This window comes from Nicotiana tomentosiformis, chromosome 1 (genome assembly GCF_000390325.3).
Source record: "Nicotiana tomentosiformis chromosome 1, ASM39032v3, whole genome shotgun sequence".
Classification (NCBI taxonomy): domain Eukaryota; kingdom Viridiplantae; phylum Streptophyta; class Magnoliopsida; order Solanales; family Solanaceae; genus Nicotiana; species Nicotiana tomentosiformis.
This window is the reverse complement of record NC_090812.1, coordinates 96,721,525-96,793,613: the sequence shown is the minus strand read 5'-3', so window position 1 is coordinate 96,793,613 and position 72,089 is coordinate 96,721,525. Positions and strand designations below refer to the sequence as shown.

The following is a 72,089-nucleotide window of genomic DNA, read 5'->3' as shown; positions in this document are numbered from 1 at the left end:
TCGGGGTCTTGAGTTCGATCTTGACTCGGTCTCGATCTTGGCCGGTCTTGATATTGATCGGTCTCGGGTTCTCGAGCTCGATCTCGGTATTGATCGGTCTCGAACTCGACAACCCAACTTCACGTCAACGCTCGATATTATAATGATGAACTTATGTCCATCATGCTCTAATCTTGATTAGTCACACGAAGGACAAATTCGATTTTAACCGTATACACTTATATATTTGGTAATTCATTAAAAATTAAAATGATTGTATTATTGTGTGGGATATGATGATTCAGAAATCGGCAGTAGAATTTTCATGATTTTAGAGAGAGAAAACGGGGTTTTGAAGAGGAACAGAAGGTCAGATCAGAACGTGAGTCAGAGGGGTTTAGCTCTTAGGCGTGGGTTACCCATTTAATTGCCTATACTTAAGGGATCACTACTAGTCTGAAGTCAGAAATTTTCTTATTTCCCTGTCTACAGAATAAATGTAGTCGGAAGTCCGACTACTTTTCCGACGTTTATTGTTTCGACTACTAGTTTTGGTCGGAACGCATCAGAAATCTAATTTTTCGACTACTTTCTAGCGATTTTGGTGGTTGAAAAAATGCGATTTTCTAGTATTAGATCCAATGTTATTATAGATTTGTATACAAATTATAAATATAAATATGATATGTTATTAAAAAAGAATCTCTATAAAAGTGGTAATTAAGTCTATAAAAAAGCATAGCTATAAAAATTCCTTCTTCTTTTTTCGTAGAACACCATTTTTTCTTAAAAAAATGGGCTACCCCTTATTCTTTCATAGAATCACCAAACTCCAGGACAATTATTCTAGACAGATAAATACAGTTATTATAACTTAAAGCTCATATATCATTCCAACTTTTAGCATATGCTTGTGAGGGATGTCAAAAACCTTGTTACTTTGCCTGAGGTTCTTCTTCAAGAAGTTGTAAGCATAATTTATTATCACTTTCTTTGCTATATCAGATCCTTTGCTCGCAATCACTTCATGTTCCCCTACCAAATGAACCACCCCGTACTATATGCTCTCTCTAGTACTTCTATTTCTTTTTTCACTAATGTAGCAAAATTCTCTTCTTTTTCGACTTGTTTTCTAATTGAATCTTCCTCCTCGGACTTCATTGAACCAACATTAATGCATAAATCATCCTCTAATTGTTTGATTTTTTCAGTGGATAGTCTGTGACTTTTTATTGCAATTGAAAACAAGCAATATTCTCGTATGAACTCTTTGAGCCTCTCCACCAATATTTTCTCGAAGTCCTCTTGCTCGTTACGCACATCATTGTATCCATAACGTACCACACAGCGAAAAACGTAGAGATCAGATGGTTGTACCCAACGGAAGAGGAATCTTTCTTCTACTGGAATTTTGCTGATGGGATGTGATTTGAATGAAACAAACACAAGAACAGAGTGTAAACACGGCACATTCGCTACATAATGCTTGAAAAATGGTGGAATTCCATTAACAAGTTCAGAATAGAGAAATGGCAAGTCCGGGTAGTCGATTGAAACTTGTTTCGTCCACTATTGCCTTAACTTTCTCAGGAGAAATCTTGTGATCTAACTCGAAGTAGTATTTCTTTCGATACACATAATTCCATACCTACATGATAAACATTAGAAACATAGCAAAAGCCAGTGGAAGATAGCCGCCTTGATCAAACTTGTAAAGGACAGAACTTAGGTACACAAGCTCAACCGTTCCAATGATTAGAGCATATGCGATTATAAAAAGAATGTGAGTTTTCCAGATCATAATTATGACTAGTATGAGGAAGGATGATGTTAATGTCATCACAAACACCACTGCTATTCCTGTAAACAGTGAGAAACACAAATCGTTTAATTTTGTGACATGTTATTATATGTTTCTTCCTAAGAATAAATTAATTTCACCTATGGTTGCTGAATTTTATCCTCACAAATCTAAATTTGTTCCGTTGGTAAAATTCTGTGACTTTACGTGATAATTGATTTAGTCCATTTACTTTAAAGCGACAAAAATAGTTTTGTGATTTTGCTATTACATCAGGTAATGTTCATTTAGTGAAATTAAACATGTACATTACCACCAACAAACATCAGTGTGATATATCTTCAAGAAAGAGAGGGAATTAATAGCTAGAAATGAACTTACCATAAGCGTTGCCAATTTTTGCAGTAGTCCTGAATCCGAGAGTAACAGCAACACAAGCCAACATGAGAAGGTAATTGACTTCAGGGATATAGACTTGCCCTTGATGTTTGGTTGATGTATGCACAATTTTAACGCGAGGAAAGCATCCTAATGCGAGCGATTGCTGGATTATAGAGAAAGTCCCAGAAATCATGGCTTGACTTGCAACGATAGCTGCAAACACTGCCACTACATACATTGGCCAATATATGCCATCTACATTTGTACATGAGGAAAAAAAAGCATAAATGTTCATTCATTTCCCTTCACGATGACATAAAATCTATGTTGTTCAGACTGTTCAACAATGTTGTCGGGTGCGCGTCGGATGTGTTTTTAGAGGATCTAACATGGATGCAACAATAGTTTTGGAGAGTCCGAGCTAGCAACATATATAGCATAAAACCTAAGTAATTGTTGCGGAAGCCGAATATATATAGAGAGAGTGATTAAATCACAACTACTATATCTAAAGGTAGCTAATAAATAGTAAATGAGACAATAATAAAAAGAACACCAGAAATTAACGAGGTTCGTCAAAATTTGATTGTTGCCTAGTCCTCGGACACAATCAACTCAAACTTTATTTCACTCTAAAAATACAAGTGAAATACTACAAGAGAGAAAGAAGATTCAAATGCCTTAGGAGATAATAAGGCAAGTGAGAGATGTTTACAAATGAACAAAACTATTGCTATTTATAGAAGGGAAATGGCCTTAATAATGTCATGCATGGCATCATATTAAGTGTGATCATGCAATGTAAATGCATGAAAAATGCGTCTACCAATTTCTTCCTAAAAGGAGGCTTCAAATGTTCACACTAGTTCACATTAATCTTGTCAAATTCAACAAATCTCCACCTTGGCAAGATTTCATTTTTTTTTCAATTTTCTCTCAATGAAAAATTTTGATTGTGTCTTTAACTTCAATCTTCAAAGTTCAATAATGTTGATCAAGTTCAAACAATGTTGAAACTTGATCGTAGTCACTACTTTTGTTAGCATATCAACAAGGTTGTCTGTAGTCCGAATTTTCTGCACCATGACTCCACCTTCTTCTATAATATCTCGTATAAAGTGATATCGAACATCAATGTGCTTCGTCCTTGCATGATAAACTTGGTTCTTTGCTAATTGGATAGCGCTCTGACTATCATAAAATAGTGTGATGCTTTCTTGACCAATACCAAGCTCTCTAAGCAACCCTTGAAGCCAAATTGCCTCCTTTACAGACTCCATAATTGCCATGTACTCTGCCTCAATAGTAGACAAAGCAACTGTTGACTGCAAAGTAGACTTCCAACTAACTGGTGCATTTGCAAAAGTGAAAACATAACCAGTAGTTGATCTACGCTTGTCCAAATCACCCGTATAATCCGAGTCACAATATCCAACCAAATACTGACTATCTTCCTGCTCAAAAATCAATCTAACATCTATAGTATTACGAATATACCGTAGAATCCATTTCACAGCTTGTCAATTCTCCTTTTCTGGATCATGCATATACCTGTTTACAACTCCGATAGCATGTGAAATATCAGGTCTTGTGAAAACCATTGCATACATCAAGCTACCAACGGGATTCGCATATGGCACTCTTGACATATACTCTCGTTCAGCTTCATTCTTCAGCGACATAGCAGCACTAAGCTTAAAGTGAGGAGCAAGAGGAGTGCTAACCGACTTCGTGTTCTCATTCATGCCAAATCGATCTATTACTCTCTTCAAGTATTCTTTCTGAGATAGATAGAGTTTCTTTGAATGTCTATCTCTTTTTATCTCCATGCCAAGAATTTTCTTCGCCTCACCCAAATCCTTCATCTCAAACTCCTTTCTTAGCTAAATCTTCAACTTCTCAATTTCCTCTTGACTTTTGGAAGCTATCAACATATCATCAACGTATAGGAGAAGATATATGAAGGATCCGTTTTCAAGCTTGCACAAATACACACAATGATCATATTTGCTTCTTTTGTACTTCTGCAGCAACATAAACTTGTCAAATCGTTTGTACCATTATCTAGAAGATTGTTTCAATCCGTACAATGATTTTTCAAGTTTGCACACCATATTTTCCTTTTCAGCAACTTTGAATCCTTCTTGCTGAGTCATATAGATTTTCTCTTCCAAGTCTCCATGTAAAAATGAAGTTTTTACATCTAACTGAACTAGTTCCAAATTCAACTGTGCTACCAAAGCCAACAAAACTCCAATGGATGAGTGTTTCACAACCGGAGAAAATACCTCATTGTAATCAATTCCCTCCTTTTGAGCGTACCCTTTGGCCACCAATCTTGCTTTGTAGCGAACATCTTCTTGGTTAGGAAATCCTTCTTTCTTTGCAAATATCCATTTGCACCCAATTGCTTTCTTGCCCTTCGGGAGATTGGCCAATTTCCATGTACGATTCTGATGAAGGGACTGCATTTTTTCATTCATGGCAATCCTCCACTTATCCTCTTCTAAACTTTGGACTGTGTCTTTATAAGTGATAGGAACACTATCAACTATAATTGAGGCTGCACAAGCCACCGTCTCTATGAGACGAACAAGTTTCTTTATTGTTCTTTTTGGCTTGCTGGTTGCTATTAATTCAAGTTGTTGTTGGGGTTCCTGAGTTAGAATATCCCCTGCCACTGACTCTTCTTCCACGGAAAAATCTTCCATTGTTTCCTCGTTTTCTCCATGTATTGGGAAAATTAATTTTCCCTCAAACTCCACCTGCTTTGAAGCACCATCAATTTGTTTGACATCTTCAACTGTCACCTTATCTGTTATGGAAGATTCATCAAAGGTAACATCTCTGCTGAATATAATTTTTCTTGTCTCTGAACATCATAAGCGGTATCCTTTGACTCCAGAAGTAATCCATATAAATATAGCCTTCTTTGCTCTCAGATCCAATATTGACTCTTTTACATGATAGTATGCAATTGAGCCAAATACATGCAAAAAATTATAATCTTCAGCAGGTTTTTCATACCATTTTTCAAATGGTGTCTTGCCTCCAATAGCAGAAGATGGTAGACAATTAATGAGGTGGCATGCATATATTATTTCCTCAACCCAAAATTCTTTGCCCAAGCCAACATTGGACAACATACACTGAACCTTTTTCAGCAAATACTGGTTCATGCGTTTTGCCACTCCATTCTGTTGTGGTATATTTCTGACGGTGAAATGTCTCAAAATACCATCATCTTCACAAATCTTATTGTAAAGATTATTTTTGTATTCTGTGCAGAGACACTTTATCTTTTTGCTTGTTTGAGTCTCTATCATCGCCTTCTATTTGAGAAAGATTCTGAGTACCTCATCTTTGATTTTCGTAGTATACACCCACACTCTCCGGGAAAAGTCATCAATAAAGGTTACAAAATAGTGTTTCCCACCTAATGAAGGTATTTTGGAAGCACCCCAAATATCAGAGTGAACATAATCCAAAATACCTTTAGTATTATGGATTGTTGTTCCAAATTTAACCCTTGTCTGTTTTCCCTTGACACAATACTCACAAAACTCCAAATTGCATGTCTTTACTCCTTTTAAAAATCCTTGATCTGATAAAATTTTCAAGGATTTTCCTCCAGCATATCCCAAGCGCATGTGCCATAGCTTGGTTGCTTCTGCCTCCTTGTCATCACTAGATGTCACTGTTGTTGTCCCAATAACCGTACTTCCGTAATAGTGGTACATGTTATTATTTCGCCGAATTCCCTTCATTACCACTAGTGCACCGGAGCATATTCTCACTACCCCATTTTCTGCAACGACTTTGAGCCCCTTTGACTCTAGGGCTCCTATAGAAATGAGATTTTTCTTTAATTCTGGTACGTATCGAACATCTGTTAATGTTCTGATCAATCCATCATGGTTCCTTAATCTGATTGAACCAATACCATATGCGGTAAGAGGATTGTTATTTGCGGTGTGAATAACTCCACATTCTCCTTCTTGAAAATCAACTAACTAGTCCCTGTTGGGACACATATGATAGCTACAAGCTGAATCTATCAGCCATATGTCGGATGGTTTAATGGCTCAGTTGTAATTAGTGAGAAATCAGAATCGTCACAATCAGCTACATTTGAATCCATGACAGCCTTCCCATTGTTAGGTTTGGCCTTGTTTTTCAACTTTGGACAGTCTTTCTTCCAGTGCCCCTTTTCTCGGCAAAAGGCGCATTCATCTTTGCTGGGTCTGGATCTTGACTTGGATCTTCCTTTCTTCGTTCTCATATGATTTTGAGAACGACCTCTCACGACCAGTGCTTCTCCTTCTCCACTCTTTTATTTTTCTCTCTTTCTTTGTTCATAGTTGTACAAGGCAGAACAAACTTCTTTGAGGGACACTTCATCATTCCGATGAAGTAGAGTAGTTTTGAGGTGCTCGTACTTATCGGAAAGTGAACTTAATAACATTAAGGCCATATCGCCATCACTAAAAGTCACATCCATATTCTGCAAATTTGTCGCCAACTTATTAAAGCTGGTGATATGATCATTCATTGTAGTACCAGGAACATATATATGAAGCGTAACAGTCTTTTTTTCATATAAAGTTTATTTTGACTGTTTTTCTTCAAGAATTTATCCTCCAATGAATTCCACAATTTACTTGCAGAAGTGTTTTTGGTATATGGATACTTCTGTTCTCTTGCGAGGTTAGATCAAATGGTACCACAAGCAATGCGATTGATAATCTTCCAATCTCTTTCTCCGATATTGTCTGGTTTCTTTTCTTCTATGGCAATATCTAGTCCTTGTTGAAAAAGGACATCAAGAACCTCAGCTTGCCACATCCCGAAATGTCCTGACCCGTCGAAAATTTCAACTGCAAATTTTGCATTTGACATAATTCTTGTCATAAGCGAAGATGCCAACGACGTATTACTAACACCTGATGTGGACTCTTCATTTTTATTATCTCCTATTTTTGCTACAGATACTATTTATTTGCTGACAGTACAAAAGACCAAAGTAATTCTTTTCTGATGTGGAAGTTCAGACTATGCTACAACCACAGAGCATACTAATATAGAACATTGGCTCTGATACAAATTGTTGCGGAAGCCAAATATATAGAGAGTGATTAAATCACAACTACTATATCTAAAGGTAGCTAATAAATAGTAAATGAGACAATAATAAAAAGAAAACCAGAAATTAACGAGGTTCGTCAAAATTTAATTTTTGCCTAGTTCTCGGACACAATAAACTCAAACTTTATTTCACTCCAAAAATACAAGTGAAATACTACAATAGAGAAAGAAGATTTAGATGCCTTAGGAGATAAGAAGACAAGTGAGAGATGTTTACAAATGAACAAAACTCTTGTTATTTATAGAAGGAAAATGGCATTAATAATGTCATGCATGACATCATATTAAGTGTGATCATGCAATGTAGATGCATGAAAAATGCATCTACCAATTTCTTCCTAAAAGGAGGCTGAAATGTTCACACTAGTTCACATTAATCTTGTCAAATTCAACCGTATTTATATGCATATAGATGTTATGCTTACGAGGTATAGACTTGAAAAAAGTATCAGAAACGTCATCTGCGTTCTTCCTTAAAAAGGAGGCTTGACCAGTGTAAGCTAATATGAGCGCTGGGTATGTGACACAGCACATGCTTATTTGTATAGACTGAACAGTAAAATGACCAACGTCTGCAAATAGTGCCTCCGTTCCTGCAATTCGTCATTCACTATTTATTTAATCACACTCTTTCTGCAAATAGTATTAATTAAAGTGAAGGAAATGATACCTGTAACTGAAAGAACAACCCCGCCAAGAGAAATCCAAGCATCCTTTTTATTTCTCTTGAAGTAGTCTATGATGTATTTAGGATTAATAGCTTTGACAACACTTGTATCATGCTTTACCAGGTTGTAAACTCCAATACCAGCAATGAGTGACAACCACACACAAATTATTGGTGCAAATGTGTAGCCAACTTTGTCAGTTCCAAATCTTTGAAACGTAAACAGCAAGACCAGGATAGCAATTGAAATCCAGACAATCCTTTCTGCATTCCAAGAAAACAAATATTAGATTATATATTACATATGGAGTCTAAAACAATTAACTTCGCCAACAATTTTTCTATGAATATTTCCGACTATCATTTTAGATACTTTTCTACCACAGTCAATGAAGTTTTCTGGTTTCTTCAGAAAGAAGATGAAAGTGGGTAAATGCTTACTCGCACGCGTTGTTAACATTAAATCATATCAACTTATCATGATTAAGTGGTTTAGGCCTCATTTGTTTGCACTTAATGGAGGTATGAATCTTAATCATTCAGATCTCAGACATTAAGTGTGTTTGTTTTTAAAATCTGAATCTTAATTGTTCAGATCTTAATCGTTACATGTGTTTGTTTTTTTTACTTCACAACTACTTAATGGGTCTGAATAGGTTTGTATTATTAAAATCTATAACATAGACTTAATTTCATTAAGATGCTATCATTCATATTCATTATTAATTGCCGTCACCGCCTACCATTATCAACTAGCACTATGTCACCCATCACCACCATCATCCTCAATCATAACAGCCATCATTGTCGACTACCACCATCCCCACCACTATCAATCTCAACGACAACCAATACTCATTCACCTCAACTACCACAACTAACCACCACATCACCATCAACAATCATAGTTGGCACTGCCCACCATTATAAACTACTATCACCCACCACCATCTTCCTCAATCACAACTACCACCACCACCACCCGCCATTATTAACTATCACCACCCACCACCACCATCCTCAATTATAATAGCTACCACTACCAATCACCACTAGCTACTACCCCAAAACTACCACCATCAACTAAATCTACCACCAACCACCGCTTTTAGTCGGCATTCACAAACACTACCGTTAGCCATCACCGCCAGCAACTATCATATTTTAAAAAGCTATATACTTTAGTGATGGAATATTAGATTAATTAGTATTTTATTTGAATTTTATGTTTATTAATTTTCAAATAAACGTAAATTTTATACATTCAGATATTAAAAAATCAAACAATCTTAACCATTTAGCATTCAGATCTTAATACACATCTTAACATTCATATGTGTATTCAGATTCAGATGTCTTAATCTTAATACACATCTTGATATTCAGACGTGTATTCAGATTTAGACGTCTTAATCTTAAAAAAACAAATAAGGTCTTAGTGATGTGAGAATAAATATTAATTAATCATGATTAAAGGCAACAAGCTTATGTACAAACACATGTCATGCATCTATTCGACAGTTTACTTAAGATTTTAGGTGCTAGCCCAATTAAGAGGACAAGTTAAAATTTATAGGTATTTCGACATATAGCAAACGGGTAAAATTTATGGAATCAAGTCATCAAATCAAGGGCGGAGGCACAAGTTAAAATACGGGTTTGGTCGAACCCAGTAATTTTTGCTCAAACAGTGTATTTGATGTATAAAATTCATTAAATATGTACAAAAATTAAATTTAGAAAACCAATCACTAACACTTAAAATCGTATCCAGAACCTGTAAGGTTAAAATCCCGACTCCGCTTCTGCGTCAAATAAGAAGGCACGTCGGCCTATATATGTAAGTTACCTTCGGTAATGGCTTTGGGAGCTGCTTCTTTAATTCCTCCAACAGCAGATAAAACTGCCACATCAATTGAAAGTTTAAGTTATCAGTACATATATGATGTTTACGTTTTGTACTAAATGGTGTTAAAAATATTTATTTATGAGGTAACAGATTAATCTGTATAATAAATATTAATTAGTAACTTAGTCAAAATAGTAGGGGTTAACTTAATACAAAATTCGAGTAAATTTCATAAATAGTCATATAACTACGACTTTTTTTCACTAAAGTCATATAACTTTATTTTCTTACATAAAAATCATATAACTATGACTTTTTTTTATCAAAGTCACATAACTATATTTTCTCATACAAAAATTATAAAACTTTTACTAACTCACACAGAAATCATAGTGATCGAAAAATATAATTTTTCAGTAGTATTTTCTTATTTTGTGGGTTTTTATTTTTTATTTTCAATCTAATAAATAATAATCCAACTAAAATAGGAATGACTCAACCCGACCTGGCCCACCCGACCCAATACTCATATATATAAATTAAAATAATACTAAAAATGAATAATAAATCCTTCAAAACATGATACATGAAATGAAACAATAAAAGAAGAAGAACAATATTGCAGAGAAAAGAGAGAGATGATTCTTATTAACTTTGGGATGAATTACAATGGGGTAAGACCCTCTATTTATAGGGAAAAAATGACTTAGCCACAAAGTAACAAACTCTCTAAAAGATAGACATTCACTCTAAATACAATTCTATTCATAACACTCCCCCTTGAATATCTATTCAATAAACAATGTGCCACGTTAAAACCTTAACTAAAATAAAATCCAGTGAAAAAAAAATTTAGTAAAAGAAAAAGAGTACACATGTTTAATAATACGCCTTTTGATTGCCTCGTTAAAAACCTTGCAAGGAAAATCCAGTGGGATAAAATCTTATAAGGGAAAAAGAGTGCAACGCATATTAACTCCCCTTGATGAGAGTATCAATTCACATCCTTGAGCCTTTGCATCCCAATCTTGTACACCAGCTTCTTAAAGATTGATGTCGGTAGAGATTTGGTGAACAAGTCAGCCATATTATCACTTAAACGAATTTGTTGCACATTGATATCACCATTCTTTTGAAGGTCATGTATGAAAAATAACGTTGGTGAAATGTGCGTTGTCCTATCTCCTTTTATGAATCCTCCCTTCAATTGGGCTATGCATGCTGCATTGTCTTCATACAAAATCGTGGGTAGTTTGTCACACTTCAAACCACATTTGTCTCGAATAAGATGTATTATAGACCTCAACCATATACATTCTCAACTTGCTTCATGAATAGCAATTATCTCAGCATGATTAGATGAAGTAACCACGATTGATTGCTTAGTTGATCGCCAAGATATGGTAGTGCCTCCACATATAAACACTTAGCCTGTTTGAGATCGAGCCTTGTATGGGTCAGATAAATACCCAGCATCGGCATAACCAACAAGATCGGGATTGTAATTATTTTCATAAAATAAGCCTATATCAGTAGTCCCTTTTAGATACCGCAATGTGTTTGATTCCATTCCAATATCTTCTTGTAGGAGCAGAGCTATATCTTGCTAAAATATTAACTAAAAGGTTATGCTAGGCCTTATTGTATTAGCAAGATACATTAGTACACCAATTGCACCAAGATATGATACTTCAGGACTAAGTATCTCTTCATTCTTTTCTTGAGGTCGGAACGGATCTTTATTCACATCAAGTGATCGAACAACCATCGGAGTACTTAATGGATGTGCTCTATCCATGTAAAACCGTTTCAATACCTTTTCTGTGTAGGCAAATTGATGAATAAAAATCTCATTTGCCAAATGTTCAATTTGCAAACCGAGACATAATTTTGTCTTTCTGAGATCTTTCATTTCAAATTCTTTCTTTAAATAATCAATTGCCTTTTGGAGTTCTATAGGAGTTCCAATAAGGTTTATGTCATCGACATATACGGCAAGTACAACAAATTCCGACATTGTTTTCCTTATAAAAACACATGGACAAATAGTATCATTTATATAACCTTCCTTTAATAAATATTCACTAAAACGGTTATACCACATTCATCCCGATTGCTTTAGACCATACAAAGATATTTGCAATTTGATTGAAAGCATTTCTCGGGACTTTGAATTATGTGCGTCGGGCATTTTAAATCCCTCGGAAATTTTTATGTATATCTCATTATCAAGTGAGCCATAAAGGTAGGCGGCAACCACATCCATTAAATGCATGTCAAGCTTTTCATGGATAGCAAAACTAATGAGATAACAGAACGTTATAGCATCCATAACAAGAGAATACGTCTAATCATAATCGACACCAGGTCTTTATGAAAATTCTTATGCAACAAGGCGTGCCTTATATCTTTGTACCTCATTTTTCTCATTTCTTTTAAGTACAAAGACCCATTTATATCCAACAGGCTTAACACCATTAAGTGTTTGGATTACACGCCTAAAAACTTCACGTTTTGCAAGAGAATTCAACTTTGATTGGATTGCTTCTTGCCATTTTAGCCAATCACGTCTTTGTCGACATTCTCCAACAAATTGAGGTTCAAGATCCTCACTATCTTGCATAATTCTAGATGCAACATTATATGCAAAGACATAATCCACCACTATATCCAATCGATTCAAATTTGTCATATCGATTGGATTTATTGATAGTTCCTTATTTTCCTGAGTCTGAGGCTCAATGATTTCCTCATGAATCTCAAGGTTGGTTAAATCATGGGTTTCTTTATGAGATTCTTTCGTAGTATCATCTTCATCATTTATTTTTCTTTTTCTTGGATTTCGATCCTTAGAACCCAATGGTCTGCCACGTTTTAGGCGTGCTTTTGATTCATTAGCTATGACACTAGAAGATTGTCCAACAGGGACATCAATACGGATTGGTACATTCTCTACAGGGATATGTAATTTTGTAATTCTTTTCAGATCCGTAAATGCGTCTAGCATTTAATTTGCTATTTTCTGCAAATGAATAATCTTTTGCACCTCTTTTTCACAAATAGAGGCACGTGGATCAAGATGAGATAATGATGGATTTTTTCACAAAATTTCTCATTTGGTTTCACCATTTTCTCCCCCTAAATTTTGGGAAAAATGTCTCATCGAATCGACAATCTGCAAATCGAGCAGTGAAAAAATCTCTTGTTAATGTTTCGAGGTAGCGAATAATGGAGGGTGATTCAAACCCAACGTATATTCCTAACCTTCTTTGGGGACCCATCTTGGTGCGATATGGTTGTGGTACAGGCACATATACTGCGCATCCAAAAATTCTTAAATGGGATATATTAGGTTCATAACCCAAAACTAATTGTAACGGGGAATATTTATGATAATTTATCGGTCTGAGACGAACTAGCATTGCTGCATGAAAAGTGGCGTGACCCCAAACAGAAGTGGGCAACCTCGTTTTCATGAGTAACGGTCTTGCTATCAATTGCAGACATTTAATTAAAGACTCTGCAAGGCCATTTTGATTGTGAACATGAGCTACATGATGTTTCACTTTTATCCCAATTGATAAGCAATAATCATTAAATGCTTGGGATGAAAACTCAGCAGCATTATCAAGTCGAATAGACTTAATTGGATTATCGGAAAATTGTGCTAGCAATCGAATTAATTTTGTAAATGCGAGGTTGCGAGATGATAATAGGCACACATAAGACCATCTAGAAGATACATCTATTAAGACCATAAAATATCTAAACGACCCACTAGGTGGGTGAATATTTCCACAAATATCCCCTTGTATAAGTTCCAAAAATGCATGGGACTCATTCTGTAATACCTCGAAAAATTTTGTAGTATTTTAAGACCATTAAGAAGATTGGCGGGTACTAATTATATTAATTTGGGTATGAACAAGACTGATAATTTAAATTATATCAATTGATAATGATAATATATGTATGAGGTGCATTAAGAATGGTTTATAGTCTCTAAGAAAAGCCCTAAGGCTAAGTCAAGTTGAAAATTATATGATGGGATAAAGTTTCAAATGAGTTCGCACAAGACCTAACTTCAAATGAGCATAACTCTCAAGGTATGAAGATTTATATGGTGTATAACCTATCAAATCAAAGCCTTGGAGTCTAGTTTCCAAATCATTAAACCATTCATCATTTGGATATGCATACAGAAATCTAAGGCTATATTACTGGACCTATGTCATATGCGCGCCCAGATGCGCGGCCGTGCATATTTGAGAGTTTCTGCCTCAGGTGCACGGCCACTTGCCCAAGTGCACGGCCGCGCACGTAGGAACCCATTAAATAACCCCAAGTCTGGGTAGAGAGAGGGGTTAAGTCATTTTTGAGGTAAAACCTGATATTTTAGAGAGATGTAAGAGCATTTTAGAGAGAGAAGAAGTAAACCTAACATTCTAATCATCCAATCTTGCACCAATCTTCAAGAATCAAGGAAGTTAATCACAAGATATTCATAAAAGAGGTAAGGTTCCATACCCTAGTTTTTAATTTCGGGATTTGGATTAAAAGTAGGCCATAAGAAGTATGATTCTTGGGCGTGAGAGTATTATGTGTACATGTATGGATTTATTATGGAAATATGAGTATGAATCAAGTATTGGAACTTATGGTATAGTGATTGGAAGCCATAAATTCTTAATTTAAATACATAACCATTATAGAGATTGAAAGGTAATTATTTGATGGAATTTTGTTGGTTGGGTGAGAATGGTTGGTCACACACGTGATGTTAGGATTATAAGTTGTTAAAGAATGATGGTGGGATGAATTGTTGGTAAATGATGGTAGTTGGAAGAACTAATTCTATGGTTAAGAAATGTATAAATGTATGCCTACTAGGTGTTTGGTAAATTGTCTAAATGGCCTAAACTATGGAATTGGTTACTAATGTTGGTCTCATTGGATGTTGATATTGTAGATTGCAGTTGCTTAGTATAGTAGATCATTGTAGTATCATTAAGGGGTGAATTTTAGTTTCGGATCATTGGTATTGAATTGAGGAGACAAGAAGGCATTCAGAGGTGGATACACGTGGAATGAAATTTTCTGAGTATGATTAGCTAGCTCGACGTTGGGTTCGTCTTGTTGAGGTAAGTAACACTTCTAAACTTGGTTCTGAGGGTATGAATCCCTGAATTTGGTGTTATATCAATTGTTGAAGGTGATGCACACGGTAGGTGACGAGCGTGTGGGCGTGCACCATACAAATTGTGACTTAATATATTCTATGGAGTTGTAAAATATAAAGAATCTTATTATTATCCGAATATTCTCATCGTGTTAGGAAATCGAGCTGAGACCCTTATTAAAGATCATGTTTAGGCTATGTGCTGATATTTTTGGACATATGGGGTTGTGTTGCTATTGAAATAATTGTTTTAAAATAAAATGTACATTTCACACTCAGTCATATTCGTCCATTGTGAGGATATTTATGGGATCGAGCTACGCGCCGCAGCAGGACATATTGGCTTTATATATGTTGTCATTAAATGGATCGGGATTGCCCGCCTGCAGCAGGCCAGAATGGCTTTATACATTATTATTGTTCTGGATCGGGGCTACCCGCCTGCAGCAGGCCTTATTGCCTTTACTATTTTATGGATCGGGGTTGTCCGCCTGCAGAAGGCCTTATAGGATTTGTTATTATATAGATCGGGACTGCCCGCCTGCAGTAGACCATATAGGCTTTATATCACGCTTAGGCTGAAGGAGCCCCTCCGGAGTCTGTACACACACCCAGTGAGCGTAGATGATTACATATATTCGGGATAGATTTCCCAGGGCATGGACTTGTCTTACTGATTTATATTGTACTAAATTTACCTGGACATGGATCTTGTCTGTATCATTTATATTTGGGGATAAATTACCCCAGGGTTGGATTGGCCTTATACGGTACTGAGTGACTGACTATCAGTCGATGTGTATTTATATACGAGTTGGAACACCCCTGGGCTGGATTGGCCATAAAACATACCGAGTGACAAAATAATTTGTGACCAGTATTTACATGAGGTCTTTCTACTGAGACGTCATATACCTCATATCATGCAGTATTAATCTATTTCACTTGTACTGAGTTTAAATGTTAAACTTGAAAGCATGCCTACATTTTTGTACCATTATTTATATTGGACTGTACCTGCAGAGCTCGTCATTGCTTTCAGCCTAGAGGTTAGTTATGTTACTTATTGAGTTAGTTGTACTCATACTAAACTCTGCACCTCGTGTGCAGATCCGGGTGCTCCCAAATACAGTGGCTGCTAGATTTCGAAGTTAATTCTGTTGGGGACTATCAAAGTAGCTGCTTGACGTTCGTAGACTTGATTCCTTTCCTGTTTAATTATTGTACTATTCTATATTTTCAGACAGTAATTTTATCAGTTAGACTTTGTATTCATATTTTATCAGTTAGACATGAGGTTTTGGGAGTGTTTGTATCGGTATTTGCGAGATTTGTGGATTGTGTTTAAATATTATATTTTCAAACTTAAAAGAAATTGTGGTTTATTGAGGTTGTCGGCTTGCCTAGTATCGAGATAGGCGCCATCAAGACAAGTTAGGATTTTGGGTCGTGACACAATCTCAATCTTTGTTGGTGATGGTCTAATAATTAACTTGCCTTGATAACAAGAAGTGCAAGAAAATTCATTATTTAAAGAATCTTTAAATTCTTATTAATTTTGGGATGAATTACAATGGGGTAAGACCCTCTATTTATAGGGAAAAATGACTTAGCCATAAAGTAACAAACTCTCTAAAAGATAGACATTCACTCTAACTACAATTCTATTCATAACACTCTCCCTTGAATGTCTATTCAATAAACAATATGCCTCGTTAAAACCTTAACTAAAATAAAACTCAGTGAAAAAAATTCTAGTAAAAAAAAAAAGAGAACACATGTTTAATAATATGCCTTTTGATTGCTTCGTTAAAAACCTTACAGGGAAAATCCAGTGGAAAAAAACCTTGTAAGGGAAAAAGAGTTTAACGCGTATTAACTCCCCCTGATGAGAGCATCAATTCACATCCTTGAGCCTTTGCATCCCAATCTTGTACACCAGCTTCTTGAAGGTTGACGTCGGTAGAGATTTGGTGAATAAATCAGCCATATTATCACTTAAACGAATCTGTTACATATTGATATCACCATTTTTTTGAAGGTCATGTATGAAAAGTAACTTTGGTGAAATGTACTTTGTCCTATCTCCTTTTATGAATCCTCTCTTCAATTGGGTTATGCATGCTGCATTGTCTTCATACAAAATTGTGGGTGGTTTGTCACACTTCAAACCATATTTGTCTCGAATAAGATGTATTATAGACCTCAACCACACACATTCTCGACTTGCTTCATGAATAGTAATTATCTCAGCATGATTAGATAAAGTAGCCATGATTGATTATTTAGTCTATCGCCGAGATATGACAGTGCCTCCACATATAAACACATAGTCTATTTGAGATCGAGCCTTGTGTGGTTCAGATAAATACCCAGTGTCGGCATAACCAACAAGATCGGGACTGCAATTATTGCCATAAAATAAGCCCATATCAGTAGTCCCTTTTAGATACTGAAATATGTGTTTGATTCCACTCCAATGTCTCCTTGTAGGAGCAGAGATATATCTTGATAAAACATTAACTGAAAAAGTTATGTCAGGCCTTATTGTATTAGCAAGATACATTAGTGCACCAATTGCACTAAGATATGGTACTTCAGGACCAATTAGCTCTTCATTCTTTTCTTGAGGTCATAACGGATCCTTATTCACATCAAATGATCGAACAACCATCGAAGTACTTAATGGATGTGCTCTATCCATGTAAAACCGTTTCAATACCTTTTCTGCGTAGGCAAATTGATAAACAAAAATCTCATTTGCTAAATGTTCAATTTACAAACCGAGACATAATTATGTCTTTTCGAGATCTTTCATCTCGAATTCCTTCTTTAAACAATCAATTGCCTTTTGGAGTTCTATAGGAGCTCCAATAAGGTTTATGTCATCGACATATACGGCAAGTACAACAAATTCCGATGTTGTTTTCCTTATAAAAATATATGGACAAATGGTATCATTTATATAACCTTCATTTAATAAATACTCACTAAGATGGTTATAATACATTCATCCTGATTGCTTTAGACCATATAAAGATCTTTGCAATTTCATTGAAAGCATTTTCCGGGACTTTGAATTATATGCGTCAGGCATTTTAAATCCCTCGGAAATTTTCATGTATATCTCATTATCAAGTGAGCCATAAAGGTAGGCGGTAACTACATCCATTAAAAGCATGTCAAGCTTTTCATGAAAACTAATGAGATAACGGAATGTTATAGCATCCATAATAGGAGAATTACGTCTTTTCATAATCGACACCAGGCCTTTGTGAAAATCCTTGTACAACAAGTAGAGCCTTATATCTTTGTACCTCATTTTTCTCATTTATTTTACGTACAAAGACTCTTTTATAGCCAACAGGCTTAACACCATTAAGTGTTTGGACTACCTGCCCAAAAACTTCACGTTTGGAAAGTGAATTCAACTCTCATTTGATTGCTTCTTGCCATTTTGACCAATCACGTCTTTGTCGACATTCTCCAACAGATTGAGGTTCAAGATCCTCACTATCTTGCATAATGCTAGATGCAACATTATATGCAAAGACATAATCCACCACTATATCCAATTGGTTCAAATTTGTCTCGATATCGATTGGATTTATTGATAGTTCCTTATTTTCTTGAGTCTGAGGCTCAATGATTTCCTCATGAATCTCAAGGTTGGTTATGGGTTTCTTTATGAGATTCTTTCGTAGTGTCATCTTCATTATTTATTTTATTTTTTTTGGATTTCGATCCTTAGAACCCAATGGTCTGCCACGCTTTAGGCGTGCTTTTGATTCATTAGCTATGACACTAGAAGATTTTTCAACAAGGACATCAATACAGATTGGTACATTCTCTGCAGGGATATATGATTTTGTTATCCTTTTCAGATCTGTAAATGTGTCTGGTATTTGATTTGCTATTTTCAGCAAATGAATAATCTTTTGCACCTCTTTTTCACAAATAGAGGTACATGGATCAAGATGAGATAATGATGAATTTTTTCACAAAATTTCTCGTTTGGTTTCACCATTTTCTCCCCCTAATTTTGGGGAGAATGTCTCATCGAATAGACAATCTGTAAATCGAGCAGTGAATAAATCTCCCGTTAATATTTCGAGGTAGCGAATAATGGAGGGTGATTCAAACCCAACGTATATTCCTAACCTTCTTTGGGGACCCATCTTGGTGCGATATGGTTGTGGTACAGGTACATATATTGCGCATCCAAAAATTCTTAAATGGGATATATTAGGTTCATGACCCAAAACTAATTGTACGGGGAATATTTATGATAATTTATCGGTCTAAGACGAACTAGCATTGCTGCATGAAAAATGGTGTGACCCCAAATAGAAGTGGGCAACCTCATTTTCATGAGTAACGGCCTTGCTATCAATTGCAGACGTTTAATTAAAGACTCTACAAAGCCATTTTGAGTGTGAACGTGAGCTACAAGATATTTCACTTTTATCCCAATTGATAAGCAATAATTATTAAATGATTAGGATGAAAACTCCGCAGCATTATCAAGTCGAATAGACTTAATTGGATTATTGAAAAATTATGCTCGCAATCGAATTAGTTTTGCAAATGCGAGGTTGCGAGATGATAATAGGCACACATGAGACCATCTAGAAGATACATTTATTAAGACCATAAAATATCTAAGCGACCCACTAGGTGGGTGAATATGTCCACAAGTACCCTCTTGTATACGTTCCAAAAACGCAGGGGACTCAATCCCAACCTTTGTTGGTGATGATCTAATAAATAACTTGCCTTGATAACACGAAATGCAAGAAAGTTCATTATTTAAAAGAATCTTTAAATTCTTATTAATTTTGGGATGAATTATAATGGGGTAAGACCCTTTATTTATATGGGAAAAATGACTTTGCCACAAAGTAACAAACTCCATAAAAGATAGACATTCACTCTAAGTACAATTCTATTCATAACAATACTTCTATCTTTAATTTTTCTTTTCAAGATTTTTATTCAAATTGATAGCATTTTTATTTCAAGTGCTCTATAATTATACCTTTTGTTTCTTTATTTTTTTGTCAGAATCTCATGCATTCTGAACTAAATTTTTTATGGGGGAAGAATGCACTTTTCGTATTATTTAACTGACGTATATGGGTATTGGGTCAGGTTGGGTTGGGTCATTCCTACTTTAAGATAAAAATATAAAAATAACCGGTCGGCTGAAACTAATTGCATTTGCTTGCCAAAATATTTATAGAATGTGTATGTTATATGTATAACACACACACACACACACACACACACACACATATATATATATATATATATATATATATATATATATATATATAAACATATCAGCTATTATTTTTAGAAGCGGCTAAAAATATACTCATATCTCTTCTATTTTAATTGGGTAATTATTTATTAGACTGAAAATAAAAATAAAAAATAAAAAACGTAAAATAAGAAAATACTACCGGAAAATTTATTTTCTGACCACTATAATTTTTGTGTGAGTTAGTGAAAGTTTTATGATTTTTGGGTGAGAAAACAAAGTTATATGACTTTGCTAAAAAAAGTCATAGTTATATAATTTTTATGTGAGAAAATAAAGTTATATGACTTTGGTGAAAAAAAGTCATAGTTATATGACCATTTGTGAAATTTACCGTACAAAATTCAAGAAATATAAATTACCATCTAAAGTAAAAGAGGGAAAATCGTGACGTGCCTGAGATGCAGGGAGTGAGGACACCATCCCCAATAACCATAGAAGTACCAAGCATTGTGGCAAAGAGCATAAAGAACTTTGCAAATGTACTGTTTTCAAGCATCAATTTCAGTTTTGAAGCTCGACTTGTGCGATTATCTGGCAACTCAAGTTTGAAAGTCGACACATTTCTGTCTTCTGCCTCTTGACTTGGAACTAATCCCACCTTAGCATATCGGCATATCAAAGAATATATCGCAAATGTTCCTCCTGTCGAATATTTTCCAAATGATCATGCGTTAATTCACTCTGACTAGCTTCTAATTTCTACTCACAAATTAGTGTTTGAAAGAAATTTTACATTCCAGCATAATTTAACCAGTTATATCATATTATTTTAATTTATCTTTCATGTTATATCATATTAGGCATACTATAAACACAGTTATTAAGCGCCCTACTCACAAATAAAAAGATGTTTGATCTTGTATCGAAAAGAATGGCAAAATAGGATGTGTGAGGTCATGAACACGTCTAATTTTATTGTAACTCTAATGGTCTCTTTATATTTTTCAAAAAGAAATTACATATTTAAAAGCTAAATAAAGAATACTATAAATCATAATTTCTCATAGTTTAAATATTTTTAAAAATCTTTATTAAGAAGGTCCTTTTAACTCATCAAATAGTGGAAGTGTAATTCTTTGATGAACGGAGATAACAAAAACACGTATTATAATATGTTAGTATAGACAAGAAGTATTTCTAGTATTATATATTGGCATAAAAATTATCAAGCATAAAGTGACAAAATTCAGTTGAAAGCTATTACTAACTCCAGTTTGCTTCGTTTTCTACTCCTAAGAATACAAGATACCGTCTCCTCCTTTTGCTATTGGCACTATACAATCTTGATTATACGATTTCGGCTGTGTTTCCAACGAACCCATATCTCTATCCCATCACAGAGAACCCACAATAAGGAACATCGAACAAATGTAATAATTTAATTTCTGTTAACAATATAAAGAACTTTAAATCATCAGTTAGTCAAAAATCAATTACAGGTAAGATTTAATGGTAAGTATAGGTTGATCATAGCCTATCAAATTAAATACTATGACTTGTTGGTAGGTTATGACCTCCCAAAAAAATTACGAGTAAGTCTCATAAAAAGTTAAAATTTGTAATCTTAAATTAAAGGTAAGCTACCTTCTATAATAGTTAACGGTAACCTATAGTAAAATTTATTTTTTACAACGGTGAATATAACTTAAACTCATAAATTATCTATGCAAGAGTGCAGAAAAAGAGGTGAAAAATTACCATCTCCATTGTCATTAGCTCGGAGAACGATGAAAACATACTTCATGAGAGGAATGAAGGTGATAGTGTAAAATATGAGAGAAAGTACGCCAAGTATAATCCCATTAAGAAATGTGCTTGAGTAAACATACAACGGCGACGTTCCAATATCACCATACACCACCCCTATGCTCTGAAACGCCAGTTGCAATATCACTGACCATTTTGCTGCCTGTTTAACCACAAAAAAACATTACTCCTACTAACTTAGACATAAATAGACATAAAGACGGAGCTAAGATTTGAAACTTATGAATTTAAGATTTTAGTCATTTTAAATTACCGGGATTTAAATTAATAATTCGTACTCTAAATTTCTTAAAACAAATAGAGAGTTTGAACCAAGCTACTAATTTTGACGAAATTCATTTTTCTTCACATCTATATATATGAACTTTTAATTCCATATCCTTGTTTTAATCAAGACTATGACCGTAACAATTGAGCCAAAATTAATTAAGGAGGTTAGAGGTAGCAGACCTTTTTTGCGTGGGGTACACGGCTGGATTCCAAATCTAAGGAGTCATATCGTTTTAAGTTGTGACAAGAAAGTTCCTTTCCTGTGAGCTGACGTTGCATTCTATATTGCTGCTCTCTGCCTATATTATATCATGATCACTGCTGCTCGTCATCTTTTTTTTAATCTATGAAAGACTGGTTTTCTTCTGGTCCCTTCAAAGAGGTATGAACTGGCTATTTATAGACCTAAAAGAGTGATACCGAATTGGCTTTAACGCCTAAGCTTAAATGCAACTGTTTGACGATGAAAACGTACTTAATCGCAGTACCAAATCAACAAATGTAAGATTGTTTATTTTTATATATACATACATTATTACTCAACTATGCATGGTTAAGTGACATATGATGGGTCCATCCCATGGGTAAGGATGACATCTTACTTTTTTTTGGCTTTGAAATGTCAAACCAACTAAAGGAATTGTGAAGATTTTATGGCAAATATTTCTTTGGTTTCACATTGAATATTTGACTTTTGCCAAACTCATGAGATCATTGATGTCATTAATGAAGCAATCCTAAACACTATAAATAAGTGTCTCACTCTCATTGTAAAATACACCAACAAAAAGAGAAAGAAAGAGTGAGGTTTCACAGACAGGGTATAAGAAAATAGTCTGTGAGAAAAATAGAGAGTGAGCGATATTGTAGTAAGGTGGAATATCAAAAGAGGGTTATTTCTTTTGAGTGTTGTAGTAGTCTTTGGAGTATTTTACTCGGACCTACAAAGTGTAAAATTCCTTGCTATAGTGATATCAGTTGCTCGTCTCGGGACCGTGATTTTTTCCTTATTCAAAAGGGTTTTTCACGTTAAAATCTTAATGTCATATTCACTCTTTTATTCTTGTTAATTACCGTATCTCGGTACGACGTTATTATTCCGTTTTTATTACTGTGAAAATTATTTCTTTACGGGATTTATTCCCAACAACATGTACTCTCACTTTCATTTAAACATCTAATTAAGGTTAAATTGATTGACTTAATGTAATTAAAAACTAAGTGTGAGTGAGCATTTACTCGGTTGAATTTAGTTTCTTTTATCTCTTCACCACATTAATTAGGTATTGAAAAATGTTTTAGAAAGTTGTTCAGATCATTTATTATACAAACATAAAATTGAAAAGAAAATAATACCATGATTTTTTAGAAGAAGTCAAATATTTTAAATCAAATTTAAAAAAACTAAAAAATTACTTATTATGGATGGTTAGACTACAGTATATTTTAAGCATTTTAACTCGTGCATTGGGATAATCTGAAAATTCTTGTGCTTCGACAGGAAACATGACAAGACATTCGATTCCGGTTACTTCCATTCTTATTCAGTTGTTTTTAGTTTAGATTGCATATCTACCATGTATTTTATACTAATTGGTTTGATATTTTCATTTGGTCTGTGTTTGATAATATGTGAAAAGTATTTTCAAGATTTCATTTCATACAAATTTGATAAATTTATTAGGTACTTTTGCTCATGATAGTGGAAAGAGTAAAAATATGTACGGAAAATAATTGGAATAAGCTAATAGCTTTATCAAATGATTATGATTGGGAAATGACATTGTATAGCAGCTCTCAAAATAATAGCCGAAAAATGTATATATTTACATTGTCCTAGAACGAACTAAAACCAGATTAAGGCCATTTTTACATTATTCGCAAATCCAATTTAGGATGCGCCTTCCGCATTACAGTGACGGTAAGTCTCTTGTACGGGTAAGTTTTTACCGCACACTCAGCTTTATCATATATAAATGTTTTACCCTAAAATTTGGATGTTATTTTCTTACATCTTGTTACTCTATTGTCACTTTGCCATCTTCTACATTAACGTTCGATTATTCATGAGGCTTTCTTGTGTTGCTGGAGCATTATCCTCCAGCACCTTCCACTAATAAAACACATTTTGAATGTGAAGTTTTTCTATTGTCGTAGTGAAGCAAGCTAATTGAAAGTGTCCAAATATTGAAATTTAAACGTCCTAAATGACAACAACTACCCATTAATTCTGTGACAAATAAGAAAAATATTTCATCCATTCACTTTTACTTGTCCACAATGAACTTTGCACGCCCCTTAAGAAATTATAGATGAAGTGTATATTTTACCATACCCATAATACTGATAATATTTTGAGAAATCTTGGAAAATGATTTGTGAATGAGTAATTAATGATAAAGGTAAAGCAAGAAAAAAAAAAGACATAGTCTTCTCTTGATTTGCTAAAATTGATAAAAGTGAAATAATATATTTTTAGTATATTGGACAACTAAAAGAGAACGTTGGAGTATTCTTCTAGTTCCAACTGAAAGAAGCGCAGTTATTAGGTTAGACCACTGGAGTGTGATTTCGAGGCCAAAGCCAAAATGAGGGTTAGACCACTGGAGTGTGATTTCGAGGCCTAAGCCAAAATAAGACAACACAAAAACCAGCGTATTGTTTTTGCTGTACATTGAACTAATAAGTTTGAAATCCTATTTGGCTATTTTAATGGTTGCTGCTTTATGGTTTTTCGTTAAATCAAACAGAACTTTGTTGGAACGGCACCAATACACAAAATTGTTAAAGCCAAAAAAAAGGAAAAGAAAAAAAACAATAGTTTCTCCGGCAATCAACAAGCAAGTATAAGGAGCGAAATCGAAATTAATCATCTAGATTTTGTTGTATCTTTCTCTATATTTATGTTTTTCTAACTTACTTCGTGGTAGTTCTTAAAATCAACACCACCTTGGAATTTTCAAGTTGACACTATTAACTTTCAAATGCTTTCAAAAGCGTTCTTCGTGTTGGGGGTTTTATTCCCTCGCTTTATTTCTTTGTTTCTCTTTCGATAGAAGGAAAAAATGCCTGTAGCTTTTTCTTAGATACAAACTGGAGCTCCAATGGCACACAAACTTTTATGGCTGCCATATGTCATCTTTATCTGATCAACGAGACAAGCAAATTGATACTGAACAAATCAGCTTAAATGACGCCAAATTTCATTATGACATACAACGCACAGTTTTTGGTCCAATTAGGATACAACATTTTCTCTGGATGCATAGTACGATATTTGGCAAAAGTAGCACCATCAAAATGAGAAAATTTGGTGCATGAGAATATAGCTCGTTTGGAAGAATGGTTTTTTTCCTCCTCCTTATCTCCATTTAATATGAGCTATATATGGTTTTCAGAAGTGGTCAACACCAGAGATGCTGCACGAGTAACTGCAGCTTTGAATTCTGGCTCTTGGCAAAAATAGCTCTCAACAAATCCGAGAAAAAGGTGATTTACATGGCTATTTACTTGTTAGCATTTCTTTGACATCTTTCAAAGATTGGATTATCCACAAGGTCTTTTGCAGAAGGACGGCGTGTTGGATCTGGGTCCATCATTACCTGGGAGCATTCACAATTTGAACGGTAGAGAATCAGCATTTGCTTCTACAGATTATTATGGATTAGCTTTATGGTACTTAGTCACGGACAACAACAAAAAAATCATCTAAATAATTGTGCCTAATTATTTTGAAATATACTCAGGATATGAAAGATGATCATGTCATATGAAAAGGAAAGCATATAAGCAAATATTATCCACAGATTTATTAAGATAGTAAAAGGGAACAACTTATTACCTTGAGCAGATTCTGAAATTGCAAGGAGTGACCCGGAAGAAGAGGCAATTTCCCCTCCCTGAGGTTTAGAAAATGAGGCCCTGATTCTGGCAGTGGAGACCCTCTAATAAGTTCATATATTGCAGCACCCAAGGAGAATACGTCAACTTTGTCAAGATGATCATAGTTCTCATTAAGTATTTCTTGAGGCATATAACGTGCATCCCCCTCTTCGATCGGCTGGCTCTTATCAAGAAGAGTTGCACATCCAAAATCACCAAGCTTATACACACCACTTTTCACATAAATATTATCTGGCTTTACATCTAAATGAGCTACCCCTCTCTGATGGATATATTGCAATGCCTTGGCTACCTGCATATCAGAAAACATCCAAAAAATAAAGATTTTGACCTCAAATAGAAAACATTTACCCTCAGCCTTCCCAATTTCCATCCCTAAAATAAAACACACGCAGATACAGAAGAACAAAACACAAGCAAGGGAAAGTCAAAAGTAAAATGAGGTCAGTAGACAATAGGAGAACTCAAAGCATTTCAAAGAAGATCAACTCAGTGTCTCAGACAAGGACCAAAAGCACAAAAGATTTTACTATACATTTCTTCTGTCTCTCAACAATGTAATACAGTTCCAGTCATGTCTCAATCTAGAGGATAGTAATAAATCCTAGGATACATGAGACAAACAGCTTCTCTACCAACCAAAAAGGAGATATTTAGAGGGTGTTTGGATTGGCTTAAAAGCTGGTCAAACCACCTTAAAAGCACTTCTGGGCTTATTTGAGTGTTTGGATAGACCATAAAAGTGCTTTTAAGTCAAATATTTTTAAGCTAAAACACTCAAAACAAGCCAAAAGCAATAAGTTGGGGTTGCCCAACTAAATGTAAAGCAAGTGTTTGGGGAGTTGGCCCGACCCGTTTGGTTTATTACTTTTTGGCTTACAAGCTCCTTATGTTTGACCAAGTAATTTACCCTATTATCCCTTTTATTTTTTCTAAACCCCAAAACTACCCTTCCCTTACTAATTCTCGTGTCATTTAATCACCGTTTTCAAGCTTTCTGTTGCTATTTTTCAAACTTTTGTCAATTTCTTCGAAGAGTTAAACGTAAGCCAACAGTAGTTTTGTAAATTAATGTTACATAAATATTGTTCTTTTAGCTTCTTTTTTGGTTCCATAATATTTTAAAACAAAACTTTGCTGTTGAATTCTTTCTTTTCTTTTTTCTTTTCGTTTTTAAATTTGCGAAACTATATTCTAAATCAAATCTTTCACCCAGTTTACATTTTAACCTCAAATTTGAAGCTATGAGCGGAAAAAATATATATTTTGGTCAAATAATTAATTATTGCATGTTACTTGAATAAATAATTTATATTAGACAATCAATTTAATTGAAAGTGAACTAAGATATAAATTATTTGTATATGGATTAATGTAAAATATAATATTATAGTAATCATCGTCTTTATAGTGTTAACAACTTTAAGGATATTTCAGTCATTTTAACAGAAACAAGTGTTTACCAGCACTTGTTTACCAAACACTTCAATAACTTTTTTTTCCAGTTTCAGCACTTTTATCCAAACACTTAACTGCTTATTTTTAAAACAAGCTCGAGCACTTAAAAAGTGCTTTTAAGCACTTGTGCTTAAAAGCCACTTTTTTTAAGCCAATCCAAACGGGCTCTTAGACCCCATATATTGATGGTATCAGCTCTTATACCAGATATAAGGCAGATCCTCTTTTTTTCCTTTTTCTTTTCTTTTTTCCTTTTTCTTTTCTTTTTTCCTTTTTCTTTTTCTAGTGACAACCTATAGACTGATCCTCTTTTCTCATGTGAAATTAAACAAGCACCAACTCGGAGCAGGATTTCTGGGCTACATTATGCATTTGAATGAAAACTAAGTTATAGAAGTAACACCCTTCCAGTAAAAACAACAAGAATGGATCTAGACTTGGATATTGTATTTTCATGAAACAGATTAAAAACATTCTGAAATATAGCATGTCGCAAGTATTAGGATGGTAGATTAAGTGCTGAGTATACTAGCCTACAGTTGCTTCCCTTAATGTGTAACAGGAAATAGCAGGTGGAAATCATATTATTTTAGCAGGGGAAATTTCATATTTGGCGATATGATCATTGGTTATGTAGATAGTCCAAAATCATCTCTTTGGTATAGACAAATTATCATTGTTTTGCAAGATATATATATATATATATATATATATATATATATATATATATATTACTTCAACCTTTTTCCATAGACTTAGACGGTCAGACTCGGTACATCCCACAAAATAATAGCTCTTTAAGATTCAAATAAGAGCCACACCTGATACATTGCTTCCAAAACTGCTACCTCCGAAGATAGTTTAGAATATTTTTTGTTGGATAAGCTGTGGTCACAGAGCTCCATTTGGATGTAAAGATGTTCATTTTCAAACCAAGAAGAGTAATAGCCAACCACGTTCTCATGAGGTCCTGTAAGTATACATAAGAAAAGATGTTAAAGAATAATCTCGGGGGTAATTTAAATGATAATATCAGCAACAGAAGTAGGTTTGCATGCTACCTAAAGCAGCCAAAGCTTGCACTTCCATTAAAGCCTTTCTCCTGGAAGAACACAATCAAAATGCATAAATATGACTGAGCTGTATTGAACAAACAGCCTGTTTGACATGAAATAAGATATTCTCCTTGGTGAAGCCATATTACAAAATTGTGGTCAAATCTATTGGAAATGTTTATCTTGGAGAAAATACTATATGCCAAACGTAAGAAAGAGTACACACATTATGAACACAGCACAATTTCTAGTCCATTCTTACTATCATATATCTTGCTCCAATAGACAAATAAGTATTTATTATCTCCAATTCTTGAAACTTCTAACAAGCCCCAAGCAACAACACCCTGGCTCCACCCTCAATTTCCACCGGCACTAGATGCTACCAACTAAACGGTCAACTGGACATCATAAAATAACTTAGGGGTCGTTTGGTAGCCGGTTATAGGGTAAGTTATTCATGTATTGGCAGTAACATAACTAATACCATGTTTGGCAGCCTTTAGTTACTTTATACAAAAGTCAGCATAACTAATGTTATGTTTGGTTACTTTTTTCTATTAGGGGTATAAGTAATACATGGATAAGTTATACAACAAATCTATGTATAATTTATGCAAGGTAGAATGCAGAATAGCTAATACATGTATTAGTAAAACATGGATTAAATTACACATTGTATAATTAAAATAAAGTAAACATTTAACAAAAAATAATTTCTACATTATTATCCATACATTATTAATATTTACATAACTAATCCCTTCATAATTAAACCATGCATAACAAAACCCTGCATAACCAATCCCTACATAACTAAACCATGCATAACTAATTCCTATATTACTAATACCCGTAACCAGCAACCAAACGACCCGTTAGGAAATGATTTTTTTTAGGTATAAGATTTGTCAAAAAAATACACTCTAGGCTGAACTTTTTTATGTCATATCAAATATCATACATAGCATAGTGTTCAAAGAAGGGAAATTATCACCTATCTGTGTCTTGATGTAACTGTTTCGTGCTGTGTTTCACAGCATACATACATCCATCGATTCTCTTCAAAACTTTGAAAACACGACTGAAGTTCCCGGTACCAATTTGCTGAAAGAATAAAAGGATTTTAGATAGGTATAAAACAAACTTCAGAAAGTATTGATCGGAGTCTAGAATACAAGCACCAAACATACCTCAATTTCATGGAAATCACTCCGGTACCGCGATAGACCATCATTACCAAAAATAACAGGGTTAAAACCTACAGATTAAAGCACAAGTACCATTAGGAATTTGACAGAAAACAAAACAATGACAGCACCACAAAGAACAGGAGATCACACTTCAATTTACTTTTCAAGCACTAAATTGTTATAAGGAAAATGGAATTCACCAATTATTCAAACTTCATGACCAGTACCTGCGCACTTTGATCTCCGGTTTCCAAAAGGATCAACATCTATCTCTGAAGCATCCCTGAGATAAGGGTTTCTAATGCAAGGAGGAGGCATGACTCGATATCTTAAAGCAATAGCAGACTGTGACACGTAACTGTGACCCTTTTCTGACTCAGTTATCTTTTCTGATTTCGTTTCATCTGACCCAAAAGCATCTTCCGGAATATCTGCTAGCTGTTGCTGGCCAGGGAAATCGGAACTAAGAGATGTTGCCGATTTAACAGCTGTAAAGATGGACATCATGAAAGGAGACAGTAAGAAAGTCAATTTACAATCTTACGATTAAATATGAAAGATAATTGTGCATACGATAAAATTCCTTACATCCTAAAGTGGAATAGAGAGACAGATTTCCAGAATCAAACGGTGTCCAACAGTAACAAGGAAACAAGCTAAAAATAGAACCTCCATGTATCAGGGGTGGCGGAGCCAGGAATTCATACAAGGGTATTCAGAAAGACACTACAATGTTAGACCAAGTAATTGAACCTATGATTGAAATATTCAAAATCTAATATTTGAACCCCCTTTGCCATTGAACTAGAAGTTTCCTTATATCAAAGGGATTCAACAGTTTATATATAACGAAAAAACTCGAATTTCTTTGCATAGTACAATTTTTCAACAAGGGATTCAGTTGAACCGCCTTATTCCTACCTAGCTCCGCCCCTGCGTTTTAGCTGCTCGTAAATCATAAAACATTATAATCACCTAAAGGATATTCATACTGTACATTATACGGTATCTTAAACTTTCAAAGATTGGGTTACTCTAGTGGTAAGCACCCTCCACTTCCAACCAAGAGGTTGTGAATTCGAGTCACCCCAAGAGCAAGGTGGGGAGTTCTTGGAGGGAGGGTGCCGAGGTCTATCGGAAACAGCCTCTCTACCCCAGGGGTAGAGGTAAGGTCTGCGTTTACACTACCCTCCCCAGACCCCACTAGTGGGATTATACTGGGTTGTTGTTGTTGTTGTTAAACTTCAAAAGACTATATTCTGCTCTAATTCTCTTCAATATCAGAATGGGCTATAAGGTAATCATTGATATGTCAATACGCTGGCATAATTCATCTATGCTTCACCGTTTGATTTCCAAGCACCTTATCTCACTCAGTGGTGGAGCTAAATGTATTCGAGGGGTGTCAACTGACACTCTTTCGTCGAAAAATTACATTGTGTAGCTAGGTAAAAAATAGTTTTATATGGATATACATTATATATTGACACCCCTTGACTTCTTCGTAAGTTTACTTCTTTATATTTTGACACCTCTTAATGAAAATACTGGCTCCGCCACTGATCTCACTCAACCAGATTTGTCATGCCTCAAGAGTACAACTAAAAAATTGAAAGACGAGAACGTGCTTGATAAAAAAATTAAAACTTGACAGAGCTGATAATGATTTCACAGATGAAATTTGAAGAGAAATGGAAAACAGAGTAAGAGAATATGTTATACCCAGTCGCTGCCTCTTTCTTGCTACAGTTTGAAGCTTCTCAGGTGATTTAGGACAAGGCATACAATCATCCTGACAAAAAAGAAAGGAAAAACGCAAAATATGACATACTGAAATTATAGCTGGCATATAGAATAAATTTTAAAAAAACTCACAATTTCGAACACTCTGGTAAAGAAATTACCTTATTACCATCAAGCCCATTACAAATTGCAGGTGCATCTGGTGTTAGGTAGTCGGGAGTACTGCATCCCAAACACTAATTAAAAATAAGACAATAAAAGAGCTAGAGGATACAATGTGAAAATTAAAGGGAGAAGATTTACTAACCAGAAGAAGTCTTGGCTGAGAATGAAATCCTTGTTATCCCCATCGGCAGCATCAGCGTCAGTATTCGACGGCAAAATTGAAGGGAAATTAGATTGAGCTGGCGGAAGCACTTCAGAATCCAGAAGTTTCTGGAATCGAGAAGGATTTGATAAAGGAAGAGTTGAAAATGAGGATTGGAGCTGTTGTTGATTAGGGAGGGGAGGAAGGGAAACTTTGGAAAACCCAACAGTGAAGAGTGAACCCTTGTTCATTCTTTTCGTGTTGCTTTTGTTGTTTCTGCGTGGTGTGCTTGTTCGATTTAGGGTTTTCCTCTTCATCGGATGGAAATGGAGTTTACTGTAGAGAATTTGAATAGTGCTCTTGGATTCACCTCTGTAATGGTGTCAGTGTTTGGCAAATGGGGAATTAGGGGATTTAGCAAATGAGATTCAAATTTGAGCGGGTTTATATATTTGGCTATTATCTGCTGCTTCTATGTATAGGGAAGCTTAGAGCGTGCTGTGTAAGCTTTTCTTGGGCCAATAAAGCTACTTTTAGGCCCAAGGGTTCCAGAACATTGGGTTAGTAGAGGTTTTTACATGGGGATTTTTATATGGCTATACTATATTAGAAACTTATTTATATATGTTCTTTATATTTTATATTTTTTAATAAGTATCTAGGTTTTTCTTACAAATTGTATACATTACTCCTTAAAAGGCACACACCCCATTATTTGTGTGTCACGGCCCAAAAATCACACCACAGGCGTCCTGATGGCACTAGGTAAGCCGATTTCAATTACATTTTTTTGGAGCCATTTATTTTTTATTAAATAAGTAACCTAAACTAACAGCGGAACAAATATGAATGTACAACCTTCCAAGACTGGTAGTACTAAGTCACGAACTCTAACCGAATACATGGAGTGATCACGAGGACCGAATATACAATACTGTTTGATTAAAAATTAACAGTACAATGAAATAAAAAGACTCCAAGGGACTGCGACGATCAAGCAGCTCTACCTTGAATCCTTACGATCCCGCTTTAACTCTGCTCAAGTTTGTTATCTTTAATACCTGGCTCTGCACAAAAATATGCAGAAGTATAGAATGAGTACACCACGGTTGGTACCCAGTAAGTATCAAGACTAACCTCAGTGGAGTAGAGACAAGGTACAGTCAAGACACTCACTAGTCTAATAGCATGTGCAATATAATATACAAAATAATAGGAAGCAGATAACAATATGGGCAACATAAAATAACCAGTAATATGCACAACAGACAACAAGAATATCATTAATATCGCTTAATAATTAATAAATACAATTACACACAATAAATCAAATCCTTCAAATAAATGTCTTTCACATATAATTCTTTCAAATAACTCTCTTTCAAATATAATTTTCTCAAATAATTACCTTTCGAATATAATACCCTCTACATAAAAATCCTTTCAAATAAATATTTTGAATATAATCCTTTCAATTAAAAAGTTACCGTGTGACACCTCGTTTCATAATCATAAAAATACGAGTCTTAGCCCATTTTTATATTTTTCATAAACACGAGTCTCAACCTATTTTTCATATTTCCACGGTACCTCGTGCCTATAATTAAATCATCATGTTTCCTCCGGCACCTCGTGCCCTCATTTCATATCACAACTGCACGGACAATTCATGTGCCAAATATCATTATCATTTAATCACAGCACCTCGTGCCCACAATTCATATCACAACTGCATGGACAATTCACGTGCCAATATCCTCATTATTTACTCACGGCACCTCGTGCCCACATTTTATTTTATAATCCGCCTGGCAAATAGCCACAGGCTCTCAATTTCAACATAAATCAGATTGTCATCAATTTACCAACAATAAGAAAAATTACACAAGGTATAAAAATAAACACAAGAATATCACAACATCACATGAAAATCATCAACCCTACAACCCCGCATCATCACATATCGTCCCTGACAATAGACACCTGTCACGACCCAAATTATCCCTCCGTAAGGGGTCGTGATGACACCTAGTCTTTACGACTAGGTAAGCCTAATATTTCGAAAAATATAAAGAAAACACAATATTTTAAAGATAAACAGCATATTATAAATAGCCAAGAGTAGCACCATTCGACATATACAAAATAATTTTCCAAGACCCGGAATATCACTAAGCCACAAGCTGCTATAATCTATGTAGCTCTATACAAAAGTCTGAAGATAATAAAGAAAGTCTCTAGGCGAGGGAGTAGAAGGGGACTCCGAAGATCTGCGGACGCAAGCAGAAATACTTTGAAGTCTCCTAGAATCAGCAGCACGCGCTAACCCCAAGGCTGATAGCTTGTACCTGGATCTGCACACGAAAATATGTGCAGGAAGGGCATGAGTACACCACAATGGTACCCAGTAAGTGCCAAGCCTAACCTCGGTCGAGTAGTGACGAGGTCAGGTTAAGGCCCTACCGGAGTAAATATAATAAATTAAACAGTAAAAGATATAAGTAAAATTTACGGTAACATAGTTAAAGAAATTCTCAAAAATTTAACAGTTAAGGAAGCCCTCGGCTCAAAACAAGGTAAACATAGTAGGAAATCTCTCGAGATACTGTCCCGTAGTTTCAAATGAATACGCAGTACAGGGAGATCTCCCGGAATACGTCCGTAGTCCCAAAGTAAATATGCAATACATGGGGGATCTCCCGGAATACGTTTGTAGTCCCATAGTAAATATGCAGTACAATGGGGATCTTCCGGAATACGTCCGTAGTCCCAAAGTAAATATGCAACGCAAGATGAAATGACAGGTATGACATCGAGTTATACAGTTTATACTGGACACAGCTAAGTAAAATAAGGACTTAGCTAAACATGACGCATAGAATGTTAATTAGGCAGTTAAAACACGTAAGCATGCTTTTCTAGTCTAAACTACACAATTAAACATATTAGTACAACTTAATAAGAGAAACAATTTATGATTTAAAAAGGTTAAACGGAATTTTTTTGCAATAATAGCCCCGTGTACGTACTCGTCACCTCACGTACATAGCGCCCACACACCAAATAATATCAAGATATCCTAAGGGGGAAGTCCTCAACACAAGGTTAGGCAAGCCACTTACCTCGAACTGCTCAAATCAACTCGATATCACATTTTTGCCACGAGTATCCGACTCCAGATGGCTCGAATCTATTCAAAACAGTACAATACCATCAATACACGCTAATGGAATGAATCCCATAAGAAAAACTACAAAATTAGGTCAAAATCCGAAATTGGCTCAAACCTGGCCCCCGGGCCCACGTCTCAAAACTCGACAAAATTTACGAAACTAGAAATCTCATTCACTCATGAGTCTAGCCATATCAAATTTACTAAAATCCGACACCAAATGGTCCTCCAATCCACAATTCAAACTTCCAAATTCCTAGCCTCCAACTTCTAATTTCCAATTTTCACCTTAAATACACATTAACTAGGTGGGAAAACACATGGAAAGGCAAGATTATTGACCAAAAATAAGCACAAGGAACTTACCTCAAGAAATGCCTCGAAAATGCTCTCAAAAATCGCTCTAACCCGAGTTTGCAAAGCCAAAAATGATAAAAATCGCGAAGCCCTTCGGTTTTAATCACTGCCCAGGTTTTTCCGCACCTGCGGGTGCGCTTGTGCGGAAAACATGCGCACATGCGCAACTCACTTGCCCCCTCTGCCTTCGCACCTGTGACGAAAGGGCCGCACTTGCGCACTCGCACCTGCGGACGTCCCTTCCGCTTCTGCACATCTTGCGCATTTGCAAACAACCTTGCGCATTTGCGGGCATCGCAGATGCGGAACTTCCTCTCACCTGCGACCCCAGGCCAACTCTCGACTTCTAGCATCTGCGCTTCCATATTCGCATGTGCGTCTCGCGCACCTGCGGTCTATTTCCGCAGGTGCGCAACACTAGAACCAGCAAAGGCACCATATTTTCCTAAGTCCAAATTTCTTCCCGTTAAGCATCTGAAATACACCCAAGGCCCCCGGGACCCCAACCAAACATGCCAATCAATCCTAAAACACCATACGAACTTAGTCGAGCCTTCAAACCACATCGAACAACACCAAAATAATGAATTAAGCACAGATTCAAGCCTAAGAATTTAAAATTTTCCAAATTCTACAAACGACGCCGAACCACATTAATTCTAGTCCGAATGACCTCAAATTTTACACACAGGTCACAAATGACACTACGAACCTACAGCCACTTTCAGAATTCCATTTCGAGCTCGATATCAAAATTTCCACAATCGGCCAAAATCGCCGAAAAACTAACTTTCGCCAATTCAAGCCTAATTCTACTACATACCTCCAAAACACATTCCGGATGCGCTCCTAACCCCAAAATCACTCAACGGAGATAACAGAGTCGACGGATTTCCATTCTGGATCCATCTTCACATAGTTCCGACTACCTTCCAAACTCTAAGGCTTAAACTCACAACTATGGACTAAGTGTCCCAAAACTCCCCGAATTCCATAACCAAACACTCCGGCAAATCCCAAAAGCAGAAACAAATATGGGGAAAGCAGATATTAGGGGATCGGGGCTCAAATTCTCAAAATGACCGGTCGGGTCGTTACAATACCCTTATCGCTCCTATTGCCACCCTTATCACTCCTATAGCCACCCTTATCGCTCCGCCCAGACAATATCAATAGCCACCCTTATCGCTCCTATTGCCACCCTTATCGCTTCGCCCAGATAATATTCCAAAAAACACAATCACAATGAAATGACACCCTTATACCCACATAATATCAACGGTGAAATGCCACCCTTATATCTTCAAAATAATAATTAACACAACACAACAATTTACACGGGAAATTATCACGGCAACATAACACAATTAATTCATATAATAATTTGTCCAATGGCTACAACCAAAATTTCAAAGATACAACCAAGTCAATTAATTTCACAACAAATAGTCGAAGGCTCTATACAATGTGTACAACACCCAAAAACAATCAATAGAGATAGAAATTATTCAACATAAAGCAAAGTCTTTATTAACTCTAAATTTTCGATAATTATATAAACACCTCTTCTTAAGCTCATTTAATTAATTATTTGCATAGGGAAAAATCCAAAGTGAAATTAAATTCCAATAATTATCAAACGAGCAAATTCACGGAATTTCATAAATAATCAAATAACAATCACATCAACTTGTCATATAACAACAAAGTCAACAACAAGGATTTAGGCACGACAAATAGATGATTAAATATATGCCAATAATTATCCAATTTACTACACAATATGCTCAAGACTTTAACTCAATAAAATTTGTACATATAAACCAAGTACGTACTCGTCACCTCGCGTACATGGTTTTCAATTACACAAATTGCACATAAGACTCAATGCCTAAGGAAAAATTCCCCCACTCGAGGTTGAGCAAGACACTTACCTTTTTGAAGTTAGGTCGATATTCCAAAATAGCTTTCTCACGTGAATTGACTTCCAGACGACTCCAATCTTTCTTGAGCCTTCCTTACATTACTACGAGGTTCCATAAATCCTAGAAACTTCAATCTATTTATAAACATAACAAAAGTGAACCATAATTAGGAAGATTTTCATGGTTTCAGCTCATTTGAGCATTTTATCAAACACTAGGTATGCAAATTTGGTTACAAGGTTCTTCTACAAGATTTTCTTCATTCCACAACCCAATATTTACTTATTTGATCTCAACAATCTTTCCACAAACCTTATTGGTACAAGCATATATACATAATACTCTTACACCCAAGAATCATACTCTCAATCACCAATCTTAAACCCCAAACTCGAAATTGAAGACTAGGGGTTGAATCTTACCTCTTTGATGAAGATCTTGTGATTCGCTTCCTTGATTCTTGAAGATTGGATGACTAGAATGTTACGTTCCCTCCTTCTCTCTCTAAAACGCTCTTACCTCTCTCTAAAACCCTCAGAAAAACACCCCAAAATAAGCCCCAAAGCCTATTTATCAAAATGGAGTCGGGTTATGAAAATAGAAAAAGTAACCCTTCGAAAGCAGGTATGCGGTCGCATAATGGACCGCAGAATGGGTATGCGGGCCGCAAAATTGATCGCAAAATCGGTGCCCAGAACTGGGCTCTTCTGGTACATTCTACGACCAGTTTGCGGTCGCAGAAGCAGTTTTGCGATCGCATAACTATTTTGCGATCGCAAAATTATATTTTTCCAGCCTTTGGTAATTTGGTCATAACTTCTTGTAGGAATGTCCAAACGACAAACGGTTTGAAGCGTTGGAAACTAGACACATAGACCTTTCTTTTCATATGTAACACACCATATAAATCTTCATATCAAGAGAGGTATGTTCGTTTGAATTTAGGTCTTATGCGAACTCACTTGAAACTTTAGTCTATTATGAAATTTCCAACTTCAACATTCGATGCCGAAACCTATCGAATCAAGTCCGATTGACCTCAAATTTTGCACACAAGTCATAAGTGACATAACGGACCTATTTAAATTTCCAGAATCGGATTTTGACCTCGTTATCAAAAATTCAACCTTCGATCGATCTTTCCGAAAATCGTCTATTTTCCAAGTTTCGCCAAAATGCGTCGAATTGTCCTATGGACTTCCAAATCCAAATCCGTACACGCGCCTAAGTCCGAAATTACCATAAAAAGCTATTGAAATCATCAAAATTTTATTCCGAGGTCGTTTGCTCAAAAGTCAACTCTTTGGTCAACTATTTCCATTTAAGCTTCAAAATGAGAATTTCTCTTTCAATTAAATTTTAAATCTTCCAAAAATCAAACTCGACCACACCCGCGGGTCATAATACATATTACGAAATTGCTCGGGATCTTAAGTCGTTGAACGGGGTATTAATTCTTAAAACGACAAGTCCGGTCGTTACATTATGCCTTCAATTAAAGGATTCAATTACATTCTTTCCTTTTATTTCTTTCTTCTTCTCTCTCCTTATTTTTTACATCAAAATCCCTTAATCTACTACAAGAATCTCCTCTCTTCCCACCCTTGCTAATAACTTTATATTATTAAAAAATTGTTAATTATATCGTTCTTTTGCTGGGAGACTGGACAACACCGAAAATGAAGAAATATTCAGGAATTGTATGATAATTGTATCATAATTGTATTTGAATTATATCAGATACATCAATCCTAAAATATAATTGTATCATACTTGTATCACAATTGTATCTAACTTGTATATGGTACATTAATACCCAAAATAATACATGATACAATACTAATAAATTAATATACAATTATCATATATTTGTGATACAAAATGTGAAATTCGTCACTAACTCACAATTGCTCGTAACAATATAGAATGAATATACAATTATCATACATTTGTAATACAATTCGTGCAACAATTATGATACATATACAATTATAATACAATTGCAATTAGAGATTTCATCTGCATTGTCTCAATAAGAAATAGATATTTTGGGTGATTAGTAACTAATAAGAAAGAGAGAAATTGGGTATGAAAATCAGGCGGCGGCATGTGGAGAGCTTCTTTCACAATGTTCTTAGGTAGGTTCACAATGTTCTCATTGGAGAGCTTCTTTCACTTCAAACTCCACTTCTTTCACAAGTCAAAAGGTTGATTTTTGTAACGACCCGACTTGTCGTTTTAAGAATTTAAGCCCTGTCTAGCGGCACAAGGCCCTGAGCAGCTTCTTATTATGTGTATTGACTTGTGTGCGTAGTTAAATTCAGTTACCGTGTGATTCTGAGTGATTTGGGACACTTATTCTCCAAGACGGAAGCTTAAGTCTTAGGATTTTTACCGTAGTCGGAACTGTATGAAGACGACTCCGGAATGGAATTTTGATGATGTCAATAGCTCCATATGGTGATTATGGACTTAGGAGCGTATCCAGAAAATTATTTGGAGGTCTGTAGAGGAATTTGGCTTGAAATGGTGAAAGATGAATTTTTGGGAAGTTTGATCGGGGGGTTGACTTTTTTATATCGGGGCCGGAATCCAATTCTGAAAATTGGAATAGCTTCGTTATGTCATTTATGACTTGTGTGCAAAATTTTAAGTCATTCCGGATTGATTTGATGTATTTCGGCACAAGATATAGAATTTGAAAGTTCAAAGTTTATTAGGCTTGAATTGAGAAGTGATTCGTGATTTTAGCGTTGTTTGATGTGATTCGAGATTTCGACTAAGTTCGTATGATGTTTTAGGATTTGTTGGTATATTTGGTTGAGGTCCCAGGGGGCTCGGGTGAGTTTCGGGGTGATTTCGGACCATTTTTAGGCCATTTTTAATTACTGGTTTCTGCCTACAGAGATGCGCATCGCGATCATGAACTTTTGGTCGCATTTGAGAAGAGCAAACAACAGTTTGGGGCCTTGTGAATCGCGATCGCGGAAGCTCTTTCGCGATCGCGTAGAACAAATCTTTGTTGCACTGACCCGACTTTGGAAGCCTATATCTCACAATCTATAAGGAATTTGGAGATGATTCAAAAACGAAAGTTGTAACCCTTGATATCTAGTTTTCATTAAGGTAAACCATTTGTCATTTGGAGTTGTGTACAAAATGTTATGGTGGATACACTATAGGCTGTCTGGGAAGAGTTTGGAAATCTCTATTGCACAGGGCTGACTTTGTAAGCTTATATCTAGAAATATATAAGGAATTGGGAGATGAGCAACAAATAAAAGTTATATGCCTTGGTGTCTAGTTTTCATAAAGTTAAACCATTTACAATTTGGAGTTTTGTACAAAAGGTTATGACCATTATACTAGAGGCTGTGTGGAAGAGTTGAGGGAGTTTGTTCTTCGCGATCGCGAAGAGCAATTTTGGGGCTAAAAATTTTTGTGCTTCGCGATCGCGAAGAGTAAATACCTGGGCAGTAGCTATATTTCAAGATTTCAGTGATTATATTCATCGTTTAATTCGGATTTTAATGGAAGAAATCAAGATTTTTGTAAAATTTTCCCCAAAAAGAATTTTAAGATTTGGAGGTCGAGTTGATATTGGAATTCAATAAAATTGGTATGGTTGAACTCGTATCGGAATGGGTGTTCGGATTTCATGAAAATTTTGTCGGGTTCCGAGGGGCGGGTCCCACGTTGACTTTTGTTGACTTTTTGGAATAAATTTTTAAGTCGACATATTATTATCCGGAATTGTTTTCGACAAATTTTAATGGAGTTATACAATTAATTTGGATAGATTTGAGCTGTCCGGAGGTCAATTCAATCAAGAAGGCTATTTTGGAATATCAGCCTAACTTCAAAAAAGTAAGTGTCTTGCTTAACCTCGAGTGGGGGAATTACCCCTTAGGCATTGAGTCTTATGTGCCATTTGTAAAATGTGAAAAGCCGTGTACGCGAGATGACGAGTACGTACTCGGGCTTATACGTGGAAAAATTATTGAATTAAAGTCTTAGGCATTTTTGTGTAGTAAATTGGAAAATTGTGAAAAATTATTAAATTATTTGTTTGCCATGCCTAAATCCTTATTGTTGAATTTTTTTTTATATGATAATTTGATGTGATTGTTACTTGAAATATTTATGAAATTTTGTGAATATTGTTGGTTTAATATTTCTTGGAAATTAATTCCAATATGAATTTTCTTATGCAAATAATTAATTTAAGCGAGTTTAAGAATAAGTGTTAATATAATTATCTAAATTTGAATTAATGAAGTCTTTGCTTTATGCTGAGTAATTTCTATCTCTATTGATTGTTTTTGGGTGTTATATATATATATATATATATATATATATATATATATATATATATTGTGTGGAGCCTTGGGCTATTTGTTGTGAAATTAATTGATTTTGTTTTATCTTTGGAATTTGGTTGTGGCCATTGGGCAAATTGTGATATGAATTGATTTTATTATGTTGTCGTGTTAAATTTTCGTGTAAATTATTGTATTGTGTGAGTTATTATTTTGGGGAGATAAGGGTGGTATTTCCCTATTGTTGTGTTTGTTGGAATATTATCTGGGCGGAGCGATAAGGGTGGTTATAGGAGCGATAAGGGTAGCAATAAGAGCGATAATGGTGGCTATTGATATTGTCTGGGCGGAGCGATAAGGGTGGCTATAGGAGTGATAAGGGTGGCAATAAGAGCGATAAGGGTGGCTATTCTCAGGAACGATATGTGATGATGTGGGGTTGTGGTGTTGATAATTTTCATGCGATGTTGTGATTTTCTTGTGTTTACTTTTATACTGTGTGCAGTTTGTTTTGTTGTTGGTAAATTGATAACAATCTAATTTATGTTGAAATTGAGAGCATGTGGCTATTGCCAGGTGGATTATAAATTGAAATGTGGGCACGAGGTGCCGTGAGTAAATAATGAGAATATTTGGCACGTGAATTGTCCGTGCAGTTGTGATATAAAATGTGGGCACGAGGTGCTGTGATGAAATGATGATGAAAATTGGCACGTGAATTGTCCGTGCAGTTGTGTTATGATTTAATTATGTGCATGAGGTGCCATGGAAATATGAAAATGGGTTGAGACCCATATTTACGAAAAATATGAAAATGGACTGAGACCCGTATTTTTTATGATTATGAAATGAGGTGTCACATGGTGACTTTTTAATTGAAAGAATTATATTCAAAATATTTATTTGGAAGGATTTTTATTCAAAAAGATCTATATGAAAGAATTGTATTTGAAAGATAATTATTTGAGGAAATTATATTTGAAAAGATTTATTGAAAGAATTATATTTGAAAAATAATTATTTGAGAAAACTACATTTGAAAGAGAGTTATTTGGAAGAATTTTATGTGAAGGATATTTATTTGAAAAACTTGAATTAATTGGGCGTACATGTATTATTAATTGTTGAGTGATGTTTTTGGTATTCTTGTTGTCTTGTTGCGCATACCACTGGTTGTTTTTTCCTGCTCTTATTGCTATCTGTTTCCTTAGTATTTTGTATATTATATTGCACAGGTTATTAAACTAGTGAGTGTCTTGACTGTACCTCGTCTCTATTCCATTGAGGTTAGTCTTGATACTTACTGGGTACCGACCGTGACATACTCATACTACACTTCTGCACATTTTTGTGCAGAGCCAGGTATTGAAGATAACAAACTTGAGCAGAGTTAAAGCGGGATCGTAAGGATTCAAGGTAGAGCTGCTTGATCGTCGCAGTCCCTTGGAGTCTTTTTATTTCATTGTACTGTTAACGTGTAATCAAACAGTATTGTATATTTGGTCCTCGTGATCATTCTATGTATTCAGTTAGAGTCCGTGGCTCAGTACTACCAGTCTTGGGAGGTTGTACATTCATATTTGTTCCGCTGTTAGTTTTGGTTACTTATTTAATTAAAAAAAATGGCTTCAAAAATGTAATGAAAATCGGCTTACCTAGTCTTAGAGACTAGGTTCCATCAAGACTCCTGTGGTGGGATTTGGGTCGTGACAAGTTGGTATCAAAGCTCTAGGTTCATAAGTTCTACGAATCACAAACGAGTCTAGTAGAGTCTTGCGGATCGGTACGGAGATGTCTGTACTTATCTTCGAGAGGCTACAGAACTGTTAGGAAATTTCCACTTCTATCATTCATGTCGTGCGGATTTGTTGATTGTAGAATTTGAGCCTTTGTATCTCTATTATCTCACAGATGGTGAGGAAACGTGCTACCGGGTTAGCTGAGCAGACATTCGCGCATACTGCTAGGGCTGCAAGAGGCCGGCGCCGAGGTCGAGGTCAAGGAAGGGCACGTGTCACGACTGGAGCACCTGTTAGAGAAGCAGTTGAGGAGCCGCCAGTAGCTCCTGCCAGGGGGACAGGTACCGGAAGCACCTGTTGTTACCCCCGGGCTTCAGGAGACTTTAGCACAGTTCCTGAGTATGTTTGGTACATTAACTCAGGCGGGATTGATCTCTGTTGCACCAAAAATATTTCGCAAATTGGGGGAGTAGCTTAGACTCCTACCACAACTCCAGAGCAGTAGGTTCACGTTGTTCAGGTTCCGGTTGCAATACCGGTATAACCTGTTATTCCGGTTCGGCCTGAGGTCAGGCTAGAGGCATCTGAAGAAAAACAAAATAGACTTTAAAGGTTTAAGAGGTATAGTCCACCTACTTTCAGTGACAAAACTACAGAGGATGCCCAAGGATTTCTAAAAAATAATTGTCACTGTATTCTCCGCACCATAGGTATTGGTATATTTGGTTGAGGTCCCGAGGGCCTCGGGTGAGTTTCAGATGGTTAATAGATCAAAAGTTGGACTTAAAATAACTGTTGCAATTTTTCCTTTATGCTGGAAATTCTGGCCCAAAATCGAGGCCCAAAAAATGAGGCTGAGGATTGAGGCCGAGGATCGAGGCCGAGGATCGAGGTTGTAGATCGAGGCTGAGGATCGAAGATGTGGATCGAGGCTGTGGATCGATGCTGAGGAGCAAGGCTGAGGATCGAGGCTGAGGATCGAGGCTGTGGATCGAGGCTGTGGATCGAGGCTAAGGATCGAGGCTGAGGATCGAGGCTGTGGATTGAGGCTGTGGATCGAGGCCGAGGATCGAGGCTGTGATTTGTGGTTGTACGTGCGAGGCTTGGCGGCCGCCGTAATTGATTTTATTTGGAAGAATTCAAGTATTATAGCATGTTATGTGTAGAGGGATCCCGGAAGAGTTATGGTGGTTTAGACCACTACCCGAGGCCGGTATTTTCTACGGATATGGGAATTCAGTCACGTGTTGCAACGGTTCTCTTGAAATGAGTTAAGAAGAAGGTTTCTATATGGTGAAGTGCTTACTCTATTAGTGGTTTGGGAGTTATGATGGAATTCTTGTACTCCTGCGCATTGGCGTGGTTAAGTGCACTAAGTAGCATGGGATTCAAAAGTTGAGAATTTAAGATTTTGGTTCGGTGTTGACCAGGATGTTATGAGCTCGGATGAGCAGGAAAGGGATTTAGATGTTTAAAGTAAGATGGTGTTGTTTTTGGCATCATCTAAGGTCGATGTCAGGTGTAAGAGACCTTGTGTATTGATTTGTGGATTCTTGATATGCTTTACAGCATTAGTGTAACTGGTAGCATGGATGTGCAGACTTGTTACCTGGTGCGTAAGGTCGTGGGAGCATGTTTCACGGAAAAATTATGTAAGAGTGACATGTAGTCACTTGATTGAGTAAATATTGAAACCAAGTATGAAGATTTTGGTAATATCGCTGATTTGAGAATTTATGCATGGAGGGTGCTTGGTTTATTTGGTTGTCGACTGTGGAAGTATTGTTCCGGTTATGATGGCTATTCTTGTATGTTATGGGAAAAAGGGTTATTATGGATACTTGAAAGGTTATTAGCCTAGTACAATGCGATCAGAATCGGCTTGAGGTATGTGGATGGATTTGAATATGAATATTGGCTCTATATCAATCCGGATGTGTTCGTCTCATCATAACCGCTCCCTATGGAGGAGTATTCAGACGTTGGATGACGTTTCGTCGTCAGTTATTTCATGTAATACTATATTGTGCCATGTGATTTGCGAAACGACTTGATAATTTTCTTATGTGTTACGGTTCCGCATAGCGATGGTGTTATGTGAGCAGGATGGCTCTCGAGATTCAGATCATATATCGCACCTTAGTTGTGCTTGAGTTTTGTAGCATATGGCGCAGTCGATCCTTCCATGGATGATATTATGCGCTGAGCGTGCTTGTGTCCGATATTCAGATATTTTGTAGTAATGAGCATTCTAGCTCGGTAAGTATTTTCTTATAGATTCTTTTTGTGCGGATCGGGTGGAACGCCACCACGGGTATCATGTGTGGATCGGGTTGCACGCCACAACGGTATCATGTGTGGATCGGGTTGCACGCCCGTGCTTGTGTCCGATATTCAGATATTTTGTAGTAATGAGCATTCTAGCTCGGTAAGTATTTTCTTATAGATTCTTTTTGTGCGGATCGGGTGGAACGCCACCACGGGTATCATGTGTGGATCGGGTTGCACGCCACAACGGTATCATGTGTGGATCGGGTTGCACGCCGCAACAGTGTGATGTCGAGTACAGTCACCTATATTCTATTTTGTGTGTTTTGTGTCCTATTTTCTGAGGAAGGTTCATGACACCTTTTCAGTTGTCTAATTAGTCACGTGGGTTTAGTAATCCTTTCCAGAGTTCATTTTCCTTATGTATCACAATCGAGTCTGTATCTTATTAGCTAATTGTGGCGTCATATGAGGCTTTTTGATCATGTGTGAGGTGGTTTATTGCCCGAGCAGCTTATACTTGGTGAGACGAGATTATTGGATTTGGGATCAGTGCGATCGGATTATATGGAGTGTAATAAAGAGCAAATACCATCATTTGGTTATAATGAGTCAATGGTTCTTGTCAGAAGGAGAAACTCAATAATTGTTGACTCGACAGTTGATTATGAATTTCTACACATTTCTTCCATCGTGGAAGCATTTCAAGAGTTGGAACACGACTTATATGTATCATGAGGTGTGTTGTGAACATCAGATTCGTGCAATTTTGGCTATTGTTATCGGAGGATGTTATTATAGTCATGTGAATGATGCGGTGCATGGTCTAAATTCAACAAAGGTATGCAATCCTGTATTGGCGCATCGTGTAGTGACTGATACGACATTCTTAAGTTGGAAACAAGCATGGTGGAGAATTTCAGATGTTAGAATTGGGCTCTAAGGCTTATTTGCCTAAATAAATGGGAGAATTTTAAGATTGGCTCGAGTTAATATGCTCAACTGGTTGTGGTAACATGGGTAGGTGCATGAGGTGTTAAAAAAAATAATTTTGGATAACTCCGGAACACTCCTTAGCACGTTCAAGGGCGAACGTATATTTAAGTGGGAGAGAATGTAACGACCCAATTAGTTGTTTTAACTTTTAGAACCATGTTCCCTTAAATAAAACTTTCCGTATGAGCTTTAATGATTTATGACTTGTAGGGATGGTTGGTTCGGGATTTGGAAGTGTTTGGGTTGAAATCGGAACACTTGGTTCCTTAAGTTGGCTTTAAAAGACCAAGTTTGACTTTGGTCAACATTTTGAGCAAACGGACTCGGATCAGAGTTTTGACAGTTTCAGTAGAACCGTATCGTGATTTGGGACTTGGGCATATGCCCGTAATCAAATTCCAAGGTCCCTAGCCCGAGATATGGAATTTTGAGTAAAAATTAAAAGTTTAAGTTCAAATAGTGACCGGATGTCGAATTATGTGCAAACGACCCCGGAATAGAATTTTGATGATTCCAACAGCTCCGTATGTTGATTTTGGACTTAGGAGCGTGATCCGAATTTTATTTGGAAGTCCTTAGTGAAATTAGGCTTGAAATGGCTAAAATAGGAATTTAAAGTTTGGAAGTTTGACCTGGGAGTTGACTTTTTGATATCGGGGTCGGAATCCAGTTCTGAAAATTTTCACAGATCTGTTATGTCATTAAAGACTTGTGTGCAAAATTTGAGGTTAATCGGAGTTGATTTGATAAGTTTTGACACCGAATGTAGAAGTTGAAAATTCTTAGTTTTATTAAGCGTGAATTGGGGCATAATTCATGGTTTTAGCGTCATTTTATGTGATTTGAGGTTTCAAATAAGTTTGTATGATATTTTAGGACTTGTTGGTATATTTGGTTGAGGTCCCGAGGGCCTCGGGTGAGTTTCAGATGGTTAACAGATCAAAAGTTGGACTTAAAACAGCTACTGCAATATTTCCTTTCTGCTGGAAATTCTGGCCCAAAATCGAGGCCCAAAAAATGAGGCTGAGGATTGAGGCCGAGGATCGAGGCTGAGGATCGAGGTTGTGGATCGAGGCTGAGGATCGAGGATGTGGATCGAGGCTGTGGATCGAGACTGAGGATCGAGGCTGAGGATCGAGGCTGAGGATCGAGGCTGTGGATCGAGGCTGTGGATCGAGGCTGTGGATCGAGGCTAAGGATCGAGGCTGTGGATTGAGGCTGTGGATCGAGGCCGAGGATCGAGGCAGAGGATCGAGGCTGTGATTTGTGGCTGTACGTGCGAGGCTTGGCGGCCGCCGTAATTGATTTTATTTGGAGGAATTCAAGTATTATAGCATGTTATGTGTAGAGGGATCCCGGAAGAGTTATGGTGGTTTAGACCACTACCCGAGGCCGGTATTTTCTACGGATATGGGAATTCAGTCACGTGTTGCAACAGTTCTCTTGAAATGAGTTAAGAAGAAGGTTTCTATATGATGAAGTGCTTACCCTATTAGTGGTTCGGGAGTTATGATGGAATTCTTGTACTCCTGCGCATTGGCGTGGTTAAGTGCACTAAGTAGCATGGGATTCGAAAGTTGAGAATTTAAGATTTCGGTTCGGTGTTGACCAGGATGTTATGAGCTCGGATGAGCAGGAAAGGGATTTAGATGTTTAAAGTAAGATGGTGTTGTTTTTGGCATCATCTAAGGTCGATGTCAGGTGTAAGAGACCTTGTGTATTGATTTGTGGATTTTTGATATGCTTTACAACATTAGTGTAACTGGTAGCATGGATGTGCAGACTTGTTACCTGGTGCGGAAGGTCGTGGGAGCATGTTTCACGGAAAGATTGTGTAAGAGTGACATGTAGTCACTTGATTGAGTGAATATTGAAACCAAGTATGAAGATTTTGGTAATATCGCTGATTCGAGAATTTATGCATGGAGGGCGCTTGGTTTATTTGGTTGTCGACTGTGGAAGCATTGTTCCGCTTATGATGGCTATTCTTGTATGTTATGGGAAAAACGGTTATTATGGATACTTGAAAGGTTATTATCCTAGTACGATGCGATCAGAATCGACTTGAGGTCTGTGGATGGATTTGAATATGAATATGGGCTCTATATCAATCCGGATGTGTTCATTTCAGCATAATCGCTCCCTATGGAGGAGTATTCAGACGTTGGATGACGTTTCGTCGTCGGTTATTTCATGTAATACTATATTGTGCCGTGTGAGTTGCGAAACGACTTGATAATTTTCTTATGTGTTGAGGTTCCGCATAGCGATGGTGTTATGTGAGCAGGATGGCTCTCGAGATTCAGATCATATATCGCACCTTAGTTGTGCTTGCATTTTGTAGCGTATGGCGCTGTCGGTCCTTCCAGGGATGATATTATGCGCTGAGCTTGCTTGTGTTCGATATTCGGATATTTTGTAGTAATGAGCATTCTAGCTCGGTAAGTATTTTCTTATAGATTCTTTTTTGTGCGGATCGGGTGGAACGCCGCCACGGGTATCATGTGTGGATCAGGTTGCACGCCACAATGGTATCATGTGTGGATCGGGTTGCACGCCACAACAGTGTGATGTCGAGTACAGTCACCTATATTCTATTTTGTGTGTTTTGTGTCCTGTTTTTTGAGGAAGGTTCATGACACCTTTTCAGTTGTCTAATTAGTCACGTAGGTTGAGTAATCCTTTCCAGAGTTCGTTTTTCTTATGTATCACAATCGAGTCCGTAGCTTATTAGATAATTGTGGCATCATATGAGGCTTTTTGATCATGTGTGAGGTGGTTTATTGCCTAAGTAGCTTATACTTGGTGAGACGAGATTATTGGATTTGGGATCAGTGCGATTGGATTATATGGAGTGTAATAAAGAGCAAATACCATCATTTGGTTATAATGAGGCAATGGTTCTTGTCAGAAGGAGAAACTCAATAATTGTTGACTCGGCAGTTGATTATGAATTTCTACACATTTCTTCCATCGTGGAAGCATTTCAAGAGTTGGAACAGGACTTATATGTATCAGGAGGTGTGTTGTGAACATTGGATTCGTGGAATTTTGGCTATTGTTATCGGAGGACTTTATTATAGTCATATGAATGATGCAGTGCATGGTCTAAATTCAACAAAGGTATGTAATCCTATATTGGTGCATCGTGTAGTGATTGATACATCATTCTTAGGTTGGAAACAAGCATGGTGGAGAATTTCGAATGTTAGAATTGGGCTCTAAGGCTTATTTGCCTAAATAAATAGGAGAATTTTAAGGTTTGCTCTAGTTAATATGCTCAACTGGGTGTGGTAACATGGGTAGGTGCACGAGGTGTTAAAAAAATAATTTTGGATAACTCCGGAACACTCCTTAGCACGTTCGAGGGCGAACGTATATTTAAGTGGGAGAGAATGTAACGACCCAACCGGTCGTTTTAACTTTTAGAACTACGTTCCCTTAAATAAAACTTCCCGTATGTGCTTTAATGATTTATGACTTATGGGGATGGTTGGTTCGGGATTTGGAAGTGTTTGGGTTGAAATCGAAACACTTGGTTCCTTAAGTTGGCTTTAAAAGGCCAAGTTTGACTTTGGTCAACATTTTGAGCAAACGGACTCGGATCAGTGTTTTGATAGTTTCGGTCGAACCGTATCGTGTTTTGGGACTTGGGCGTATGCCCGGAATCAAATTCCGAGGTCTTTAGCCCGAGATATGGAATTTTGATGAAAAATTAAAAGTTTAAGTTCAAATAGTGACAGGATGTCGAATTATGTTCAAACGACCCCAGAATAGAATTTTGATGATTCCAACAGCTCCATATTTTGATTTTGGACTTAGAAGCTTGATCGGAATTTTATTTGGAAGTTCGTAGTGAAATTAAATTTGAAATGACCAAAATAGGAATTTAAAGTTTGGAAGTTTGACCGGGGAGTTGACTTTTTGATATCGGGGTCAGAATCCAGTTCTGAAAATTTTCACAGCTCTGTTATGTCATTTATGACTTGTGTGCAAAATTTGAGGTCAATCGGAGTTGATTTGATAGGTTTTGACATCGAATGTAGAAATTGAAAATTCTTAAATTCTGTAATGACCCAAACGGTCATTTTAACTTTTAGAACCTCGTTCCCTAAAATAAAACTTCCCATATGTGCTTGTAATGATTTATGATTTGCGGGGATGGTTAGTTCGGGATTTGGAAGTGTTTGGGGTTGAAACCGGAACACTTTGTTTCTTAAGTTGGCCTTAAAGTTCTAAGTTTGACTTCGGTCAATATTTTGAGAAAACGACCTCGGAATAGAATTTTGATGATTCCAACAGCTCCGTATGGTTATTTTGGACTTAGGAACGTGTCCGGAATTTTATTTGGAAGTCCGTAGTTAAATTAGGCTAGAAATGGCTAAAAACAAGAATTTAAGTTTGAAATTTTGACCGATGAGTTGACTTTTTGATACCGGAGTCGGAATCCACTTACAAAAATTTTCATAGCTCTGTTATATCATTTATGACTTGTGTGTAAAATTTGAGGTCAATCGGAGTTGATTTGATAGGTTCCGATATCGAATGTAGAAGTTGAAAATTCTTAGTTTCATTAAGCTTGAATTGGGGTATGATTCATGGTTTTAGCATTTTTTGATGTGATTTAGAGGTTCGACTAAGTTCGTATGATGTTTTAGGACTTGTTGGTATATTTGGTTGAGGTCCCGAGGACCTCGGGTGAGTTTCGGATGATTAACGGATCAACAATTGGACTTAAACGGTTGCTGCAATTTTTCTCTTCTGCTGGAAATTCTGGGCTGAGATCGAGGCCCAAAATCGAGGCCCAAGATCGAGCTCCCAAAAATCGAGCTCCCACGATCGAGCTCCCAAGATCGAGCTCCCATGATCTAGCTCCCATGATCGAGCTCCCAAGATCGAGCTCCCATGATCGATCTCCCATGATCGAGCTCCCAAGATCGAGCTCCCAAAAATTGAGCTCCCAAGATCGAGCTCCCTGAGATCGAGCTCCCAAGATCGAGCTCCCTGAGATCGAGCTCCCGAGATCGAGCTCCCCTGATCGAGCTCCTTGATCGAACTGGACAGATTTGTAAGTTATAAAAACAGAAGGCATTCGTCCCATTCGCCATTTTTAACAAATTGGAGCTTGAGCAGAAGCGATTTTTGATAGATTTTCAAGAAAAAGACATTGGGGTAAATGATTCTAACTTGGATTTGGTCTATAAACATAAATATATCATTGTTCTCATCATTTAATTAGTGTTTTGAGATTGAAATTTGGAAAATTTTAGAAATCTCATAGACACGAATTTTTGAGATTTCGGTATCGATTCGGAGTCAGATTTGAGTGAAACTGGTATGGTTGGACTCATAATTGAATGGGTTGTCGGATTTCATAACTTTCGGCGGATTCCGATACGTGGGCCCCATGAATGAACTTTTAATTAATTTCGGGATTTTTATTAAAAATATAGTATTTTCTTATAGAATTGATTCCTATAATTTTTAGTGATTGTATCAAATTATTTTTGGCTAGATTCGAGCCAGAAAAAGTTGAATAATCATGGAAAAGGCCTTATAGTGGATTAAATTTGAGCAAGATGAGGTAAGTCTCTTGTCTAATCTTGTGAGGGGGAAATTACCTCATAGGTAATTAAAATTTAATAATTGTTGCTAATTGTGGGGGCTACGTACGCACGAGGTGACGAGAGTCCGTGCGTAGCTACTATTAATGCTAAAGTTGGGGTAGTTTAGAACTCAAAGCATGAATTACTTGTGTAAATTTTATTCTTTGTTTAATTAATATTATTTGATATATACATATATTGTGAATTGTTAGATAAAAATATTAAAGGATAAAAATCTCATATACTTGATTTTCTGTTTAAATTAATTAATTATTAAGAGAAATTGTTCTTCCTCCCGAATTAATCTTATAATAAATATACTCTCCTTCCGGAGGTACATAAGAAAATGTCCTCCTTTCTTGTGGAGCGGGCCGAACGCCTCGGCAGGATAGATGCATCTATGGATCGCGCCGCACGTCTCTCGGCAGTGTACACGACACTCTGGATCGGGCCGTACGTCCTCGGCAGAAATCGTGCTTAATAATAATAATCACACGATACTTGAATAATTTATTTCAGCTTGCGAAGTTAATGGATAAATTGAAAAATTCTTGGAATTTAATGAATTATTATGCCTGCTTGTCGATGAATTAATTGTTATTCCTGTAAATGAGATTAATTGATAAATTAGAAATTATTTGAATTGAAGGAATTTAATTAATATATTGAGAATTGTTGCATTTGAAGGAATTTGATTATTTCTGTTGATTAAATAAATTATTTTAAATTCTGTAAATCATGCTGATTTACATATCCTAGTTGTATTTCAATTATTATTATTGACCCATAGTGAGTGTCAAAGTCGGCCATCTCGTCTCTACCACTTCGAGATTAGGCTTAATACTTACTGGGTACACGTTGTTTACGTACCCATACTACACTTGCTGCACTTTTTGTGCAGGAACTGAGGCGAGTACTAGTGTGGGACCTATCATCTTACACCCACGTTATCCAGGGGCATAATGGTGAGCTGTTTCTCTGATCCATTCTGCAGCTACTAGTGTCTCACTTTGTATTTTTTTTATTCGGTCTATTTGTATTTCAGACAGTATTTGAGGTTTTGTTTAATCTACTAGATGCCCGTACACTTGTGACACCAGGTCTTGGCACACACATTAGTAGAATTTGGGTTTTATTATTTTTCTTGGTTTTAAATTTTGTCAATATATGCTTAATTTATTAATTTGGCTTGCCTAGCTGTAGTGTTGGGTGCCATCATGACCTATAGGTGAAATTGGGTCCTGACAGTTTCATTAAGCATGAATTGGGGCATAATTTGTGGTTTTAGCGTCGTTTTATGTGATTTGAGGTTTCAAATAAGTTCGTATGATGTTTTAGAACTTGTTGGTATATTTGGTTGAGGTCCTGAGGGCCTTGGGTGAGTTTCAGATAGTTAACGGATCAAAAGTTGGACTTAAAACAGCTGTTGCAATTTTTCCTTTCTGTTGGAAATTTTGGCCCAAAATCAAGGCCCAAAAATCGAGTCCCAAAATCGAGGCCCAAGATCGAGGCCCAAAATTGAACTCCCAAGATCGAGGCTGAGGATCGAGGCCGATGATCAAGTCCGAGGATCGAGTCCGAGGATCGAGGCGGTGGATTGAGGCTGTGGATCGAGGCAGTGGATCGAGGCCGAGGATCGAGGCCGAGGATCGAGGCCGAGGATCGAGGCTGTGGATCGAGGCTGAGGATCGAGGCTGAGGATCGAGACTGAGGATCGAGGCTGTGGATTGAGGCTGAGGATCGAGGCTGAGGATCGAGGCTGTGGATCGAGGCTATGGATCGAGGGCTGCCTGGGCAGAATTATAAAGGAGGGCATTCGTCCCATTCGCCATTTTTAACAAATTGGAGTTTGAGCAGAGGCGATTTTTGATAGATTTTCAAGGAAAAGACATTGGGGTAAGTGATTCTAACTTGGATTTGGTCTATAAACATAAATATATCATTTTTTCACCATTTAATTAGTGTTTTGAGATTGAGATTTGAAAAATTCTAGAAATCTCATAAAAATAAATTTTTGAGATTTCGGTATCGATTCGGAGTCGGATTTGAGTGAAACTGGTATGGTTGGACTCATAATTGAATGAGTTGTCAGATTTCATAACTTTCGCCGGACTCTGAGAATAATGCTCGTCAATTGTGACTCCAGATCCGGGTGGTAGTAATTAATGCAATTTTATGACATTCCGCACTTATTATATTTCATCTTAGTTAATTATTGTTAATTTCTGAATGGAAGTAAGGAATTGGTTTAATGATTCTCTAACATTGGCTTGCCTAGCAAGTGAAATGTTAGGCACCATCACGGTCCTGTCGGTGGAAAATTTCGGGTCGTGACAGAGAAGAACCAAAGAAAATTATTCCAAGTGAATAAGATCCAAGGCGTAGCAAATGTCAAAGAACATCTGCTTCCTTTGGACCAGATTTTTTGACATTCTTGCTTGAAAATTAGCCATAAACTTTTAAAGCAGCTATGTCATCTTCTGATTCAGTATTTTGAAAAGAGGAAGTCAATAGTGAGATTCAATCAATTTTAGATAACCATACATAGGAATTGGTTGACCTTCCTCCAGGAAATAAGCCTTTATGTTCGAAATGGATCTTTAAACGGAAAATGAAAGCTGATGGCACTATTGACAAATATAAGGCAAGACTTGTTGTCAAAGGTTATAGACAAAAGGAATGCCTTGATTACTTTGACACTTACTCACGAGTAATGAGGATAACATCTATTGGGGTGTTAGTGGCACTAGCAGCCGTGTATAGTCTTGAAATCCATCAAATGGATGTTAAACAGCTTTCTTAAATGGAGAATTGGAGGAAGAGATTTACATGGAACAACCTGAGAGTTTTGTGGTTCCGGGTAAAGAAAAGAAAGTGTATAAACTTGTTAAGTCGCTTTATGGACTTAAACAAGCACCCAAACAATGACATGCCAAATTTGACCAAACAATGTTGGCAAGTGGGTTTAAAATCAACGAGTGTGACAAATGTGTTTACATTAAAAACACTCCACGATATGAAGTCATTGTTTGTTTATATGTTGATGACATGTTGATAATGAGCAACAATATGACAGATATAAATGCTACTAAGCGCATGTTGGCTAGCAAATTCAACATGAAAGACTTAGGAGTTGCTGATGTGATCTTAGGAATCAGAATTCACAAGACTCCACAAGGTCTAGCATTATCACAGTCTCACTACATTGAAAAGGTACTTGACAAGTTCAAGTATTTGGATTTCAAAATTGCCAAGACTCCAATTGACGTGAGTTATGCACTTCAAAAGAATGAAGGTGAAAGTGACTCACAACTGGACTATGCAAGAGTATTGGAAAGTTTGATGTATATCATGAATTGTACGCGACCATATATAGCATGTGCTATTAGTAAACTGAGTCGGTTTACAAGTAATCCCAATCAAATACATTGTATGGCAATGAAACGAGTTTTGGGGTATCTGAAACATACCCAAAATTACGCTTTGTATTATAACAAATATCCCTATGTGATCAAGGGATATAGTGACGTAAATTGGATCACTGGATCATCTGAAGTTAAATCCACGAGTGGATATGTTTTCACAATTAGGGGTGGAGCAGTGTTTTAGAAATTATCCAAACAAACGTGTATCCCCCGTTCTATAATGGAATCTGAATTCATAGCTTTAGATAAGGCCGGTGAAGAAGCTAAATGGCTCCGGAATTTCTTGGAAGATATTCCATTTTGGCCCAAACATTTGGCACCATTATGTATACATTGTGATAGTCAAACGACAATAGGCAGGGAATGGAGCGTTATGTATAATGGAAAATCTCGTCATATACGACGGAGACACAATACCGTTAGACAACTACTCTCTAGTGGTATTATCACGATTGAGTACGTAAAGTCAAGAGATAACGTGTCGGATCCACTTACAAAAGGCCTATCTATAGAGGCAGTTAAAAGATCATCAAAGGGAATGGGGTTAAGGCCTAGGACAAGTCATCATGGCGGTAACTCTACCTAGCAGACTGGAAATCCAAAGAGCTAGGTTAAAAGAGATCAAACAAAGTTATGAATGACGGTTCAACATTGTCAAATAACTCAACCCATTCTCGTAATAAAAACAATGTTCAGAAATCGAGGTAAAGCATTAAGGTTTTTTGATGAGTCAATAAAGCTTAAAACTTTTTAATGATTTGCTAAGTTTGATAGGATATGACCAGATAGTGTGTTTATAGGATTTCACGTTTAGAAATCACATATGTGAGTGTGAAGTGTAAGCCGATTCAAGGGAATGAAAGTAAAGGCCCATTCTCTAAGCACTCATGAAATCAGGCGGTGTTCATGGCTGAAACGAACACAACTGTGAGAACCATATATGGTTAAGGGTTGATTGTGTGACTTATGTTGTCTAGGTATAGAACCAAACTCGGCGGTTCAAAGATATCAAATCTACCGATTGATCGAGTATATCCGATATAAGTTCACTACGGAAAGTTCAAAGAGAAACCTACTTATCCAGATGCAATTAATCCTTGCATGTAAAACACACACTCATCCGTGCACTTCTTTGTCTTATAGCCATTCCCTATTCATGGAGGGGGTTGTTGAAATTAAAGATTGGTGAATGGGAAATGAAGGGAAGAAAGTGGAGGGAAAGTGAGCTTCCTTTTGCTTTGAAAAAAGCAAAGTGTCCCTCATTTCTTTTAATTATTTAATTAATTAATGAAAATTCAACCCAAAATAACCCAGGACCCGCGACGCGACCCGGTCTGATTTCGTTTTCTTTCCCGAATTATTTTAAATTCGTTTTTCCGCCATATTTCAAATAACCTGTTCCAACAACTATGGCTGTTTATGAAAGGTTACAAATCTTTTCAGAAAATAGTGTCAAAAAGTCTATAAATATGCTTTGAATCCCATAATCTTTCCTTACGAAATTTTCTGTTCTTCTACTGCACAAAATCTTTAGTGGCCTTCGTGTGGTTCGCTTGTTTAAAGTTATTTGGAGTGGAAGTCTAACGTACTTTGCCATTACTTTTTAAGTTAATGCATCAAAGTGTTCAAAAAGGCAATCAACTTCCTAAGACATTTAATGGACACCGGGTTTCCTCATAAAAACTGCTTTATGTAATACATTGAGATTAGAAAACTTTACTTAAATCTTTGCCACATCACATCACCTCAATTATAAGTAAAAGTATGATGCCTTTTTAACTGTCATCCTCTTTATCCCCCAATACGAAGCATTCATTTGAAACTACACTATATTCCCTTGTTCGAAAAGAGTAATTTAAACATATAATTCATCAAAAGAGCAAATTTAAATCTGAGAGTAAATATTGCATAAGACCTCAACACTGGCTGTCCTGTCTCATATTTAATTTGTTTTGTAATCATCAAATAATTTATTAGTTTGTCCTCCTTTATTTTATCTGACTTAGCAACAATAAGAAAATTTAGAACGATTCATAACAACTACATAGCTATAGTTCTTTGTTTCTGCTAACATACTGAAGCTTTCTATGTTAATACTTCTTTTAGCTACAGTTACTCAAGATTTGTTATTTCTTTTTAGGTATGTAGTATTTCGAGATTAATTTCATTCTCCTAACGCAAAGAATGCAACAATCAAATGAACATGACTATAAAATCAAATAAAAACAATTTTCTCAGAAAATCAATAACATTCCATAAAGCACCTGATGTCGAAAAGTGTTTGACAATTTAAATTTATCAAGATACATAAAACAAAAAAAGATTATAAGGGACCATGACCTCAGGGACATAGCTTTTGGCTTCTTAATATTTAGAAAAATGGCTTGTTCAGTGTACAACGCTTCTAATCCCATACTTAAGATAAAAAAGAAGATCTGCAATTGTTGACATTGATGTAGCAAGAACAAAGCCTCAAATATTCTGATGTTCCTTCATTAATTAATAGGAAAAATAAAAGATCTTTGTCGAGTAATATTTTTAGGAAGAAGATGAAGTCGATGATGAGTAAGTGGGTAATCGATTGAGCAAGAATTAGAATTTTGGGCATTAGGGTTTCATCGGATTTTCAATCTCATTCTCCATAAACAGGGAATGAAAGAGGGAAATAAAAACTAATTTTGAGGGAGGGCTAAAAAAGTCCCGCTCGGTACAAGGCATAAGATCTTAGTGACCATTTTTTTAATTGCCGGGAAAAAGTGCTTATTCTTGGCAATTATTCAATTGCCGCTAATATTGGCCTTTATGGAATTAATTACTGGCAATTAATTTATTGCCCCTAAATAATTGCCACCATATGCCTTTTTTGTAGTAGTGATGGTGAGCTTCAGGCCAAGAGCAAGGAGAGGCATCCGATGGGCAGAGGATCGAGGCCATCATTGCTAGCCGTCCAAAGTTCAAATAAGGCAAGAAGAAAGTTGACCAGTACCTTGTAACATGGGAAGGCGAACCGCTCCAGAGGGCATTATGGCTAATGGACAAAGATCTCCGGCGATACTAAGGCGAGGTGCGCGCGTACGTGTTTCTGCTTTGTGCCAAAGGTGGCCCAAAATTGGGTGGGGGAGAGTGTCATGACCCGCCACATTATCATGCCATGTAGGTATCACTTGGTATATATTTTTACTATATGAAAAGCTTATATATGAAATAGACTAGCACATGTGGGAAAGTTCTAGAGAAATATGGAGATTTCTCATGGAAGAACTTAGAACCCTATGGAATTGTCAGAAAAGTCCTTAGAAGATTCTAGCTATGTAGAAAATTCTAGAGAAGGGACTTACTTGAAAATAATAAAGGCCTTGTGTAATAATTATTATTTACTCACTAGCCCAAAGGAGACTAGTATATAAAGGGGGCTATTGATTTGTAACTCGTCAAGAAAAATAATCAAGTTTTCTACAATAAAAAGCTTCGTTTGACAAATTTCTCTTGTCTTTCTTATCTAACATTCCCTTAGCGATCTTAAGTATAGAATTTTAGGTTGACTTGGCATAGCAAGATCGTGAGCAAGTTATCAAGTGTCGCATGTGTGCTTAGTTCAAGAGTAAGGACGTGACACTAGCCTCCAGAAGGAACCTGGACAATCTTTCATACCATGCATGAGGAGCCTACTTCAATCCATATGTAGCCTTGTCAAGCTTGAAGACATGTTCAGGATGTTTATGGCATTCAAAACCAGGTGGTTATTTGACAAAAATTTCCTCCTTCAAATATCCATTCAGAAATGCACTTTTAACATCCAGTTAGAACAATTTGAATTTCATATGAGATGCAAAAGCAATGAGAATTCTGATGGCTTCCATTCTTACAATTGGAGAAAAAGTTTCATCATAATCAATTCCTTCCTCTTGATTATAGCTTTGGACCACCAGCATGGCTTTATTTCTTATTGTATTTTCAAATTTATCAAGCTTGTTTCAATAACAACTCTATCTGAGGGTCGGGGAACCATGTGCCACATGTTGTTCCTCTCAAATTGATGGATATCCTCTTGCATGGCAGCAATCCAGTCAGCATCTTTCAATGCTTTCTTGATGTTTTTTGGCTCAATTTGGGACAAGAAAGCTGAGAAAGCAAACATGTTTCTTGCCTTGGATCTAGTCTGAATTCTTGAATCCAGAGGAGTGATTACGTTTTGGAGAGGATGTGAGTGTTTGTGCTTCCAGTTACACGCTTGAGTTTTAGGATGTGAGGGACGTTCCTCCATGTGAGAACCATCATTGGCATCGATAGAAGTGTGAAAATCACTTCTTTGATCTGCATCAGGAGTGCTTGACACAGCATCAACAACTCTATTCTCAGAGAATTATTGAAATTGAAGGAATTTATTTACTTATGCTGGTTCAATAAAATTATTGTTAACTCTGTGAATCACGTTGATATAAATATTTCTATTTTCATGATTATTTAATATTATTGACCCATTGTGAGTGTCATAGTCGGTCATCTCGTCTCTACCTCTTCGAGATTATGCTTGATACTTACTGGGTACACGTTATTTTCGTACTCATACTACACTTGCTGTATATTTTATTGTGCAGGTACATATATGTATAGCGGCCTTGTGGGCGCAGAGGTGTGGTTAATAATTGTGGGGATATAGGTGAGCTGCATTCTATATTACGATCCGCAACTAACAGAATCTCCTTCAGAGTTATTATATTTTCCTGTCTAATTTGTATTCTGAACAGATGTTGTATTTTATTTTAATTCCCTAGTAAATGTTCATACACTTGTGACACCGGATTTTGGGAATGGTTGTGAATTGTTTAGAAATTTAGCTGCAAAAATATTTATCATTTACTCTATAAGTTTTATCTCTACAATTTTATTAAAGAAATTATTATTTCAAAAATACTAAAATGGGTAATTAAGTTAATTGATTATGGTTGACTTGCCTGACAGTTATGTCCGGCGCCATCACGGCTTTTTTTTTTTTGGATTTTGGGCCGTGAAAACTTCCTCAGACACTTGTATATCATTTTGATTCTTAATAATATATTAACCTTTTTACTTTGTGTTCTAACGCTCTTTTTATGGAATAAATTTATGTACCCTAAGATTTTTTTTAACTTGAATAAGAATTTTATTCATGTGATGAATTTTAAAAAATAATTGAATTGGATTCTCTTGCTAAATAATTAATTAAAAGATTTAATTATTTAATTTTAACATAAAAATAATTTATTCTATGTTGATTTAGATATTAATATTAGTTCATCTCTTGTTTTGAATATTTAGTCTTAATTATAATTTTATCTACCATAAATTTTATTTTCAAAGAGTAAAAGATTAATATGACATTTCACTTTTAGATCTTTATGTCTGTAGAATCATTAGTAGTATTGAGTCTTACCAACCCTTTTTTTCTCTCTTTCTTACACATTTATATTCTTAAATATTTTGTTAGTTGTAGTTTAGTAATTGGGTATTTTTAAATATTACATGAAAAATTAATAAAAAAATATTATTTGATTAGAAAAATAGTTCAAATATAATATAAAAATATATTATCGTGGGCGTATCTTTTTTTCTCAATGTCAACTCTTTATGAAATCCATTTAATATTATTTTGTTTTGGTATTGCACATTATGGAGTGGTAACGTATTGCCAATACGGAGGATTCTGATGAAATTAATTTTATTAAACCTTCCTACATATTTTTAATAATAATTTAATAGATAAATTTTATTAATTTTAAAATATTAAATATTAAAAATTAGCATAGAAGGTATTGTAGTCCAAAATATAAGTTATTGCAGTTATGCTCTTTCCCTATGAGTTCTCCCGTTTAATATTTGTGGGCTATTTTGGTATATTAATATTGTATTTATATTTTTATAATAATATAGGCTCTCCTTTTTCTAAATGGGTTTGGACAATATAATACATTCTCAAATTAAATTAGTAATAGGACATTAAAATACGTTTTCAAATTAAATTAGTAATAGGAATTTTTAAGAAGTATATCCTAAAAGTAATAGGATTACATGACTAGATATATTTACTTGTTCAATTTTATATGAATTAAACAATCGAAAAGTAATAATACTAATAGGATTCCTAAAGGTAATCATATAGGATTCATAATGTGTAGTATTATATTCTAAAACTAATAGGATTATAAGGCTAATATCTAGAATTCCGGTTATGTCCTTTTATTATGAGTTATTATACTTAATAATATAAGGTTATTTTTGTAAACCGACATTGTATTCATACTTTTATAATAATATAGATTTATCTTGATTCACACTTAAATACACATACCATAATCATACAGTGTATAACCACCAGAATATGGCATTTGCTTGTGATAGTATAAGATTATTATTAAAAAAAATGTAACACTAAGCAAGAGGCATATTTTTGGAAGGAAAAAAGGAAAACAATGAAAGAAAACATGGAGCTATTCTCACATGAAAGGGGGACGGAACAAATTTGAATATCATTTGCTTATGTTTAGTAATATAGTATCCCTAAAAATGTGCAAAATGAATAGAAAATGGTGATGATTAATGTGTAATTAATTAGTATTAATGGGTGTGGATCAATTTTCTGCTATAGAATATGCTATCTATATAATTATGGATTTGCTGCTATAAATTTATAATAATTTCTTAAATCTTGTCTAGTTATAAAAGTTGCCCTAGTCACTATGACTAGATTTAGGAGAAAAAAAAATAAAAAATAGCGAGATTAACAACTGGTAATTGAAAAATAGTCACAATTTCAAAAGTAATCGAAATTTAGCCATTTTTTATTTAAAGATAAAATTTGAACAAAAATACCCTTAAAAATTCGAAAATATTCTAGCATAATATGCTGGAGTTCATTTTTTTGCCATATGAGCTTCCAGCATAATGTGCTAGAATTTCATAATGTGTTGGAGTTCCAACACAATATGTGAGAAGTTTATATGCAGGAGCTACATAATCTAGCATATTATGCTGGAACTTTCTATGTGCTGGAGTTCCAACATAATATGCTGGAAGTTTATATGTACGAGCTCCATAATCCCGCATACTATGTTGGACCTTTCAGTGTTTCAGCAAAATAGTGGCTATTTTTTGTCACGACCCAAAATATCACCACAGGCGTCGTGATGGCACCTAGTCTCTAAGACTAGGTAAGCCGATTTTTTATTACATTTTGAAGCCATTTTTTTTGAATTAAATAAGTAACCAAAACTAACAGCGGAATAAATATGAATATACAACCTCTCAAGACTGGTAGTACTGAGTCACGAACTCTAACTGAATACATGAAATGATCACGTGGACCGAATATATAATATCATTTCATTAAAAATTAACAGTACAATAAAATGAAAAGACTTCAAGGGACTGTGATGACCAAGCAGTTCTACCTTGAATCCTTACGGTCCCACTTTAACTCTGCTCAAGTCAGATATCTCCAATAACTGGCTCTGCACAAAAATGTGCAGAAGTATAGTATGAGTACACCAAGGTCGGTACCCAGTAAATATCAAGACTAACCTCAATGGAGTAGAGACGAGGTACAGTCAAGACACTCACTAGTTTAATAACATGTGCAATATAATATACAAAATAATAGGAAACAAATAACATCAAGGCAACATAAAACAACCAATAAATATCTTTCAAATACAATTATTTCATATAATACTTTCTAAATAAAAATCCTTCCAAATAAATATTTTGAATATAATACTTCAATTAAAAAGTCACCATGTGACACCTCATTTCATAATCATTAAAATACGGGTCTCAGCCCATTTTTATATTTTTCATAAACACAACTCTCAGCCCATTTTTCATATCTCCACGGCACTTCGTGCCCATAATTAAATCGTCATATTTTTCCGGCTCCTCGTGCCATCATTTCATATCTCAACTGCACGGAAAAATCACGTGCCAATATCCTCAATGTATATAAGATCCACATGATCAATTTATTTTTCAATAAAGTAAGGTTAAAATCTTTAAATCAAGTAAGAAATCAATAAATGAATGAATTTATTTTAGAATCATTTGGGTGGAGAAAATAATATTTCAATTAAAATGAAACATTAGATAAACTACTGATTTAGATATAAAATTTATTAAATTAAAACATACTAGAATTTTTCTTTTATTTAAAACAACTCAATCATCAAAAACAAGTACAACCCAAAAATACAAATTCTCAAAGTCTCGTACGAAAAAGTCAAGATCAACACAATACATCAAGAAATACAAAACACTTAATATTAAGTGAAATAATACATCACGAAAAATACAAGAATTTACAAATTTCGGAAAAATAAAATAACCAAAGGCAAGTGCAGCCATAGAGAAATATCAACAAAAGGGTACTCCCGAGGTACCGCCTCGTAGTCCCAAATCATAAATAAATTCACAATATCTCATTTTCTTATATCACCGCGGGAGCCTTCACATTTAATTTTAAAGAAATTATTTTTCCTGAAATAGCATCTCGCATTTTTAGCCATCCTTATCACACTGCATGACTTCTACTAGTTCCCCTACTAGCCACGTGTTTCAAGCCACCCTTATCTCACCGCATGCATTTCAACACTCTTACCTTATATCACCGCATGACTTCTAGTAGTTCCCCTACTAGCCACGCATTTCAAACCACCTTTATCTCACCGCATGCATATCAATATCATAATATTTCACAAATTGCACCTCAAGTGCCCAAATATCACAACATAATACAACTTGCACCTCAAGTGCCCAAATATTACAACATTTCACAAATTGCACATCAAGTGCTCAAATCTTACAACATATCATAGATTGCACATCAAGTGCTCAAATCTTACAGCATATCACAAATTGCACATCAAGTGCTCAAATCTTATAACATATCACAAATTGCACATCAAGTGCCCAAATATTACAACTTGCCACAGAAATCAACAATACAATATTTTTCACAATAAGGAGTTCATGGCTCGACCATAATATGCACAACACCCAAAAACACTCAATAGAGATAGAAATTACTCAACATAAAGTAAAGTCTTCATTAAATTTAAATTTTTAATAATTATATAAACACCTCTTCTTAAGCTCATTTAATTAATTATTTACAGAGGAAAAATCCATAATGAAATTAAATTCCAATAATTATCCAATTTACCACACAAAATGCTCAAGACTTTAACTCAATAAAATGTACACATATAAGCCCAAGTCCGTACTTGTCACCTCGCGTACACGACTTTTCGCATTTCACAAATGGTACATAAGACTCGATGCCTAAGGGGTAAATCCCCCACTCGAGGTTAAGCAAAACACTTACCTCTTTGAAGTTATGCCGATATTCCAAAATCGCCTTCTTGCTTGAATTGACTTCCGGACGCTCAAATCTATCCAAATTAATTGTATAACTTCATTAAAATTCATCGGAAATAATTCCGGATAATAATACGTCGACTTAAAAATTTATTCCAAAAAAGTCAACAAAAGTCAATGTGGGGCCCGCCCCTCGGAACTCGACATAAATTTCATAAAATCCGAACACCCATTCCAATACGAGTTCAACCATACCAATTTTATTGAATTCCAATAACAACTCGACTTCCAAATCTTAAATTTTCTGTGATGACCCAAAATATCATCTTTAAATTTAATAATTAATTCTGTGTACTAAGACCTCAAAAAGTACTATTTATCATTCCTCTACTTGAGTGCGCAGTCCGTAAAATTTTCTGGAAAGATTTTATGTGAAAAATGGATTAAAATATGAATTAGAGCTTTAAAACTCAACTAAGTTGACTTTGGTCAACATTTTGAACAAACAGACTCGGATCAGTGTTTTGATAGTTCCCGTAGGTCTGTAACGTGAATTGGGACTTGGGCATATGCCCGGAATCAAATTCCGAGGTCCCTAGCCCGAGATATGAAATTTTGATGAAAAATTAAAAGTTTAAGTTCAAATAGTGACCGAATGTCGAATTATGTGCAAACGACCCCGGAATAGAGTTTTGATGATTCCAACAGCTCTCTATGGTGATTTTGGACTTAGGAGCGTGATCGGAATTTTATTTGAAAGTTCGTAGTGAAATTAGGCTTGAAATGGCTAAAATAGGAATTTAAAGTTTGGAAGTTTAACTGGGGAGTTGACTTTTTGATATCGGGGTCGGAATCCAGTTCTGAAAATTTTCACAGCTCCGTTATGTCATTTATGACTTAGGTGCAAAATTTGAGGTCAATCAGACTTGATTTGATAGGTTTCGACATCGAATGTAGAAGTTGGAAATTCTAAGTTTCATTAAGATTGAATTGGAGCATGATTCATGATTTTAGCGTTGTTTGATATGATTTGAGGTTCCAAATAAGTTCGTATCATGTTTTAGGACTTATTGGTGTATTGGGTTGAGGTCCTGAGGGCTTCGCGTGAGTTTCAGATAGTTAACTGATCAAAAATGGGACTTAGCTGCTGTAAAAGCTGCTGCAATTTTTCTGCTGGAAATGCTGTCAAAAATCGGACTGCCTGGCAAAATCGGGCTGCCTACCAAAATCGGACTGCCTGGCGAAATCGGGCTGCCTACCAAAATCGGACTGCCTGCCAAAATCGAGGTCCGTGACAAAATCGAGCTCCCGAGATCGAGCTCCCCAGATCAAACTGGACAGATCGAGCTCCCAAGATCGAACTGGACAGATCGAGCTCCCAAGATCGAACTGGACAGACCTGTAAGTTATAAAAATAGAGGCATTCAACCCATTTGCCATTTTTGACAAACTTGAGCTTGAACAGAGGCGACTTTTGACCGTTTTTCAAGGAAATACATTTGGGGTAAGTGATTCTAACTCGTATTTGGTCAATATACATGAATATATCATTGTTTTCACCATTTAATTAGTGTTTTGAGATAGAAAATTGGGAAAATTTTAGAAATATCATAGAAACGAATTTTTGAGATTTCGGTGTCGATCCGGAGTCGGATTTGAGTGAAACTGGTATGGTTGGACTCGTAATTGAATGGGTTGTTAGATTTTGTGAGTTTCGCCGGATTCTGAGATATGGGCCCCACAGGCGATTTTGAGCTAATTTCGGATTTTATTGAAAAATATAGTATTTTCTTATGAAATTGATTTCTATAATTTTTGTTGACTGTATCGAATTAATTATGACTAGATATGAGTCGATCGGAGTCAGAAAAATCGAGAAAAAAGTACAATACTTGGTTAAATTGGAGCAAGTCAAGGTAAGTGACTTGTCTAACCTTGTGTGGGGGAAATTTCCCCTAGGATTGGTATTGATGTAATTATTGAAATGTGTTGAATGTCGTGTGCACGAGGTGACGAGTGTGTACACGGGCTAAATGTGATAAATTATATTTTTAAATTGTGTAGATCACTGTTGCGCATTTATTAAATTATTTTATCTTGTTATATTCTTCATCATTGATCTGAGATATATACTTCAAATTTGTTTGTTCTTTTCCTACTAATTGTTTTACCTGTTTAGTTAAAATTTGGTTTCTTTTATTCTGTGCATTATTTGAAGGTTGATTTTCTTTAAATTTAATATTATTAATATGAAGTATTTGACATTTTTAAACTTGATATTGAAGCAACGTATTATAGATTTTGAAATATTATTTTCCTAAATTATTTACTCCTGAATATTTTTGTACTCATTGTGATGGAGCAGTGAGCTATTTATTGTGGAAGAATATTATTGTTGAATGATTAAGACATGAGCCGTGAGTTCTTTATTGTAGAAAATTATTATTGTTGAATTATTTTGACATGAGCCGTGAGCTCTTTATTGTGGAAAAATATTATTGATGATTTATTTCGGCATGAGCCGTGAGCTCTTTATTGTGAAAAAATATTATTGTTGAATTATTTTGGCAAGTTAAATTATTTGAGCACTTGAGGTGCAAATTGTGATATATTGTGATATTGATACGCATGCGATGGTATAAGGTCTGGGTATTGAAACGCATGCGGTGAGATAAGGGTGACTTGATACGCATGACTAGTAGGAGGAACTACTAGAAGTCATGCGGTGTGATAAGGATGGCTAAAACGCGGGATGCTATTTCGGAAAAAAATATTTTCTTTCAAATAAATTGTGAAGGCTCCCGCAGTGAGATAAAGAAATGAGATATTGTGAATTTTTTTATGATTTGGGACTACGAGGCGGTACCTCGGGAGTGCCCTTATTGATATTGATTTGTGGCCACATTTGCCTTTGATTATTGTGTGATTTTCTTAAAGTTGAAAAGAATTCTGTTTTGTTTTCACGAGGTATTTATTTTCCATAATTTGATGTAATTAAATGTGACATACTACTTGATTCATTTCCATTCTCATTTTATATTATAATATTGTTTAAACATTTTACCATGCTATTATTTATTCTCCAGTAGGGCCTGACCTGATCTCGTCACTACTCTACCGAGGTCAGGCTTGGCACTTACTGGGTACCGTTGTGGTGTACTCATACTACGCTTCTGCACATCTTTTTGTGCAGATCGAAGTATATCTTATCAGACCAAGCATCAATAAACTAGTTGTACGAGGAGACTTCGAGGTATATCTGCCAGCGTCCGCAGACTCCGGAGTCCCCTTCTATCTTACTATGTTGCTTTCCTTATTTGCTTTAGACTCTGATATATAGAGACATAGAGAATAAATTCTTAGAAGCTTGTGACTTATTTCTATCGAGTTTTGGGAGTTGAAATTGTTTGAATTGTAGTTTATTTATTTCAGATATTTATTATTATTCCGCATTGATAGGCTTACCTAGTCTTAGAGACTAGATGTCATCACGACATCCTACAGAGGGAATTTGGGGCCGTGACATTTTCATTTTTGGAAGATTTTACAAAAGTCTTGATTTTCCTCCATTAAATCCGAATTAAATGATGGATTCAAAGACATAATCATGGAAATTAATCAAAACTGGATAAGAATCACTTACCCCAAACACCCACGCAAGAGTCTCTCCACAAATCGCCTTTTACCGAGCTCCCAATTTGATTTTGAGTTATGAACTCAGTTTTTGGGACTTTTAATTCTGCCCAGATACACCTTCTTCGCGTTCGCGTTCGCGTCCATTGCTTCGCGTTCGCGAAGGCCAAAACCCAGCTGCCTCAAATCCTTCTTCGCATTCGCGTGACCAGGGTCGTGTTCGCGAAGACCAACTATTCCTGCCCCATCATTTCCTCTTCGTGTTCGCGACCTCCTCATCGCGTTCGCGATGACTAGCTGACCAGCTCTTTCGCATTCGCATTCCGTGCTTCACGTTCGCGAAGGTCACATGGACGTCAACCCTAACTCTTCCTTTTGTTCTTTGCGTTCGCGTTGCCTTGGCCGCGTTCGCAAAGTCTTGCCCTGCTCCTTCTTCGCATTTGCGTTCGCGTTCGTGAAGGACAAACCATCAGCCCCTCAAATTCCTCTTCGCGAACGCGGGACTCCCTTCGCGTTCACGAAGAAGGAAACCAGACTTCAGTAACAGCAGTCCAAACATCTCCAATTTGGTCCGAAACCACCCGGAAACACACCCGAGCCCCTCGGGACCCCGTCCAATCATACCAACCTGTCCCATAACATAACACGGATCTGCTCGAAGCCTCAAATCACATCAAACAATATCGAAATCATGAATCGCAACCTAATTCAAACTTAATGAACTTTGAAACTTCAACTTCTACCATCGATGCCGAAACCTATCAAATCACGTCCGATTAACCTCAAATTTTGCACACAAGTCACATTCGACATTATGGACCTACTCCCACTTTCGGAATTGGATTCCGACCTCGATATCAAAAAGTCAACCCCCCGGTCAAACTTTCCCAATTTTGAGTTTCGCCATTTCAAGCTTTATTCCACTACGGACCTCCAAATAATATTCCGGACACGTTCGTAAGTCCAAAATCATCATACGGAGCTAACAAAACCGACATAACTCTATTCCGGAGTCGTCTTCATACGGTTCCGACTGCGGTCAAAATCCTAAGACTTAAGCTTCCTTTTTAGGGACCAAGTGTAACAAATCACTTTGAATCATTCGGTAACTGAATTCAACCACGCACGCAAGTCAATACGCATAATATGAATTTGCTCCGGGCCATATGCTACCGAACGGGACTTAAATTCTTGAAACGACAAGTCAGGTCGTTACATTTTTCAATGACTTTGCAAACGTTGGCTATTTTTCAATTATCAGTCCGAAATCTGGTTAGCCCATGCTATTTTCACCTAGATTTAGAGCCCGTTTGGATGGGCTTATTTTAAGTGACTTTTAAGCATAAGCTAGAAGTTAGGAATTCTAGCTTTTGGCTTTGTTTTTTTTGGGGGTCATTTTAGCTTAAAAATAAGTGCCTAAAAGTATTTTTTTTTTACTTTATCCAAATACTACAAAATGGCTTAAAAGCTATTTTGGCTTAAAAGCACTTAAAATAACACAATCCAAAATGGGCTCTTACTAAAAATAGGTTTTTTCCTATATATACTATAATAAAGACCTATTTACCATTTTTTCTCAAAGTTTTTTAGTTTTCAATAAATACTTTAACTTTTTTTAACAATCTATATACAATCCCTCCTAAAATGCTCTCACCTTGTTATTAATGCCTTCAATTAAGAGATTCAGTTAGTTATTTTCTGTTTTTCTCTCTCTTCTTCTGTGCAAATTTGACTACCATGCATGTAGCTTTTCACTTAATGGTTGTCCCCACTTTGTAACGACCCGACCGGTCGTTTTGAGATTAATAGACCCGATCCCCTATTTACTGTTTCCCCCGTACATTTTTCTGCTTAGGTGACTTGCCGGGATATTTTGTTTTTGGTTTTGGAGTATTTTGGGACACTTAGTCCCTAAATGGAGGTTTAAGCCTTAGGATTTGGACAGTAGTCGAAACTGTGTGAAGACTTCTATTCTGTCGGTTCCGTTAGCTCCGTTAGGTGATTTTGGGTTTAAAGGAGTGTCCGGATTATGTTTTAGAGGTCCGTAGCTCATTTAGGCTTGAAATGGCGAAAGTCGAATTTTTGGAGTTTTGGGCCGGTAGTGAAATTTTTTATATCGGGGTCGTTTTCCAATTCTGGAAGTTGGAGTAGGTCTGTAATGTTGAATATGACTTGTGTGAAAAATTTGGGGTCAATCGCACGTGGTTTGGTTGGTTTCGGCGTCGGTTGTCGAATTTGGAAGTTTCAAGTTCTTTAAGTTTGAATCGGAGGATGATTTGTGATTTTAGCATTAGTTGATGTGATTTGAGGGCTCGACTTAGTTCATATGGTATTTTATGACTGGTTGGTATGTTTGGTCGAGGTCCCGGGGGCCTCGGGCGTGTTTCAGATACTCAACGGGTCATTTTTGGACTTAAGGAGTTGGCAGTTTTTGCTGGTGTTCTGCAGCTGGTTTCCTTCATCGCGATCGCGTGATAAGGCTCGCGATCATGTAGAGTAATTGGGATACCAGCTGGGTTATCTCTTCGCGTTCCAAGAATGGGACGCGATCGCGTAGGTTCGTCAGGTTATGCATCGCGAACGCGTGGGCTAGGCCGCGTTCGCGAAGAAGAAATAAGGCAGGAATTGGGTGTTGTTCTTCGCGATCGCGTAAGTCTGAGGAGCTATTTCATCACATTCACGTGGACAGTTATGCGTTAGCATAGAGTGAAATAATGGGGCAGAAAAGTTGTTCTTCATGATCGCGAGGGTGTTTCCACGATCGCGATTAAGGAATCACTGATAGTGTTAAAGTCTCCAAACAACGGGGGTTTTGCCATTTTATCAAAAACTTGAGTTGGGAACTCAGATTTTGGATGAGGTATTGAGGGATTTTTAGAGATATCGATTGGTTAACGATTCTTAACTCCTTTATGGTTATATTCCACTAATTTATGATTGATTTCATCATTTAATTTCATATTTTGGGGTTGAAATTGGGAAAAATTTGGAAGAACTTCTTTAACAAAGATTTCGAGTTTTTGAAGGGGATTTGTGGCCGGATTTGAGTAAATTTTATATGGTTAGACTCGTGAGCGATTGGGTGTTCGTATTTTATGACTTTTACCCGATTTCGAGACGTGGACCCCACGTGTGATTTTTGAGTTAATTTTAGAATTTTTGTTAAAGTCTTGATTTCATTAATTAGATGAGTCTTTATGATATGTAATTTTTTTTGGCTAGATTTGGGCCATTCGGAGCCGAATATTCGTGGGAAAGGCATTGTGACCGATTGATTGAGC

The 72,089-nt window shown here is 36.1% G+C and overlaps 2 protein-coding genes and 1 long non-coding RNA gene across 3 annotated transcripts; all 3 read right to left on the bottom strand.

Moving 5' to 3' along the window:
• Window positions 1-1,628: 1,628 nt before the first annotated feature.
• On the bottom strand, window positions 1,629-2,836 carry LOC104109645 (uncharacterized). The gene is made up of 2 exons (XR_011411977.1): window positions 2,162-2,836; window positions 1,629-1,839 (listed from the first exon to the last, which is right to left on the bottom strand). It is a non-coding gene; the product is annotated as an uncharacterized lncRNA (long non-coding RNA).
• A 17,846-nt stretch (window positions 2,837-20,682) lies between these two features.
• LOC138907275 (potassium transporter 5-like) lies at window positions 20,683-22,721 on the bottom strand. The gene is made up of 3 exons (XM_070197866.1): window positions 22,545-22,721; window positions 22,026-22,236; window positions 20,683-20,969 (listed from the first exon to the last, which is right to left on the bottom strand). Exons 1-3 carry the CDS (start codon window positions 22,641-22,643, stop codon window positions 20,683-20,685), a joined length of 597 nt encoding a protein of 198 aa, XP_070053967.1. The 5' UTR covers window positions 22,644-22,721.
• Window positions 22,722-25,530: 2,809 nt separating this feature from the next.
• LOC104117927 (wee1-like protein kinase) lies at window positions 25,531-32,474 on the bottom strand. The gene is made up of 10 exons (XM_009629078.4): window positions 32,024-32,474; window positions 31,878-31,938; window positions 31,696-31,765; window positions 30,201-30,461; window positions 29,974-30,041; window positions 29,778-29,887; window positions 28,787-28,827; window positions 28,547-28,695; window positions 26,206-26,559; window positions 25,531-25,966 (listed from the first exon to the last, which is right to left on the bottom strand). Exons 1-10 carry the CDS (start codon window positions 32,338-32,340, stop codon window positions 25,871-25,873), a joined length of 1,527 nt encoding a protein of 508 aa, XP_009627373.1. The 5' UTR covers window positions 32,341-32,474; the 3' UTR covers window positions 25,531-25,870.
• Window positions 32,475-72,089: the final 39,615 nt, after the last annotated feature.

Excerpts from the sequence above, each read along its gene's own strand:
- LOC104117927 (XM_009629078.4), bottom strand. The coding sequence starts at position 32,340 with ATGAAGAGGAAAACCCTAAATCGAACAAGCACACCACGCAGAAACAAC. Across the intron at positions 30,462-31,695 it reads AAGAAAGAGGCAGCGACTGG|CTGTTAAATCGGCAACATCT; the intron begins GTATAACATATT and ends CCATCTTTACAG. Across the intron at positions 30,042-30,200 it reads CCGGAGATCAAAGTGCGCAG|GTTTTAACCCTGTTATTTTT; the intron begins GTACTGGTCATG and ends TTTAATCTGTAG.
- LOC138907275 (XM_070197866.1), bottom strand. The coding sequence starts at position 22,643 with ATGCAACGTCAGCTCACAGGAAAGGAACTTTCTTGTCACAACTTAAAA. Across the intron at positions 22,237-22,544 it reads GTGTACCCCACGCAAAAAAG|GCAGCAAAATGGTCAGTGAT; the intron begins GTCTGCTACCTC and ends GTGGTTAAACAG. Across the intron at positions 20,970-22,025 it reads AGCTAATGACAATGGAGATG|GAGGAACATTTGCGATATAT; the intron begins GTAATTTTTCAC and ends AATATTCGACAG.